General features: G+C 34.5%; 6 protein-coding genes across 6 annotated transcripts; all 6 read left to right on the top strand.

Moving 5' to 3' along the window:
• The first annotated feature begins 7,210 nt into the window (after positions 1-7,210).
• LOC126513646 (olfactory receptor 4C15-like) lies at positions 7,211-8,176 on the top strand. Its single transcript, XM_050162131.1, has one exon. It carries the CDS (start codon positions 7,241-7,243, stop codon positions 8,174-8,176), a length of 936 nt encoding a protein of 311 aa, XP_050018088.1. The 5' UTR covers positions 7,211-7,240.
• Positions 8,177-22,598: 14,422 nt separating this feature from the next.
• On the top strand, positions 22,599-23,565 carry LOC126513617 (olfactory receptor 4C15-like). The gene is given in 2 exon segments (XM_050162101.1): positions 22,599-22,694; positions 22,696-23,565. Coding segments are annotated over 2 exon segments (936 nt in total). The 5' UTR covers positions 22,599-22,628.
• A 13,126-nt stretch (positions 23,566-36,691) lies between these two features.
• On the top strand, positions 36,692-37,627 carry LOC126513609 (olfactory receptor 4C15-like). The gene has a single exon (XM_050162094.1). It carries the CDS (start codon positions 36,692-36,694, stop codon positions 37,625-37,627), a length of 936 nt encoding a protein of 311 aa, XP_050018051.1.
• An 8,113-nt stretch (positions 37,628-45,740) lies between these two features.
• Positions 45,741-46,676, top strand: LOC126513608 (olfactory receptor 4C15-like). The gene has a single exon (XM_050162093.1). It carries the CDS (start codon positions 45,741-45,743, stop codon positions 46,674-46,676), a length of 936 nt encoding a protein of 311 aa, XP_050018050.1.
• A 10,252-nt stretch (positions 46,677-56,928) lies between these two features.
• On the top strand, positions 56,929-57,879 carry LOC126513619 (olfactory receptor 4C15-like). Its single transcript, XM_050162103.1, has one exon. It carries the CDS (start codon positions 56,944-56,946, stop codon positions 57,877-57,879), a length of 936 nt encoding a protein of 311 aa, XP_050018060.1. The 5' UTR covers positions 56,929-56,943.
• A 6,992-nt stretch (positions 57,880-64,871) lies between these two features.
• LOC126513620 (olfactory receptor 4C15-like) lies at positions 64,872-65,819 on the top strand. Its single transcript, XM_050162104.1, has one exon. The coding sequence runs from the start codon at positions 64,884-64,886 to the stop codon at positions 65,817-65,819; it is 936 nt and encodes a 311-aa protein (XP_050018061.1). The 5' UTR covers positions 64,872-64,883.
• Positions 65,820-72,089: the final 6,270 nt, after the last annotated feature.

Here is a 72,089-nt window from a genome sequence, read left to right as displayed (position 1 = left end):
TAGACTATAGAAAGTAGAACCTTTGGTACAGGAAAGTATTCTGCTTGCTAATAAAAGAAAAACACAAACAAGCCAGTCACAAACCCTTTGATCTATAATGATGACTTGCTGGCAAAATATGCTATTATAATGGTGGCACAAAGTTTGTTCTAATAACCATCCAGTAACTGATTTGACTTGTGGTCCACTCAATCAGATAAGACCCATACCCAATATTGTTTGGGTGACCAAAAACACAATACTAAATAGTCCAGGGATCTAGGGTCAACCTAAATGCTACTGGTCTAAAAAACAAAACTAAAAAGGGGTAATGCAATGATAAAACAACTCACTCACAATGCTATTCTACTATATTCATAGATCAATGCCTTGTTTAACCATGATCAGAGTCACTTCCTCCTGTACCTTATGGGAACAAATATAGAGACTCTCAGTAAGACATTTTGCAGACTGTGAAATATGTGAGAGCTTCTACTCATGCCCAAACATAAAGTATCCATCAAATCCTTTCCCTCAGAACTGAGGGAATGCTGTGGAAGAGGAAGCAGAAAGAATGTAAGAGCCAGAGGTAGAGGAGAACACCAAGAAAACAAAAAGCTTGAAATCAGTCATTCTCATCTTCCTAATGCTGTGATCATTTAATATAGATCCTCATGTTGTGGTGACCATCAACCATAAAATTACTGTTGTTTTCACTTGAGAACTGTAATTTTGCTACTGTTATACATCATAATGTATATATCTTATATGTAGTATATCTGATATGCTATTCCCAAAAGGGCCATGACTCACAGGTTAAGAACCACTACTCTAACTCATCATGAGCAAAGCACATATGAATTCACAAAAAGTGAAACACCATGCACAGGACTAACATGGGACAAAATATGTATTATATATATACACACAGATCCTCTAAGTATGTATTATAGCTTCCAGTGTTGTGCTTATATGTGATTCCTGAGTGAATCTCTAACTTCTGTGCCTTATCTTGAGGACTTTTTCTTCTGTTGACTTTTCTTGTTCATTTTTGATGTGATGCTTTTTATATTATTTTGTTTAATATTATCATGTTTGGTTGTTCTCATAGATGCTTGTCTTTTCTAAAGAAAGAAATAAAGGGGTGTGGATATGGAGACAAAGGGTTTTACTCTTTGTTTGCCTCTGAGGAGTAGGAAGAGAGGGAGGAGTAGTTCTTGCCAAATCTAATTCATGTTTCAATTTGTGAAAAATTCAACTGTTTATTAAATTTTCCAAATTTAATACAGGAAGATGAGATTATAAATCAGTAAGAATTTGTAGAATGTAACATCTATAGATCTGATTACCATCTCAAAATCTTGTAGTTTATATTTTCTTGTGACTCCATATTTATTTTTATATTTATTTTTTATAATTTTAATTTTTTGAATATGTATATGCTGCAGGAACTCCTTAAGTCAATAACCTTTAAGATACCAGCCCACTTGGGAGTGATCTTTTATACTATAAATGCAGCCATAAAGTTTGCATGTGCTCTCTCAACTGCTGGGTTCAGTTCCTGTTCCCCATTTGTGCAGAGGATTGTGATCTGTGAGTCTACTTCTAAATAAAGAACCCTTTATTATACTCAATTCTAAGCTAGTGTGTGATTACTTTATAGTATCCGTTTCCATGCATGTCTGCCTGCATGTGTGTATATGCATCATGTGTGTGCCTACTGCATACCAAGGGCAGAAGAAGACATTGGTTCCAATGAAACTAGAATTACAGGTGCTTATTTTCAAGCATGAGGGTTCTGTGAATCAAATATATCTTCTCTGCAATATCCACAATTGTCTGAAATTATTAATTATTTCTCGGGCTCCCTCTCTCTTATTTTAAGTTTTATGTTTTGAACTTTAAACTTATACTATTTCTACAGTATTGTGAGATATTTGATCTCACCCTATGAAGATGTCTTTATTTTAATCTCACCTGCCTAAGGTACCTTCTGAATAGTTTAATTGAAGGCGTAAGTCACGAACAATACCACACCAGTTTGGAGTTATGATTAATAGGGTGTTATTTATTTAAAGGGGAAAAAACTTACAGATCACCGTCCCAGACAACAGCCATCTGCACAACCAGGAAGGGAGTCTAGTCTCTGGTGGAGCAGGAAGTGAAGAGAGAGAGCAGAGGAAGTAGCCGCTTTTTTAAAGGGAGAGAGACCACGCCCCAATGGGCTGGTATCACAGCACCTATTGGTTGGAGGGGCGGAAGGACCTCCCGCAACATTTAATAAAGAGTTTGGTGGTCAAAACTAGGCAGGAGAGGATAAGTAGGACTTCTAGGGAGATAGAGGAACTAGGGGGAAGAATAAAAGAGGTGGGATTCACAGAGAAATGAAGGAAGTCAGTCACACAGTAATGAGGATAGATAATAAGCCTTGTGGCAGAATGTAAATTAATAGATATGTGTTCATTTAAGTTTTCAGAGCTTGTAGAGAAAAATACTAAGTTAAGGTCAAGCTTTTATACTTAGTATGAAGTCTCCATGTCATTTATCAGGAGCTGACATTTCAAAGAAAGTCTGACTACACAATACACATAAATGTCATAAATAAGTAAAATAATTTCTTCTACTATCTGTCCTAATGCAATTTCAAAATGCTATTTGTATTTATTAAAATACATTTTTCTTATAGAAAAAATTATAAAGAATTATGTAAAGTAGGAAGAATATGAAGTGTAAGTTGTTAGTAGTTTAAATTGAGAGGGATACAGAAATTGTTAGTATTGAATACTGACATTTGAAGATCTCTTATCACCTACTGTGGATGTAATTAATGTTAGGTAATTATTCTGTTTTGAGACAGAGATATGTCATTTGTGTTAAAAGAAAATAATCAATTCACCTTAAACTCATAGACTTTTAAACTGGAGCTGTTTGAGTCCCATTATTCACAATTGTTTCATAAGTCACATAATTTCTACTTTTTAACATGAAGTATAAACAGATGTGAATGTGTACAAATCAATGCTTAAGAACTGTGCAATCTTACAGACTATATGGATTTCCCCACCTCTAAAATGATCTTAGAGACAGTTTTTAATTTTTCTCTCAAGCAGCAATGCAAAGACTGCATCCCCTAACTTAAAGTGATCTTCAAGCAACTTTCAGATTTTGTGAAGATACACGATGCCTTTTAATCTCTAGAAACTCTACTTTGCTTCTTGACTTATGATATATGCTATAGATTTTCCCCAAGCCTATAAATCCAGTGTTCTGGATGCTAAGAGAGAAAGTTTGTTATGGATTCAAGGTCACCCTTGACTGTGGAATAAAAAGACACCCCAACCCAAAGCCACAAATGCTAGAGTTACACAAGGTCAAGAATCTTAGAGTGAGTAAGAAGTATTCAAATTAGCATATACTTTAAATGTGGGTTCTCATAAACTGTTTTTTTGAAAAATAGTCTTTGATAGTTTATTTCTCAAACAATATACTCATCACATAGGGATTAACGTAAACATTCCTTACGAAAGAACCCATATTCTATTATGTTTGGTGAGTACCCATGCATTTTGCTTAAGGTCATGGGAGAAACCTTGTATTCCATTCACTTTATAGCACTGTTCTCCCTTTAATTACAGTATTGAGTGAAATCATCATCAGATAGAAACCTGGTCATTCAAAAGAAGAATAACATCCATGAACATATAAAATTAAAAATATTGAATATAAAAGACAACAGTTACAAAAATCTTTCTAGTGGCAGACATTTAAAATTTAAAAGAACCCTCTTTTGGAAAAATTAAGATCTTTCTAGATATATTAATAAAAAGTGTTTAAACATGCAAGTGTTCAAGCACAAAAACTGTGTTATAAACTCATGCATGAAGAAATCATAAAAACCCAGAGGAATAAGAATCAGTCTCCCAACCTGGTGACTTCTCAGAGAAATCTCTATAAATCCATTGACAACAGAGGAAAGCGCCTTGATGTCTTCACTTTTCTTGCATATGGAGATGATGATGATATCAGAATACAAGAAGCAATGCTAACAAGATTTGCATCAACTTCCAGAATCACTGTTTTCTCTTTCAGGTGTACAGGGGAGTCAGATACAAACAGAATTTTGTTACCTACTGGATAGACTTCTCCAGAAATGATAAGTGATACCTAACTTCAAACTTTTCACATATGTGATAAATGGTGATCTAATTAAGGTACATTTCAACATTTTCACTGATGACATTAAATTATATGAAGTACTTTAAGTGTGGATACTGTATGCCTACTCTATACAGATACTCTATTTAAAGCAAACTAAGAGCATAGTGTACACTGCTGTGTGTATAGTTTCATACACTCTGGTGTTCAGACTCCTCTTTATTACTGTGGATATTTTCATTATATTATGATGAGTAATGAATACATTAGTGGTTAAAATGATATCTTCAGAGCTCAGAGTCCAGTGCTTGTCAACTAATAATTCCTCAGGTACCCAAAATTCAACTGTCAGAGTGAGAACTTTTTCTTTCTTTCCATTTTCTTTTTTCATCCTTTTCTCTTTCTTGCTTTCCCTTGAACATCTGCTTCTTTAAGTATAACAAAATTAAACACATTTTCAATGTGTTGTCCTGAAAATAAAAGCAAGTATTAGAGAAATTTCATAAGTGCTGTCCTTCCATTAGCTCTCCACTAGTAGTTAGTTTGTTGTTGTTGTTGTTGTTTTTAATTTTCATTAACACAAATGTCCTTACTGTTCTGATATCATTGATTAGAAAATAGTATGTTTAATGTTTTATGAAGATGATGATACAGGCACCAGGTTAGTTTGGGTGTTTGTCTAAACCACATAGCTATTAATAAAAAATATAAAACGTACTCTTTCCATAACTGGACACTTAGTATGGAACTAGTAAGGACACTAAATCAGGAAGAGTGCCTTAAGTCAATGTGAAGTCCACTGGTTTATATATGTCTACTTAACTTTCTCTAGGTGGTAGAACTGCCTCTGACCTGTTTGGAAACTTCAATTAGTTGAAGATCCAAATTTCTTCAATCCTCATGGTTGTGACTTGGTCTCACTTAAAATGAGAAAAATGACCCAGATAGGAAAAGGGAAGTTTTAGAAGTCCATTAGCAAGGTAATAACAGGGAACAGTGAAGTCTTTTCCTATCTTCCAGAAAGAGTAAGACAAGCAATGATGAAGCCTTTTGAGAAAACAGCAGAGTGAAGAGTGTTAGTAGGCTTTATTTCCCTTTGCATTTTCATTATGTGAAATGCTGAGTTTCATTCTGAACCTCCCTGCATGGGCACTGTGACTTGTAACCTTGTGACTCTTTATTAAGTCTCTTTGTCTCTCTTACTTTATCTCTAAATGACAACTAGTAAACTAAATAGTGATCATATTATATTATAGTAAATGATTACTGCCTGATCCAGTGAGGTTATAGGATTGTTTCAGGCCACTGCTTCCTTGAATATATCATGTAAGTGGATGGAGTTTATCTTGCACATAGTAGTGAGGAACTGACCTTAGGACATCATGCAAATGACTATTGTAAAGTGAATAAACTGTCACTAGATATAATCATAAGCATGTGAAATAACATCTAGTTTCTTTAGATGTCGGTCATTGAAACATCTCATTTTTTCTTCTCAGGACAAACACATTTTTTCTTATGAACATATATCTGTAACAGTAGACATGGGTACATACAAAACTATACTCATGAATATGTATATGCTTACATATATATTCACACATGAGGATATTTTATAGATGGTTTTGGGGTTGTCAGATGCTGGAATATTTACACAGCAATTTGTGGTATTACTTTCTGTAGATGACACAGTTTAGTTTTCTTGTGAATTAATTACAATTGTAATTAATTGAGCATTGTAAAGATGTTACTATGACTAACATTTTTATATTTGCAAATTTGAGCATATAATCACTGAATATGAGCAGGTAAAATTTAATGTATATGATTCGTAGTGAATTTCTATGAATTCCAAAGCATGTGACTTGGTTAATAACTTAGTTGGAAGATTAAACTACATTTGAAGGTGAGTTTTGCTTTTTCAGCTATAAGTTGTGACCAATTTTCAATCACTGCTGATTGATCCCTGGGCTTCGGATTCTTCATCATTAACTCTGCTACTCAAGATGTCTCATTTGCATAAGGATACAGGAAGACTATGATTTACCCTTTTGAGAGTAAAAGAAATTAGAAAGAACATCCCTTTCCTGAAGTTCTTAGAAGGGAAAAAATTCTCATACTTCACCATGTTGGTTATGTTGAGACAATATGGATGATAGTGCTTGAGTCTCTAAAGTCTCAGGTGGATCTCTTTAATTTTTTATCATGAAAGTTTTGGTTAGAAATTTTGAAAAATTAAAACACACAAACCACTGTGATATATTTCTGACTAGGACCTAGGTTTTTAAGTCTGGAGCAATTGGTTTTTTTTTTTTTTTTGAGTATTTCACTTCTCCATTATAAAAACAGGATATATTTTATAAAGTTCTTGTTATGTTTTAAAATGAAAAATTTTTCCAACATTCCAGCATATGTATAATGAGGAGTGCTGAATGCTTTCTCAAAGAATTTTCTGTTTTATAAATAGTAGACTTAGTTATTGGAAGCTCCAATAACCTTATATTTTTAGAAACATTTAAGCTGAATCTATGATTTTAAAGTGTGTCCTAAAATATTTTGTCTCTTCTGTTGGTAGATGAGGTAGTTCTCTTATCAGTCAATACAAATTTACATTCTGTTCTTCACTCATATCTAGATGGAGGGGGAAGGACCTTGGACTTTTCACAGGGCAGCGACTCTTTGGACTGGAGAGGGAGGGGAAAGGGAGGAGGGGGAGGAAAATGGGAGGTAGGGAGGAGGTGAAAAATTGTAATAATATGTATAATAATAAAAAATGCATTTCACTGTTTCATTTCAAAAATGCCATAGGGAATGATGAATGCTGACCCTTCCAAGATAGGCTATTGCTGTCCTCTAAGCCAAGTAGATGTTTTAATCTCCAGTATTTTAATGCACCTGTTTTAAATATTTGAAAATATGTCTCAATTCAGTACTATATGTTATGCATCTCTACAGCTATAAAAGTAACATTTTCTTCTTAATGGCAAAAGCAATCAAGGAAACACTAACTTGTACATGGTGATTATATAAAATTGAATGATATATTGTTTTCTCATAATTTCAGATAGAAGTGAAAAGATTTTACTTCAGCATCTTCTTAAGAATAATGCAAAACCAGAGCATTGTCACTGAATTCATACTGCTTGGGCTTTCACAGAACTCAAAAGTTGAGAAAATATTGTTTGTTGTATTTTTGTTGATATACTTTGCAACTATTTGGGGCAACATGATAATTGTGGTGACCATTATCTACAGCCCTGCACTGCTTGCCTCCCCCATGTACTTCTTCTTAATATTTTTGTCCTTACTGGATGCATGCACTTCTTCTACTGTCACACCCAAGATGATGGTGGACTTCTTCTATGAGAGGAAGACCATATCTTTTGAATGTTGCATGATACAATTATTTGCTATTCATTTCTTCACTGGGGTAGAGGTGATTGTCCTGTCAGCCATGGCCTATGACCGCTATGTGGCCATTTGCAAGCCCTTACACTATACTTCTATTATGACCCGAAGGCTCTGTGGCATTTTGGTGGTCGTATCCTGGGCAGGTGGGTTTTTACATTCTACTGTACAAGTGATCTTCACTTTGCAATTGCCTTTATGTGGACCCAATGTTATTGATCACTACATGTGTGATTTGTTCCCATTACTGAAGCTTGCCTGTACTGACACACACATATTTGTTATTTTGGTGTTTGCTAACAGTGGATCCATCAGCATCATAATCTTCTCTATTCTGCTTGTCTCCTATGGTGTCATATTGTACTCTCTGAGAGCCCAAAGCTCTGAAGGGCGATTTAAAGCTCTCTCCACCTGTGGATCACACATTACAGCTGTGCTTTTGTTCTTTGTCCCATGTTTTCTAATATACGCACGACCTACATCTGCTTTCTCTTCTGAAAAAAATGCATTTGTATTTGCAACTATCATAACACCACTTCTTAATCCTATGGTGTACACTTTCAGGAATAAGGACATAAAGACTGCCATCAAGATCATGTGGAAAAGATTGATAATGTTTTCTAATGAGTACTAAAATATTACACATCCAATGCTGGGTAGATAGAACAGTGGGAAAAGATCATTCAATGTGCAAACATAAGCAATTATTCCTGATTCCTATTACCAATATCATAAAGCAGTCATGGTTTCACACTTTTAATAAAATACTGTTGAAGTGAGGTATTGTAGAACCTAAAGGCTTTTAACAAGACCAGTGAAGTTAAGTTTCAGTGGAGAGCTTGTCTTGAGGATATAAGAAAGACTCATTGCCTTACCTTGACTCAACATACATGTGAACAGGTACACATACCATCAACCACTCATTGTATACTCAAACAGACACACACACACACACACACACACACACAAAACAATAATTACACCTAGAAAACTAATCTAACAAATCAAGAAGTCATTATTTATTAGGAAAATTATCTTATTAATTAGTCACTATTTTTTAAAAGATGACATCAGTTTCTATAAGATGCATTGACAATGTGGTGGAAAAACTGTGGTTTTGAGATCACACTTTTACTATGAATTGATTAATTAGCATTAACATGTAAAAATCAAAGTCGGTTTAATTTTATACTTTTAAACTTTCAGTGATTTTTTTAAATAATGGAAGGAATAAATTGGCTTATTAATGTAAATTTGAAATATGGAGAAGAAACATATGGAAATACTTTGAGAGAAAAGGCATCCCTATGTAACATTGTGAAAACTTAGAAACTAACAATGCATAGAACTGTAGGCAAAGTCTGAAGTCTAAGTTTTGCTGGATCATTTGTACATATTTTAAAGGTGACTTTATTAATTCCTATAGGAAAAATTGAGTTAGGTCTTGAACTCTAAAAGAACTAAACAATCAGAATTTCCTTTTGGTGGTGTTACTAACCCATTTAAATGAGATTTTTAACCTGCTTTCACAGGAGAAACTCATTTTACAGCATAAACCAAAGGCAAGTATAGATTACTTGCTAAGATATTCATATACTGAGTACACTGTTCATATATTCCCCCACTATTTACAGAGAAAAAAATTTAGAGGAAGTAGATTTTAAATTAATAGAAGAGTAGTATATTTCAATTATTTTATGAATTTATTTATCATTTATTTAGCATTCATCTCTCCATATATATGTGTATATATACATATTATATGTGTATGTGTATTTGTGTATTATTTCATAAATAAATACATTTTTACATAACTTCCTCCATTTCCTACTTCCTTAAATTCGTCATATGTCTCTCACTCCATCTCAAATGCATGACCTTTCATTATTCAATCACTGTTGTTACACATATGCAGAAACACACCTATATGTATATATAATAAAAATGTTTATAAACAGACTGTAGGATTAACTTAGTGATGCTTATAGATAAATATGTATTTGGGACAGACTTCTTATAATTAAGTAATATATCATAGACTCATCTATTGAAAAGACTGGTTCTCCAGATTTTAATATTCTTAGCTTGGTGTTTCCACATAAACAATTACATTCATTAATTAACAATTGATATCAATAACCAATGAAAGTTATACATTTTATGTTTTTTATATCTTATTATTTTATTTTATTTATTTATGTTTTTTCTTCTTCATTAAAAATTTATTTTGTTTTACTTATTTATTTACTTTTTGAAAAAGGGTCTCTCTAAGTAGTTCATTTTTTTTCCAAGAATATCATTTATTGGTAAAACTAAGCTTTTCATAAACAAAGCAAAATGCTCCTATTGTCATCAGCCAGGGACAAAACATTGTCAATTTCCATCACCAATGGAGACTTGCTGCAATGGGAGATAAGAAAGACGATGAGAGGAAGAAAACAACTGCCCTGCCTAAAGCGACCCCAGCCTTTCACTGCAGGGCTGGGCTCTGGCCATGCCCAAGAACAAAGCCATAAAGAAACTTCTTATTTGAAATGTAGTAGCAGCCATGGCTTCTGGGACCGTCTCTGAACAAAGTGTCTTGGGTGCATCCCAATCTGTGTGTGACATTACATCACCACCTGGAATGCAGCAACATCCAGAAAGATTATTAGGAGTTGTCTTTCTCAAGTAGGGAAGGGCTGAACATAAGGACCTGAGTCCTTAGGGCCTGAAGAAAGCCTAGCCTATGAGGGGAAAGAAAATAAACTGAGAATATGCTAAAAACAAACAAAGAAAACAGAAGCTGAGGCTGGAGACATGAATAAAGTCTCCAGCACTTAGGAGTGCTCACTGTTCTTCCAAAGGGGAGTTGGTTCTCAGCATCTTTGGATGGAAGAGGGACCTAGAACTCACAAGTGCTTCCAGCTCCAGGATGTCCAACACCTCTTCTAGCCTCCTTGGACACTTACACGTGCATGACATACATTTAAAAATCTGGACTCTCTTTAAAGGGTAGATATTTCTATGGCATCAGCAGTAAGCACCGTAGGTGTGTCCTTAAGTAAATATTAGCAAATGCATACCTATATGGCCGTGTTAAAAGACACAGAGTTATCCACTTTCCTGCCACTGCCTCACTGAGATATTATTTCTCTGATTGTCTAACTCTTCTTTCTAAATGCACTCTTCCATGGCTACTCAGAACATCTACTGTCATAGTCAGATTCTGTATATAACACCACAGCACATACTGATTTTTTTAAATTGCTGCTATCCTCAAAATTTTTTTTTCAATTGACGTGATTTTTTTTATTGAGAAAAGGAAAAAAAAGTTTCTGCCTCCTCCCAGCCTCCTATTTCCCTCCCCCTCCCCCCACTCCTCTCCCCTTCCCTCTCCAATCCAAAGAGCAGTCAGGGTTCCCTGCCCTGTGGAAAGTCCAAGGTCCTCCCCTCTCCCTCCATGTCGAGGAAGGTGAACATCCAAACTGGCTAGGCTCCCACCAAGCCAGAACATGAAGTAGGATCAAAACCCAGTGCCATTGTCCTTGGCTTCTCATCAGCCCTCATTGTCCGCCATGATCAGACAGTCCGGTTTTATCCCATGCTTTTTCAGTCACAGTCTAACTGGCCTTGGTGAGCTCCCAATAGATCAGCCCCACTGTCTCAGTGGGTGGGTGCACCCCTCGTGGTCCTGACATCCTTGCTCGTGTTATCCCTCCATCTGCTCCTCATTGGGACCTTGGGAGCTCAGTCCAGAGCTCCAGTGTGGGTCTCTGTCTCTATCTCCATCCATCACCAGATGAAGGTTCTATGGTGATATGCAAGATATTCGTCAGTATTGCTATAGGATAGGGTCATTTCAGGTTCCCTATCCTCAGCTTCCCAAGGGACTAACTGGGGACATCGCCTTGGGCTCCTGGGAGCCACTCTAGGTTCAAGTCTCTTGCCAACACTAAGGTGGCTCCCTTAACTAAGATATGTGCTTCCCTGCTCCCCTATCCAACCTTCCTTTATCCCAATCTTCCTGTTTCCCCAAGTTCCCCCAATCCTCCCCTTCTCACTTTTCTCTCCCCGTCCCCCCTTATCCCCAACCCACCCCACCCCCAAGATCCCAATTTTCTCCCCGGCAATTTTATCTACTTCCCTTAGCCAAGAGGATAACTATATGTTTTTTCTTGGGTTCACCTTCTTCTTTAGCTTCTTTAGGTTCACCAGGTATACACTCCGTGACCTTTATTTATGGCTAGAAACCAATTATGAGTGAATACATCCCATGTTCATCTTTTTGGGTCTGGGTTACCTCGCTCAGGATAGTGTTTTCTATTTCCATCCATTTGCATGCAAAATTCGAGAAGTCATTGTTTTTTACCGCAGCATAATACTCTAATGTGTATATATTCCACACTTTCTTCATCCATTCTTCCATTGAAGGGCATCTAGGTTGTTTCCAGGTTCTGGCTATTACAAATAATGCTGCTATGAACATAGTTGAACAAATGCTTTTGTCATATGATAGGGCATCTCTTGGGTATATTCCCAAGAGTGGTATTGCTGGGTCCAGGGGTAGGTTGATCCCGAATTTCCTGAGAAACCGAAACACTGATTTCCAAAGTGGTTGCACAAGATTGCATTCCCACCAGCAATGGATGAGGGTACCCCTTCCTCCACAGCCTCTCCAGCAAAGGCTATCATCGGTGCTTTTGATTTTAGCCATTCTGACAGGTGTGAGATGATATCTCAAAGTTGTTTTGATTTGCATTTCCCTGATTGCTAATGAGGTTGAGCATGACCTTAGGTGTCTTTTGGCCATTTGAACTTCTTCTTTTGAGAATTCTCTGTTCAGTTCAGTGCCCCATTTTTTAATTGGGTTAATTAGCATTTTAGAGTCTAGTTTCTTGAGTTCTCTATATATTTTGGAGATCAGACCTTTGTCTGTTGCGGGGTTGGTGAAGATCTTCTCCCAGTCAGTAGGTTGCCTTTTTGTCTTAGTGACAGTGTCCTTTGCTTTACAGAAGCTTCTCAGCTTTAGTAGGTCCCATTTATTCAATGTTGTCCTTAGTGTCTGTGCTGCTGGGGTTATACTTAAGAAGCGATCTCCTGTGCCCATCTGTTGTAGGGTACTTCCCACTTTCTCTTCTATCAGGTTCAGTGTGTTCGGACTGATATTGAGGTCTTTGATCCATTTGGACTTGAGTTTTGTGCAAGGTGATAGATATGGGTCTAATTTCAATCTTCTACAGGTTGACATCCAGTTGTGCCAGCACCATTTGTTGAAGATGCTTTCTTTCTTCCATTGTATACTTTTAGCTCCTTTGTCGAAAATGAGGTGTTCATAGGTTTGGGGATTAAATTCCGGGTCTTCTATGCGATTCCATTGGTCGACTTCTCTGTTTTTATGCCAATACCACACTGTTTTCATTACTGTAGCTCTGTGATAGAGTTTGAAGTCAGGGATGGTAATGCCTCCAGAAGATCCTTTATTGTATAGGATTGTTTTGGCTATCCTGGGTTTTTTATTTTTCCATATAAAATTGATTATTGTCCTCTCAAGATCCGTGAAGAATTTTGATGGGACCTTGATAGGAATTGCATTGAATCTATAAATTGCCTTTGGTAGAATTGCCATTTTTACTATGTTGATCCTCCCAATCCAAGAGCAAGGGAGGTCCTTCCATTTTCTGATATCCTCATCAATTTCTTTCTTCAATGCTTTAAAGTTCTTGTCAAATAGATCTTTTACTTCCTTGGTTAGAGTTACCCCGAGATATTTTATGCTGTTTGTGGCTATTGTGAAAGGTGAAGCTTCTCTGATTTCCCTCTCTGCTTCCATATCCTTTGTGTATAAGAGGGCGACTGATTTTTTGGAGTTGATCTTGTATCCTGCCACATTACTAAAGGTATTTATCAGCTGTAAAAGTTTCTTGGTGGAGTTTTGAGGGTCACTTATGTACACTATCATATCATCTGCAAATAACGAAAGTTTAACTTCTTCCTTTCCAAGTCAAATCCCCTTGATCCCCTTATGTTGTCTTATTGCTATTGCTAGAACTTCAAGCACTATGTTGAAGAGGTATGGCGAGAGTGGGTTTCTGAGTTTAGTGTTCCTGAGTTTAGTGGGATGGCTTTGAGTTTCTCTCCGTTTAATTTGATGTTAGCTGTCGGCTTGCTGTATATAGCTTTTATTATATTTAGGTATGACCCTTGTATCCCTAGTCTCTCCAAGACTTTTATCATAAAGGGATGTTGAATTTTGTCAAATACTTTTTCAGCATCTAATGAAATGATCATATGGTTTTTTTCTTTCAGCTTATTTATATGATGGATTACATTGATAGATTTTCGTATGTTGAACCAGCCCTGCATCTCTGGGATGAAGCCTACTTGATCATAATGGATAATTTTTCTAATGTGTTCTTGGATTCGGTTTGCCAGTATTTTGTTGAGGATTTTTGCGTCGATGTTCATGAGTGAGATTGGCCTGTAATTCTCTTTCTTGGTTGAGTCTTTGTGTGGTTTTGGTATCAGAGTGACTGTAGCTTCATAAAAGGAATTTGGCAATGACTCTTCTGCTTCTATATTGTGAAATACATTAAGGAGTATAGGTATTAGGTCTTCTTGGAAGTTCTGGTAGAATTTCGCATTGAAACCATCAGGTCCTGGGCTTTTTTTGGTAGGGAGGTTTTTGATAACAGCTTCTAGTTCTTCGTGACTAACAGGTCTATTTAGGTTGTTCACCTGGTCCTGGTTTAACTTTGGTATATGGTATTTATCTAAAAACGTGTCCATTTCTTTTACATTTTCCAGTTTTGTGCCATACAGGCCTTTGTAGTAAGATCTAATGATTCTTTGAATTTCCTCTGTGTCTGTGGTTATGTCCCCCTTTTCATTTCTGATCTTATTAATTTGCATATTCACTCTCTGGCGTTTTATTAGTTTGGATAGAGGTTTATCAATCTTGTTGATTTTCTCCAGGAACCAGCTTTTTGTTTCATTGATTCTTTGGATTGTTTTCTGTGTTTCTATTTTGTTGATTTCAGCCCTCAGTTTGATTATTTCCAGTCTTCTACTCCTCCTAGGTGAGTCTGCTTCTTTTTTTTCTAGAGCTTTCAGGTGGGCTGTTAAGTCTCCAATGTGTGCTTTCAGAGAAGATATTTATATTAGAATTTAGTAGAGTCCAATTAGAGCCCCAGACACAAAAATCACACACACACACACACACACACACACACACACACACACACACACACACACACTTAATTTTTGATAAGGGACCAGAAACACAGACTTGGAAGAGACAGCTTCTTCACGAAAAGTTTCTTATCAAACTTGATGAGTCATGTAGAAGCATGAGACTAGATCCAGATTTATTAACTTGCACAAAATTTAAGTTCAAATGGATCAAAAACCTCAACATAACACCAGATATTCTAAACATAACAAAAGAGAAAATGTGGAATGCCCTTGAACTCATTGGCACAGATAAATACTCTCTGAAAAGAACAAAGTTATCACAGGCACTAAGATCAACCGTTAATAAAACTAAGAAGCTTCTTCAATGCATAGGACACTGTGATTTCCCCAAAGCTGTAACCCCAAGAGAGGGTTAATTTCTAAAGTATATAAAGACCACAACAAAGTAGATGTCTTAGTTAGAGTTTCTATTGTTGTGAACAAACACCAGGACCAAAAAACAAGTTGAGGAAAAATGGTTTATTTGGCTTATGACTCAGCATTTCTGTTCATCACTGAAGAAAGTCAGAACAAGTACCCAAACAAGGCAAGATCCTCGAGAAAGGAGCTGATGGAAGGGCCATGGATGGGTGCTGCTTATGCCTTGCTTCTCGTGGCTTGTTCAGCCTGTTTTCTTATAGAACCCAGAACCTGCAGTGCAGGGTTGTCACCACTCACCATTGGCCGGACCCTTCCCTACTGATCACTAATTGAAAAAGTGCTTTACCACTGGATCTCATGAAGACATTTCTTTAATGAGGCTCCTTCTTCTGTCATGACTCTAGCTTGTGTCGATTTGACATACAAAATATGCTAGTAGAGAAAATATCAGTAAAACAAAAAACCCAGTTTTAAAATGGGGTACAAACCTAAACAGAGAATTCTTAATAGAGGAATATAAAAGGGCTCTGATTTCAATACTGTAGCTCTGTAATAGAGTTTGAAGTCAGGGATGGTAATGCCTCCAGACTTTCCTTTATTGTATAAGATTGTTTTGGCTATCCTGGGTTTTTTGTTTTTCCATATAAAGTTGATTATTGTCTTCTCCAGATCTGTGAAGAATTTTGATGGGATTTTGATGGGGATTGCATTGAATCTATAGATTGCTTTTGGTAGAATTGCCATTTTTACTATGTTGATCCTCCCAATCCAAGAGCAAGGGAGATCCTTCCATTTTCTGGTGTCCTCTTCTATTTCTTTCTTCAAAGACTTAAAGTTCTTGTCAAATAGATCTTTCACTTCCTTGGACAGGGTTACCCCAAGATATTTTATGCTCTTTGTGGCTATCATGAAAGGTGATGCTTCTGTGATTTCCCTCTCTGTTTCCTTATCCTTAGTGTATAGGAAGGCAACTGATTTTTTGGAGTTGATCTTGTATCCAGCCACGCTACTAAAGGTGTTTATCAGCTGTAGGAGTTCCTTGGTAGAATTTTTGGGGTCGAAAAAAAAGGGGGGCTCTGAAACACTTAAAAAATGTTCAACATCTTTAGTCATCAGGGAAATATAAATCAAAGCTATTTTTAGATTTCATCTTATGTAAGTCAGTAAAACCAATGACACCTTCTGCTGGCAAAAATGTAGAGTAACACACATACATTGCTAGTGGGAGTACAAACTTGTACAGTCGCAATGGAAATCAGTGTGGTGTTTCCACAGGATCATGGCTGCCTGTATACATCCAGTGAGGCTTCTTCCTTGCTCTGCCATGTTTATTGTTGCTTCATTTATAATAGTCATATGATTTTTAGATGGATTATCATATGTGGATTTGGATTGATGTGGAGGAGGGAGAATCAGGGATGATAAGAAGAATGGGAACCATGATCAGACTGAATATATTTTATGAAAAAATGTCCAAATATGTATAGTTACTGAATCATGCTACCTCTGAGTGTGTATATATTTATATATTATATATATGTATATTCCTGCCTCAACACATTTAATCTATGTAATTTTATAATATAATTATTAGAAGACATCAAAATTTCAACTATTCATCTTTAGAAACATCTGCATTGGTTTTCAAATATTTAATACAGAAATATCGAATTATAAATCAGGGGAAATGTGGGGGATGTAATATAACTTCCAACAGAGTTAACTGGCATCTCAAGTCCTGTTGTTTATATTTTCTTGCTTGTTACTCCAAATTTCTTTTTATATCACTTGCCTAGATTTTTAAAATTCCATATTTAACAATATTTTGCCTGCATGTATATATGTACATCATGTATGTGCCTGGTGCCCGAAGAGGTCAGAAGAAAACTTTGTATCACCTGGAACTAGATTATAGTTGGCTTTGAGCCACCATGTAGGTGCTGTGAATCAAACATGATTTCTCTCCAAGAACCACAGTACTCCTAAGTACTGAGCTACTTCTCCTTCCCCTCTTCCCCTTTTTAAGTTTTGTTTTGAACTAAAAAATCTTACAGTATTTCTTCATTATATATAAGTGTTATAAATAATCATAAACATATTTTTCCATTTTCTTCATTAATGAAGTTTAAAAGTATTATTTGTACTTTTTAAACTCTGTTTTTCATACACAAATAGATGATAAAGAATTAAGCAAAGAAGGAAAAAGTTACATTTTGTTGTTTTTGTTAGCAAGGTACTAATAGCTTAAATTGAGTTGAATGTGGAAATTGTTAGTATCTGAATGCTGAACATTAAATATCTCTGTCACCTACTGTGGGATGTAATTCATGGAACAGACATGTGACATTTAAGTTAAAGGGAAATAATCTACCCCCCTTAAACTCAGACAGTCAGACTAGTGCTGCTTGAGTACCATTATTCAGTCTTTTCATAAGTTACTTAATTTCTACTTCTTGAAGTTGTGCAAACAGATAAGAAGGGCAGACACCAATACTTAAGAATTATACAATTTTGCAGACTATTTGACTTGTTTCGTTGTTTAAATGATCTAAGAGACAACTTTTAAGTTTTCTCTCAAGCAGCAATGTCAAGGCTGCATCCCTTATCTTAAAGTGATCTTCAAGACCCTTTCACATATTGTGAAGATATATTACATCCATTCGAATCTAGAAAGTCCACTTATGCTTTTTAACTTATGATATAAGTGAAAGATTTTTGGCTCAAGCCTAAGATTCCAGTGTTTCTGAAGCTAAGAAAGAACAAGTTCAATCTCGACTATGGAGTAAAACAGACAGCCCCCAACCAAGCCACAAATGCTGTAGATACACATCCTCAAGAAATTTAGTTTAAGTGAACAACATTCAAATTAACATATACCTTTAAAACAGATTTTCATAAAATATTTTTCTTTGAAGAGTTGTCTTGGATGCTTTATTTCTCAAAGAGTATACATTTCATGTAAGAATTAGTGAAAGCATTTCTTATGAAAGAACCCATAAACTATTATGTTTAATGCATACCCAAACATTGTGCTTAAATTTACTAGAGAAACATTGTATAACATCCATATTATAGCAATCTTCTTTCTCTACGGTGTTACATGAAACCATTATTATATAGAAACGCATTATTCAAAAGAAAAATAGCATATGTGGACTTATAAAGTTCTTATTTAAAAAGAATATTGAATATGAAAGACAAAAATACTAAAGTCTTTCTAGAGGCAGAGACAGAATTCAGCATATAAGGACAATGAAAAAGAATCTCTTTTAGAAACATTAAGCTCTTTCTAGCCATTTTAATAAAAAAGTGTTTTAAACACTCAAACACATGCAGAAAGAAATACTAAAAACTCAGGGGAATAAGAATAACTCTCCCAGATTGGTCATCTCTTAGAGAAACCTCTATAAATCTACTGATAACACAGTAGGAAGACTTGGCTTTTTAATTTTTCTTGCATCCTGAGACCATGCTGATGGCAGCACCTGAGAAGAAGTGCTAACATGCTTTCCATAAACTGTTTTCTCTCTAGGGTGTACAAGGTAGTCAGACACAAATGGAATTTTGGTAGCCATGAATGGACTTCGCTAGAAAGAATAGGTGATACCTAACTTAGACTTTTGTCAGATGTGCTGCCTGGTGATCTATTTAAGGTACATTTCCACATTTTTACTAATGAGGTTAAATTATATGGAGTGCTTTTAAGTGTGGATGCTGTGTGTAAGGGTACTGTGTTTAAAGCAAGGAAAGTGCATACTATTCACAGCTGTGTATATGGGTTACATACACTCTGGTGTTCAGACTCCTCATCATTAGTGTGGATGTCATGATTATATTATTGTGAGAAATGGATATATCAGTGATGAAAATGAAGTATTTAGAACTCAGAGGACAGAACTTTTCAAGTAATAATTTCTCAGATGCTCAAGAAACAGTTGTCAGAGTGAGAACATTGCCGTTCCTTCCTTCCTTTATTTCTCTTCCTTCCTTCCTTCCTTCCTTCCTTCCTTCCTTCCTTCCTTCCTTCCTTCCTTCCTTCCTTTATTTCTCTTCCTTCCTTCACATGAACAACTGCTTCTTTAAGACTAATAAAACTAAATACATTTTCAACTTGTCATCTTGAAGTTGAAAGCAAAGACACATGATAAATGCTGTTTTCTATTATCTCTCCACTAGCAGTTTATTTGTTTTTTGGAAAAATTGTTTCAGCAAGTAATACAAGTGTTCTTACTCTTCTGATATCATTCCTTAGAAAATAGATGCTTGAAGTTTTGTAAGGAATGATGACACAGGACCTGGGATAGTTGGGGTGTTTGTCAATGATAGATAATATTAAACATATTTTTCCATAACTGGACACTAGGTATGGTACAGGGAAGGGTCCTAAATCAGGAAGAGTGCCTTAAGTCCCTGTGTAGTCTACTGGTTTAAGTATGCACACTTAACTTTCTCTGGACTATAGAAGGTGCTTCTGAACTGTTCAGAAAAAAAAAAAGATTGAAACTGCTTTGGTGTTCATGGTGGTGACTCAGTCTCTCTTAAAATAGACAAAATCACACAAACAGAAAGAACTTTTAGAATTCCTTAGCAAAGCAATAAAAGGGAACAGTAAAGTCCTTTCCTGTTTCACAAGAACAACAAGACAAGCAAAATTGAGGCATATTGGGAAAACAACAAAGAAAAAAAATAGTCATCTGAAGAGAATACTTTGCCTAGAGAGTGGCAGAAAGGAATTTATGTGGCTATTAGCTACACAGCAATACGATTTTTACTGCTAAATAATAATCTTAGGTAAAAAAAATATGCCGGTTTTGTAGAATTTTATCATAGAGGACAATTACCAGTAACTTTTAAATTTATCAATATCCTTTGTGACCACAATATTAAGTTTTTCACTTGAAATATACTTAAAAGCAACTATTCAGAATGATATTTTTCTACTAATTCCCTTGATAGGTCTGAATGTTTCATACACTTTGCAGTTAACAAAGACATTGCGTTAATTTCTGATATTAATATGCTATCAAAAGCAATGGTGCTAAAGAAAATGGGAAGGAAGATTTGCATTGTGGACAGCAGGACACAGGGAATCAAATTTCTCAAGTTCACTACTCTAGAACATAGCTCGGTCGCCACAGTTGTGTAGCGAGGGATTCTGAGCAAGACAAGGAAAAGACTAGGATCTTACAGTGTCTGACTGTTAGAGAAAAGAAAGCAATGGAATGTCTGGGAATAAATACAGAGAACATGAGTTAGTTCCTATATGAGAACATGGAAACAGAAGCCAAAGACAAAAGAAAGTTTTAAACAGTTGAATTTATGGTATTGCCGTTTGTGAAAAGATTATAATACTTTTCAGAACTCTTAAAGGTAAGATTATATGGACTGAGAAGCCTGTATTTAGGACTATGTTTTATATGCTTACACAGACATACATGAAACAACAAATGATGAAAAGAAAAGTCACTAGTTTGAAATAGAGAAAGTGTGGGTACATGGGAGTCTGGAGGAAAGAGAGTGAAGGCCAGAAAATGATATATTAATGATACTATAATCTCAGAAATATCATTGTAATGTTAAAAAGGAAAAATTGTTACTGTCAGATGCTATGTGGTTACCCTGTTGGCTTCACTTTTACCAGTGAAAGCTTTGCAAATTTCAGAGACATTTACAGTAATTTAAAAGAAAAAGATTTTAATTGTTATGTTTCATTTTAAATATTTGGTTCATAAAAACTAAATCCATTATTTATAACATAAATAAATATTATTTTTTGTTTTTCCTTCTATAATATTAAATACATTCAAATATTCATGAGTGGATAGTTAATCCTCTATTTTTCACTTAATTTAGTAGTAAAAAGCTGAGGCTTCATATTATTACTTCCTTATTAAGTGTATTTTCAATAGAATCATAGTTTTATTTTAGTTCGTAATAGTCTTATAGAAACAGCCACCTTATTATGATTGTTTTAGATAGTTTTCTGTTTAAAATATTTTGAAAATATTATATTCTAATATAAATTTTCTTCATTTAACTTTATTTTATGTATTATATTCTAATGTAAATATCCTTCATTTAACTTTATTTTGGAATATAATTTAATGACTGGGAATGATAATAAAAAGAATATAAACATATTCATGTTTCTAAATTTTTTTGCTGATGTATTTTCCTGAATTAATATTTGAGTGTATAAATGTTACAGTAATTGGTATAATTTTAAAATGTGGTTTTCTTTTCTTTTTATTTATCGATATGTGTTTTGGTATGATTGATATATGCCATTATTCTGCAGGAGTCTACTACAGCCAGACAAGGAATTGAGCTTCTGATCTAGAGTTAGAGAGGGCTATACAACTTGATTTGGGTGGTGCAAAATGAATTCAAGTTCCCTGGACGAAAAATAAGTGCTTTTAACCATTGAACCATCTCTCCAGCATCTAAAATGTCATTTTTAAACTGACATTTGTTCTTTAGTTGATTCAATTTTCATCAACGTACGCATGCGGACACTGTTTAAATATTCAAAATTTGAATAGTTTTTTGAATGATAGTTTGTAGAATGTGTTGATAGGAAATAAGGATTTGGCTTGGTGTGGTGACCCAGGATTGAAATACCAACATCTAGAGAGAAAGTAGAAGATCTGAAATTTAAAGGCATCCTAGACTAAGTGCTATGTACACAGTTCCCACAACAGTGGTGTCTTTGAGTACAGCCTGGGCTGCATCAGACCTTTTCACCCTCTCTTCCTCCAATGTCTGTCCTCAACACAAAATAGAGATATACTCAATTGTCTTTCATGGACCCAAAACACTGAAGTCTGGTAGTTCAATAAATGGTACATGGCTATTCTACAGACAGTCTTTCTCTCAGTCATTTAATAACAGAAAGTGAGCTATTATTCTTTTTACTTATGCATACAGAGGAATGCTGCATACTTTTTTAGAAAAGTTTTTGCTTAATAAAGAACAGATTAATTCATTGGAAGTTTCTATAAATCAACATGTGTACATACATTTAAGCTGAATCTATGATTTTGAGGTTTGTCCTAAAATATTTTGCCTCTTCTGTTGGTAAATAAGACGGCGTTGTGATCAGACAATGAGACTTACAATGTGTTCTTCACTTATATATAGGATGTTTAACAATTCATTCCAATGTTTTACTTCCAGAATCACACAAGAACTAATGAAAACTGACCCAGCATAACTGAAACGTCATAGATAGACTACTGGATTTAGTCTCACCAAAGTAGATACTTTTATCTTCAAAATATGAAATGTGGCTATTTATAGTATTCAATAATTTGTCTCAACTTCAGTACTACATGCTATGCAATTATTCCTTAAAAATATTATTTTTTTAATGGCAAAACAATCAAGGAAGTAGCAACTTGTACGTGGTGATTATATAAATTTAAAGATTTATTTTTCTCTCATAATTTCAGATTTATGTGAAAAGCTTTTACTTCAGTATCTCCTTGAGAATAATGCAAAACCAGAGCATTGTCACTGAGTTCATACTCCTCGGGCTTTCACAGAACGCAGAAGTTGAGAAAAATACTGTTTGTTGTATTTTTGATGCTCTACCTTGCAACTCTTTGGGGCAACATGATAATTGTGGTGACCATCATCTGCAGCCCTACACTGCTTGTTTCCCCCATGTACTTCTTCCTGATATTCCTGTCCTTATTGGATGCATGCACTTCTTCTGCTGTCACACCCAAGATGATTGTAGACTTCTTCTATGAGACAAAGACCACCTCCTTTGAATGTTGCATGACACAATTGTTTGCTTTCCACTTCTTCACTGGGGTAGAGGTGATTGTCCTCTCAGCCATGGCCTACGACCGCTATGTGGCCATTTGCAAGCCCTTACACTACTCTTCCATCATGACCCAAAGGCTCTGTGGTATTTTGGTGACAATATCCTGGACTGGAGGCTTCTTGCATTCTATCATACAAATTACTTTCACTTTGCAACTGCCATTCTGTGGGCCTAATGTCATTGATCACTACATGTGTGACTTGTTCCCATTACTAAAACTTGCCTGTACTGACACACACATATTTGTCATTTTGGTGTTTGCAAACAGTGGGTCTATCTGCATCATAATCTTCTCCATTCTGCTTGTCTCCTATGGTGTCATATTGTACTCTCTGAGAGCCCACAGCTCTGAAGGGAGACTGAAAGCTCTCTCTACCTGTGGATCCCACATTACTGTTGTGATTTTGTTCTTTGTGTCATGCATATTAATATATGCACGACCTACATCAGCTTTCTCCTCTGAAAAAAGTGTATTTTTATTTGCCACCATCTTGACACCACTTCTGAATCCTATAGTGTACACTTTCAGGAATAAGGAAATGAAGAATGCTATCTGGAAAATGTGTAAGAGATTTATAACAGTTTCTCATGACTATTAAATTATTATACTTCCAGTGCTTTGGAGACAGTGTTTAGGTAATACCAATGTAGTGAAAACTTAGGTTATTTTTTACTGATGTTCAGCACCCATGTCAAAAGTCAGGCACGGTAGTATACTTTCAATGAAGTACTGGTGTTGCAAAGTATTACCAAAACTAGTGAAGTCAAGGTTCAGTAGAGAGCTTGTCTTAAGGATATAAGGTAGAAAACAATAAATGGACAGAGTCAGTGTCTTCCTTTGTCTCAACATACATGTGGACAGGTACATAGAACATACCCTTCTCATTTGCATATACACATGAACACTATTCACATAGGTATACATACACAAATCGATGATTACAGTTAGAAAACTAATTTAAAAAATATCAAGAAGTCAGGGTTGGGGATTTCGCTCAGTGGTAGAGTACTTGCTTAGTAAGTACATGGCCCTGGGATCAGTCCTAACCTATAAAAAAAAGTAAAAGAAAAAGAAAGAAAAAAGAAAATAAAAAATATCAAGAAGTCACTGTGTATTAGGAAAAGTAATTTATCAGTCATTATTTTTAAAAGATGGTATCATTTTTTATAGAATGCATTAACACTGGTATGAGAAAACTGTGTTTCTAAGATCACACTTTCACTATGAATTGACTAATTAGCATTGACATATGAAAATTTGTGGAAACACAGAACTGACTTAGAGTACAGGCTCCTCCTGGGACAGATGAGATGAAGGTGGGAAATGACTGCTTGGCAGACCAAGCATAAATGGAAGCATACTTTCTCTGCTCATTTCCCAAAGTTCGTTCAGAATTTGTACCTTTGATAACAATGTGGCTTTTGAGGTCAGTTCTTCAGGCTTCACCAGATATAGATTAATAAAGTGCTTTGCTTCTTTATACTTTTTATTTTGTATTGAGACATTGTTTCATGCAGGGTGAGATAAGAGTATCTCATGGTCATCTGTGTGGGTAAGGAGGCGGGGGGGGGGGTTGAGAGTTGAGGTAATGCTTTTTAGTCTGTATAAAAAGCCATGCAAAATAAAGCTTGTTATGCAGCTGTTCATACACTCCATCCCCTGTGTCCTGCTCGAAACCCTTGCCCAGGAACTCCAACACACTAGATGTTGACAAAAATGGAAACTAATTTAACTTTATTCTTTCAAAAAAAACCATTTATAGTGAACAAAAGCTTGGCTGGGTATAGTAGTCTGGGCTTGAAACAATGAGTTTCCAAACACTTGGAATGGGTAAATTTGTCTTACTAAACTAGTGTGTATTTTAAGTAAGAAGAAACATATGTGAATGCTCCAAGAGAAAACGGGTTCCTATGAGAGATGATGAGACCTCAGAACCTAGAAATGTATAGGCTCATGGCTAAAGCCTAAAGTCCAAGTTTTGCTGGATCATTTGAACACATTTTAAAACTGGGACTATTAATGCCTGGAGGAAACTGAGTCAGGTGCTGAATTTCTAAAATGACCAGACAATTAGAATTTCTAAGGATTGATGTGGGTACCCCTCTTTTTTATGATTTATTTAACTTTATTTTATGTGCATTGGTGTGAAGGTATCAGATCACCTGGAAGTGGATTTTCAGACAGTTGTGAGCTGCCACGTGAGTGCTGGGAATTGAACCCTGTTCCTCTGGAAGAGCAGTCAGTGCTCTTAACCACTGAGCCATCTCATCTCCAGCCCCATGGATACCCCTCTTGAATGAGCTATGGGACCTGATTCTCTGAGAAAAACATAAACCATAGACAAATATTGATTATTATCTAAAATGTTCATATACTGAGCATATCTATCCTGCTATTTTCAGATGTTTGTTTACCTTAAAGGGGATATTATATAGATATGAATAATTTGTATTCATGGATCTTGTTTTATTGATACAAATTTGAGGTCAATTTTGTTATATGTATTTCTGATCTTGACTAAGGTATTGTTTTTGTGTAACTCATTTAAAAATGTAATGTATAATTAAGACATATAGGTTAGTAGATAGTCATCTAAATAATAGTCAAGATTGTAGTCATGTTAGTTAGATTTTCTAGATATATAAAGATATATTCCAGTTAGTTAGGTATTCTTTAAATCTTTCAGAGACCTTCAGAATATGACATTTAAATGTTTTAAAAATTTAGGACTTTTCATGACAGTGAGACATATCTGCTCCTGGCAGCACCAATCTACTTCAACAGGAAAATGGACATCAAAGAGGCTCTGTATGGAATTTATTAGATGAACTGGACATGTAGGATCCACAAAGAAATGACTGCTAAACTTTCCTAAAGGTAAGATGATCCTTTGAGGTTCCTGCTTCGAGAGTCTGTGAGACATTCTGCAGGATACAGGAGAAAGTGACTGGCAAACTGTTAATATAGGCAGACCTGTTTTTGAAATTTCCTGCTTCATGGAAAAGTCTACTGGATATTATAGGCCTGTAGGCTGAAGGTGGATGCTGCAATGGTACAGAAAAACTTTGGGTGACTGTCCACGTAGCGAGATGTCTCTGTTAATTCTAGAGTTTTGGAAGTTGCTTATAATGTACTTTCTGTTTACTTAGATAATATCATATCCTTCTGGAGTCTTTGATGGAGTTGAAGAATTTTTACTTATAGTCATAGTTTTCCTTAGTTATGAAAATAGATAAAGTATATATAAATATTGTAACTGTAATTTTTGTTTGATACCTGTTTTGTTATATGTAATTTTACTATGTTGAAGTTTAAACCTTCCTTTTATTTAAACAGAAAAGGGAAAATGGTGTGAGAGGTCCTTCTGTCTGTGTGTTGCTTTCATTGGTTAATAAAGGAACTGCTTTGGGCTATAGCAGAGCTGTAGGGGAACAGAGCTAGGAAGGGAAAATGAAACAAAATTCTTGGAGGAAGAAGGCAGAGTCAGAGAAATACACCATAGACCCTCCATCAGAGATAGACATGCCAGAACTTTGTTAGTAGGCCACAACCTCATGGTGATATACAGATTAGTAGAAATGGATTAATTATAAGATGTAAGAGTTAGCCAATAAGAAGTTAGAGCTAATGTGCCAAGCAGTGTTTTAATTCATCCAGTTTCAGTGTGATTATTTAGGGGCTAAGCTAGACAGGCAGCTGGGATGAACAAGCAGCTTCTTGTGACACTACAGTACAAGCCTTAGAAAAATCTAATAAAACAGATTACAGAAAGTTTCAAATAAAGGCAGTATTTAATGGAGAGCCAATTTCAGCACTGCATTATAAGAATAGAGAAGAACAGCCTAAGATTTTCAGACAACCAACTTTAATATAGTCAGCAATATGATAGAAATTGCCAAATGGCAGAAACTCAGTTACAGCTAAATGGACCTCAGTGCCATTGTTAGATTTAAAGAGATTAAAGGAAGCAATAGTCTTATAAAAGATTGACTTCAGAAGTAAAATGAAAGAAACCATATTCAAAAACTAGACAAATAATTATTGAATCTCTGCCTTTTAAGAATGCCAGTTCTCTATGTAAAAGGATAATTAGGCTGTTGAAGGCAAGGTCAGACCTTTGAGGAATGGATCCGAGATACAATTAATCTAGAATTTCATGACCATGATGATACATAGATAGAAGAGGTGATTTCCAGAGGTTGGAGGAAAAACTGTAATGTCAAATGCTGTAATGTGGCAAAGAAGCTCACTTTAAAAGGGATTGTAGATAGGGTATTTCTACAAACAATTATTTTTCTAAGAATATTTCATCTAAAACACCACGTCCTCCCAGATTAGGCAGAAGATGTGGCAAAGGCAGGCATTGAACTAATGATTCTAGGTCAAAAAGGAATATTCATGGTAATTCCTTACCCTCAGGAAACTCCCTGAGGGGCCTCTTGCAGGCAGGCCCCTATACCAAATTGAGTCCCTATGCTAAATTCAGTTCAATCATTTCCTTTCATCTTAGAGGAAATTCCTTTTCAGAGTAATTAAAAATGCAATGCCTTTTTTAAGGAACAACACAGTTTTTCATATTAGAACAGCTATAAAAGAGAGAACAAAAAAAATCTGAAGAAACCATAAAGCAAGTATTTTGGCAAGCATCTGTAAACAAAGACCAAAATTAAAAACACAGATAAATTGATGTGGTATTTCCCTCTGTATGCTGTGATTGCCATTAATAAACAAAGAAAATTGGCTTGGCCTGTTGATAGAGCAGAACTTAGGTAGGTGGGGAAAACTAAATTGAATGCTGGGAGAAAGAAGGGCAAAGTCAGAGAGATGCCATGGAGCTGCTGCCGCAGATAGACATGCTGAAACTTTACTGGTAGGCCATGACATCATGGTGATATACAGATGAATAGAAATGGGTTAAATTAATATGTAAGAGTTAGCCAACAAGAATATAGAGCTAATGGGACAAATAGTAATTTAAATTAATAGAGTTTTGTGTGATTATTTCAGTTCTGGGCAGAGGGAACCAACAAGCAGCTTTCTTCTCCAACAATAAATGAAGCCATTGAAGGTGTGGTAGACACAGAGGCAAATGTAAAAATAATTTCATTGGAATCTTGACATCCAAATTGGTGTCTGCAGGAAAAAAATGTTCAGTTTCTAGGGATTTGATGGAGGAAGGTCATTGGTTAATTATAATAAACAAACTGCTTGGCCTCATAGCTTAGAACATAGGTGGGTGGAGTAAACAGAACAGAATGCTAGGAGGAGGAGGAAGTGAGCTCAGACTCGACAGCTCTGCTCTCTGGAGCAGAGACGCCATGCTCCATTCTCCTGGACAGACTCCATAGTTCCTCTCAGAGGCACATGCGATGAAGCTCCGACCCAGATGGACATAGGCTAGAATCTTCCCTGTAAGCGCACCTTGGGGTGCTTACACACATTATTAGAAATGGGCTAGTCCAGGTGCGAGAGTTAGCTGAGAAGAGGCTAGATTTAATGGGTCAAGCAGTGTTTAAAAGAATACAGTGTCCATGTAATTATTTCGGGTCATAAGCTAGCAGGTGGCCGGGGTGCTAGGGATGCAGGCCCGCCGCTCTTATTTCAACAGGAATTGAAACTATCCCATGTAAAGCAGAGCATGGGATGGGTTGAATGTATAGGGCAAGAAAGACAGATAGGAATAGTGAAACCATATTTTGCTAACATAGCAATGAATTTCTGAGGTCATGACTTGTTGCAGCAGTGGAATTCTCAGATTATCATTTCCCCATGTTAGAAAGAAATAATAAATTAAAGTATGTTTCAGGAAAAATAATTATAAGGTTTTATAAAGAACAGTCACTGACCATTCAGGATGTACAAGCATACTGCAACCTACCTTTGAAATTGTTGATAGACAAACCTGTATGAATTCAGCAATGGCCTTAAACAATAGAAGAACTGCAGACTTTAGAACAACTGGTAAAATAACATCTAGAATTTCAGCATACTGAAAAATCAAGCAGTTCTTTGAATTCTCCCCATAATTGTTGTTAAAAAGAAATTTGGAATATGAAGAATGGTAACAGATGTAATAACTGTTAAAAGGGTGACTCACCCAATGGGCTCTCCTTTGCCTGCTCTATTATCTAAAGGATGGTCTTTTATAGTTATCGATTTAAAAGATTGTTTCTTTACTATTCCTTTACAAGAAAAAGACAGAGAAAAAAATTGTTGTTTCAGCGCCTTCTTATATTAATTCTCAGCCCACTAGAGGATATCAGGGAATGTTAAATAGCCCCCACCCTGTGTTGCTATTTTGTAAGTCAGCCATTGGAAATGATATGTAAGCAATTTTCTCAATCTATAGTTTACCATTACATAGGCAATATTCTGCTATTAGATTCAAATGTAGATACTTTAGAAAGAATGATCCTAGAAGTAAAGAAAAGTTTGCATTTTGGGGAATTACAAATTGCTCCTGAAAAAATAAAATAAGAGATTCTATTAAGTACTTATATTATAAGAAGGGTTACAGAAAATTAGACCCCAAAATATGCAAATTAGGAGAGATCTATTGCAGACTCTAGGTGACTTCCAAATATTGCCCAGCAACATTTTCCAGCTATGGCCCACTATTGGGATAAAACCTCAATAATTGGTTCATTTAATCAAAACTTTAGATAGTGACAAGAACTTAAATATTCACAGAGAATTATCAGCTGATGCTGGGAGAAAATTGAAAAAAAAATTACAGAAGACATGTGGATTGTGTGGATCTGAATCTTAACTGCATTCTGTTCATATTATTCTATAAATATTCCCCTACAGAAATTTTAATGCAGAGGAAAGATATGATCTTAGAATGGATATTTGTAACACATAAACAGAGCTAAAAGTTAAAAACATATATGTAAAAAGTCACTGAGTTAATTAGAAAAGGAAAATTGAGACTTCATCAATTAGAAAGAATAGATCCAGCAGAAATTATAATACCTTTTAATAATGATGAAATTGTCAAATTATGGGTAGAAAGTGAAGTCTGGCAAAAAGCTGGTAAAAAAATTATATTTTGGGGTGGGGGAAAATTAGCAACAACTACTCACAAAGTGAGAGAATTCAATTTCTGAAGAGAATGAATTGGATTCTTCCTCACATTGTATGAAACACACCAATAACTTGAGCCCTTACATTCTATACCAATGCATATAAATCAGGAAAGGCAGGTTACAAATCAGAAAATTTAAGTAGAATGCAAGAAAACCCTTATGATTTTGTCCAAAAGTCAGAATTATATATTAATCTTGTGGTACTAAAGGATTTTAAAGAACCTCTCAACAGAGTTAATGATTCACAATGTGCATAAAAAGTTATTTTGCATATTGAAATCACTGAATTTATGCCAGATGATACAGAATTGATTTTATTATTTATTTGGGTATAAGATAAAATCAGGAATAGTCATCATTCCATACACATAACACACATCTGATCCCATACGTGGGTGCCAGATCCTCTAGCACAATGTAATGCATAAATTGATCAATTTTTGCTTGGATAATGTGAAGAAGACCTCAGAATTTCATTAAAAATCATGTTAATGGCTGAGATTTTAAGAAGAACTTTTCCATTACATGGCAACAAGCCAAGGAAATTATACAGAAATATCCTACTTGTTATTTATGTACCCAAACACTACTACCTGCAGGAAGTAACCCAAAGGTTACTCAAAGGAATGCAATCTGGTAGATGGATGTGTTCTGTTTTGTAGAATTTGGAAAACTAAAATATGTACATCACACCATTGATACCTATTCAGGTTTTCAATGGGTAGTGACTTTGAGTTTGGAAATGGCTGATTCAGTAATCACAAATTTGCTAGACATTAAGGCCATCATGCGTTATCTTCACAAATAAGGACAGACAATGCTCCATAATATATCTCTATAAAAGTGAAGCAGTTTTTGCTTATTATAATACAAGCCACATTATAGGTATACCAAAAAATCCTATTGGTGGGCAGTTATAGAAATATCAAATTGAACTATCAAGGATATGTTAAATAAACAGAAAGGGACAAAAACACTCCCAGAAATAGATTGCATAATGCTTTATTAACTTTGAATTTCCTAAATGTTAATGGAAAAGGAATAACAGCTCTGGAGAGACATTGGGTAGTAGAAAAAAAAACTATGGAATTAAATCAGCTGATATACTTTGAAGATGTACTGACTTCAGAATAGAAGCCAAGATATGTGTTACATTGGAGAAGGTGTTTTACTTTTGTTTCCACAGGAGAAGGAAAGCTATAGATAACATCAAAAGTGATAAAAATTCGATTTGAACAAGAGACACCTCTTAAACAAAAGAGATTATAGTTCATCAAATATTATGGCCTTTTAATCTGAACTAACCTATAAGCTAACAAATACTTTTTTATTTGTTCAGATATAATTTGCCAAGAGAGAAGCTCCAAAAGTTTGTGTTGGGGAAGGGTTTTGTTTCTATCTTTTCAGGAGAATAAAGGTATCCAGTTGAGGAATCTGAAGATTCTTAGACAAATGAGAAATCTAAAGAAAAAGAACAAATCATCTAGAAAACATGTCTCAAGAAAAAGAGTAAATTTTTCTATTATTATATCACATTTCCAACAGGGTAAAATTTTATAAACTTTCCTAGATGTTTGTTTCTGCTATTCTCTACAGACATATATTACACATGATCTTTTTGTAGGGAATTAATACATCTGTTAATTAATATAATCCTTGCTAGAATTTTCCTAAAAACATACAAATTACCCTTAAACATTGATTGATAGATTCCTTATGATAAAACTGGCTTTTATTTTGGTAAGTATACAAGTATTCTATTTAAATTCTGCACAGAGATGTTGCATTCCATACATTATATAATAGTGTTTTATTCTTGAGTGTAATATTACCTTAAAAGTTATCAAATAGAAACCTTTCCACCCCAAAGTTTTAAACTTGACTTTGGTTGAGAATAAAATTGTTACAAACAATCAAATACAATTATTCCTTGGATAATCCTGGGGCGATAAATTGCACAAACCCTGAGGGAGGTAAGAATAGGTCTCATAGGTGGATTAACTCTCAAGAAACTTACATTAGATTCCGTTCACTAATAAAGTGGAATCTTGGTTTGTTTTTTATTTTGCTTTTATGCTTAAAACATGATGCAAACAATGTGAGAAAAACATTGGTAACTTTCTCCTCTGACTCAGTGAGAGCTGTTCTTCTCTCTTACACATGGCAAAAAGCATTGGATACAAACAGTAATTTCATCACCAGTGAATGAACTCCTACAAAACAGGGTAGGAATGTCTTCGGCATTTTTTTTGTACAATTTACTTGTGGTTAGAAAGATAAAGCAAATATTTTTTTATTTTCAGAAATGAATTAAATTATGATAAAGTGATTTATAGTTTTGATATTGTAGTCAACACACTATGTGTTTCAAACATTAATTTTTCATTTCTTAAGTCTTTTTGAGAGAATTGTAAAAACTGATGATCAGTGAGAAATTTTACTATGAAATTCAGATAGTATAGAAACTGATAAAATAATATATACAGAGCCCAGAGAACGGCACTTACAGGTAATAACTGCTCATGTGCCCATAAAAAAGTCTTCAGACTGTACATTCTTTCTCACCCTCCTTCTCTTCCTGTCATCCCTGCACCACTGTTCCTCCTGCTCCTCTCTTCTCTCTCCTGTCTTACTCCCCTCCCCCTCCTATGCTTTCTGTTTGTCCTCTGATAATCACACATTTCTTAAATTTTAATGTAGGCAATTGTTATTTCATAATTCCACCTTTGTGTTGAAACCATGTGATGGTATAAAGGCACCAAATTTTGTGTTTTCTATTATTCATGCAATCAAATTTTACTTTTTTTTCTAAATACATGAGTATGTATGAGTATACTCACCATTCTAATATTTCTATGTAAAGGCAGCATGCTTTGAGGTTTTGTAAAGAATACTGATATAGGGTTATGGCAGATAGAAGTTCTACTAAACTTTACACAATATTGAAAATGATTATCAATATAATATATATATATATTTGTACTAGTGACAAATGGTAAGACAGATATATACTACATCCAAAACAACACAAAACATGACACAAGAAATAATAATATTATGTTCAAAGATACCTATGCTATAAAATAAAGAGACTTCTGATTTTATGAACATGAGATTTTTGTCTCAGAATGTTCTAGGAAAATCTAAATTGCATCTTTGAACTGCATTAAGGATGGTCATTCTTCCAAATCGAGCTAATTTACCAAGTTATCAAAGCAAATTTTCAAAAATCCATTAGGAAAGATATGAGAGGAACCTGATAAAAGAGCTTTTTTTCAGTGTTTCTAAGATAAGAAAGTTGAGACATTTAGGAATATTAGCAAGTCAACACTTGTTAGGGGAAAAACAGGGGATTAGTCATGTTTGGAGAGCTTCTTTCTTGGAGAACGGTAGAAACAAATTCTATTGAGACACAGAAAAGCAAAACTTCTTTTATTAATAGCTAGTAATAATAGATGAAATTATCTTGGACTTATGAACTTTATATGTAATTTGAATTTATGATTATCATTTGTAATGTGTTCATTTTTTACATAAAATTCAAAACTATCATCCAGAATAATAACCTTTCTGCCTATTATTCTCATATTTTTAATTTTAAAGATATTTTATATTAACAAAGAAATTCTGTGCTTTGTAGATATATTGTTGGCCAATTAGCCTTGCTGTTAAGATAGTGGACCATGTGAATAGTTGGGCACAGGAAGGCAAACTTCCCAATTTTATTGCTCAAGGGGATAACTAGTGAAATCCTATATAGGTCTAGATTTTTCAAGAATGTAGCTATTAGACATAAGAATTTCATGGACTATTTTTCCTCTCTTTTAGGTATCCAAGCATTGTTTAAAATGTGGATGTCAGCATTTGCAAGTTCCTTTTGACTTATATTTTATAGAATATGATGACAAAATCTATGAAGTTGAATGAGTATGGTGTCACAAGATTTTAATCCTAGTAGTTTGGGCATGGAGGCATAAAGATCAGGAATTCAAATTCATTCAAGTTATCTGGTGAGTTTGATTCCAGCCTGAGTTATATAGGAACCATGTTAACCCCATTAAAACAAACAGAAAAACCTTATCAACTTTTAAAAATATGTATATAAAGAACAGAGAATTGGGATGTGGTACTTCACTCAATAATACAGTTATTATTAATAAATAATAAATAATAAAACATCAAGCCATTTTGATAACTTTTTAAAAATACATTTTTATTAATCATTTGAGAAGTTTATATATACTGAGAGTATATTGTGATCATATCCTTCTTCTGGTATGCTTCCTTCAAAAAACAGAGAGGGAACAATATTTAACTTTATATTACTTTGTATTTAGTCTAATTTTAGATTCATGCAAATAAGATAGAATGGAGGGCTCTAGACTACCACTAGCACTGACCCATTAATATGACCACACATCTTTACTGTATGCATTTGTCAATAGTGAAGAGAAAAATGAAAACATTTGTCTAAACTAAATAACAGATTTTATTTATGTTTAGATTAATTTTCAATTTTGATTTTATATCATAAAATTCAATTTAGAATAAAATTAAAGTAAACAACTTTTGTTAATTATACCCTAATGTATAATCATATGTATGTAAAATCATAACCCTTGTGATCATCACTATATAACTACACTGTAGTCTCTATTTAGTATGTATCATTAGAAAAATGATAGTGCCATTTTTTTTCAAACTAATATTAACTAGAATGTAAAAGATAATGCTAAGATTTAATTAATCTTAAAATTAACATTGTGCCTGTGTACTTTGGAACATATCAGTCAGGGCTCTTTTGCCTGTGGTGTGGTCTTTATATTCTACCATTAATTACTCAGAACTTTAGAAAGTACAGTGTGTGGAAACCATCATATCTCACAACTATCAAAATAAGTATTCTGCCTTGTGAATAAATATAAAAAAATCTACTTAACAGCTTTGGTTATGCAAAGCAAAAGTTGTATCTAAAATCAAATTCACTGGTGCATGTCATTGTCTAAGGTCACATATTCTTGGCCTTTAACATCTGTTCTTACAATTTTTGTTTCCATTATTATTATTATTGTTAGTCTCTTAAATGTGCAGTGGTGTTTTGCCATGGGTGTCTGGTACCCTGAACTGGACTTTGAGACAGCTGTGAACTATCATGTCGATGCTGGGAGTTGAACCAAGGTCCTTTGGAAGAGCAGTCAGTAGTCTTAACCACTGAACCATCTCTCCAGTATCCCCCATAATTGTTTTTATATAGTCACCATAAAAAACTTTGATAATTCATTTATTAAATCTGTTTGTGCAAGGGAAAAATGAGATAATTGCCAATCATAACATTTTGACATTTTCATTTGACCTTTTGCATCATCCTTGCAGAAGAGCAAGTAGATTAGTTATGGACATGTTTTAGAGTTAATCCACATATATTTCAAAGCATATACACTGCCAAATTATATTCTCTGAAAAACTCAACTGTATTAATAGCTGGCAAGTAATTAAGTCTCAAGAGTCTAAATTCTATTAAATGAGTACCATTTCTTCTTCTTCTTCAGATATATGGTGCTACCAGTCTCCATGTTTATCTGACAGGACCCTTCATTTTGATTCCTCGCTGTTGCCTTTATCAAGATGCCTTTCCTATATGAAGAAAATCATAACATTATATAACTTTTGCAGAAAGGGGGAGACAGTAGAACAAAAAAAAAGACAATACTATGCTGAAGTTTTCCTTGAGGAAAACAATCTCTGTTTTTGCTCAGTTGACTCTATGGACGCCTCCTGGGTGTTCATGCCTGATCTCTTAAGATCCCAACTTAATCATCTGCTCTTTGCTTTATCTTAACAAATTCATTCTAAATTTTGAGGAAATAAAATAGAATCAACAACTCTTGTTACATACTTACAACTAAGGGATGAGTCTTGGAGCTTACAGTATCTTGTAGTTGCACTAATTTCATTTAGTTTTCATGAAAGCAGCCTTGTTTATTTACAAAGTTCTGGCCATATTTTAAAATAATAAATTAAAAGTGAAATCTCCAAATTTGAACATACATATAACAGACAGAATTTTTTTTAGTGAAACGTAGGCTGATTGACTTAATATTTCAATAGCCTCCATAGTTGTGAACAAATCCACAATGCAGCCAGATTTTCAAGTGAAATATTTGCCACTTCTTTTGTTGGTAGGCTAGTAATCTGATTGATCACTAATCATCTTTGGCTAATTAGCACAATGTCAGACAATATTCTTAAGTTGTAATACTTTGTTCATATATAGATTATAGTTTTGAATTCTCTTTAAACTTTTCACTTCAAAAACACTCAGATTATGATACAAGATGACTATTCAAAAATACATTATTTTCTTGCACCAGAGAAAAGATTCCTTCATCCACAGTGTTTAAAATGTGTCTATTTTATGGTATTCAAAAGTTTATTCTCATGTCAAGTCTGTATGCTATATAATTACACATTTTATAAACAATCTAATATTGGGTTCTAAATATTAATAAGATAGATCAAAATAATTTTGTGTAAAGATACATCGACTTGTTCATAGTGATCTTGAAAAAATTGAAATTTTTTTCTAACTGTAGATGTACTTGAACATATTCTACTTTCACCATTATCTTATGAATCATGAAAAACCAAAGCTGTGTCACTGAGTTCATATTCCTGGGCCTTTCACAGGACTCAAAAATTGAGAAAATATTGTTTGTTGTATTTTCTTTGGTCTACCTTGCAACTATTGGGGGCAATATGATAATTGTGATGACCATTATATATAGCCCTGCACTGCTGGGCTCCCCCATGTACTTCTTCTTGATATTCCTGTCCTTATTGGATGCATGCACTTCTTCCACTGTCACACCAAAGATTATAGTAGACTTCTTCTATAAAAGGAAGACCATTTCCTTTGAATGTTGCATGACACAGCTGTTTGCTGTCCACTTCTTCACTGGGGTAGAGGTGATTGTCCTGTCAGCCATGGCCTATGACCGTTATGTGGCCATTTGCAAGCCCTTACACTATTCTTCCATCATGAACCGGAGTCTTTGTGGAAATCTTGTGGTAGTTGCCTGGGTAGGAGGCTTCTTGCATTCTATTATACAAATTATCTTCACTTTGCAGCTGCCCTTCTGTGGACCCAATGTCATTGATCATTACATGTGTGACTTATTCCCATTACTGAAACTTGCCTGTACTGACACACACATTTTTGCGATTTTGGTGTTTGCCAACAGTGGGACTATCTGCATCATTATTTTTTTCTTATTGGTTGTTTCCTATGGTGTCATCTTGTTCTCTCTGAGAGCCCAGAGCTCTGAAGGGAAATTTAAAGCTCTCTCCACCTGTGGGTCTCACATTACTGTTGTGGTTTTGTTTTTTGTCCCATGCATATTAACATATGCAAGACCAATGTCTGCATTTTCCTTTGAGAAGAATGCTGTTGTATTTACCACAATCTTGACACCATTGCTCAATCCTATGGTTTACACTTTCAGGAATAAGGAAATGAAGAATGCCTTCAGGAGAATGAGGAAGAAACTGATAGTGGTTTTTGACAAATATTAAATACTATCCTTGCTATGCTATGGAAATGGATGAGTGGATAAGAACATTTCATGCTGTGCAAAGATAAAAACATTAGTTTTTATTTCCAACACCCATGTCAGAAGCCGAGCATCACAGTGCCTCATAACTTAGTGTTGGTTTAGGACAGATAAGTAGATTCCCGAAGCTCAAAGGACTACTAATCTACTCAAAGAAAGAGATATAAAAGTTCAATCCAGAACTTATCCTAAGGCAATCAGGTAGTGCACAACAGATGAACATAATCAATGTCATTTTATGTACTTGTATATATACATGCACAAACAGCATACTATCCTTATGTGTACAAGCATGTATATGCTAGCCGGGCGGTGGTACCGCATGCCTTTAATCCCAGCACTTGGGAGGCAGAGGCAGGCGGATCTCTGTGAGTTCGAGACCAGCCTGGTCTACAAGAGCTAGTTCCAGGACAGGCTCCAAAACCACAAAGAAACCCTGTCTTGAAAAAAAAAAAAAAAAAAAAAAAAAAGAAACACGTATATGCTCCCCACTCACTTGTTCATTTATCTCCATACAAACATCAAGAAATAAAGGATATACTTCAAATATAATGCAATGATAAAGAAGTCAATATTTACCTATGCATTTACACATTATTTAGGTATAATGCAGAATTTAAAAAAACATTTTTTTTCTTTAGAGGGTCCTTCAATGTTTGAGGTGAGAAAACATTTTAATGTTTATTTTTGAGATTATAATATGAATACATTATTTCTCCTCCACCTTTTCTCCCTTTAAAAACTCCCATATACACCTCTCTGTCTTCTTTCACAGTCATGACCTTTTTAATTGACTGTTGGTATGTGCATATATGTATTTACATGCATATTCCTACATATAACTGTCTCAGTCTACATAATGTTACTCATATGTACATTATCAGGGCAGAACATTTGATATTGGATAGCTAATTGGCATGCTCTTTCCTAAGGAAGACGATTTCTTGCTTCTGTCAGTCAGTTATGGTGATACACACTGGTAGGATATGCTGATATCCTACCAGAGGCAGGAGGATACTAAGACCTCTCTTTTTGGGATTATATATTAATGATGAAATGTCTATTTAGTATTGTTACTTGACAGCACAAGTTAGCATGACAATGAAATCACAGCTTTATACTCTCATAGATATAATAAAACACTGGAAGTGGTTTAATTATTAAAATGCATTCCATTTAAGCTATGCAATATTACAAAATTAGGTTGATAACCTGCTTGTGCATTGAGATTAAAAAAATAATGAATTTACTCCAAGGGAAAAATAAGATTCTACGTGATACTGTGAGACATCATATCCACAAAATGCATCGAAAGAAATATGAATTTGAGCTGAATTCTGGATGTTCCTGTATCATTTAACTTTATTTTTAAATCCATAAGTAATTTCTCTTAGATGATGTAATAACTCATCCCAATGAGTTCTGTCACCTAATTCCATATGGGTAAAACCCATAAACTCTTCCTCTTCCAATTCGTGCAAAGGCAGGTGTGACAAAGGCTACGATGCTGACAACATATCATATATTTCCTACTCTTTACAGGGAAAGCAAACCCAGAGAAACCAGATTGAAGATTAATTTTCATAAAAGCCATGCATTTCTAACTATTGAAGTATTTTCTTTCCAATTTTTTATAATATATATACATACATAATGATCATCAATGGAGATCATTGAGATTTAAGTATATTCTATATCACTATGGATATATTATGCTGTCTGTAGCTGGTCAAAATGAATTAGCAAAGAAATAATTTAATAAAGCATGCTTTCTCTTTAGTATGACTGACAGGCCAATTACTTTAATGGGGAAATTACTAAATGCTTATACTATGTTTGTCTCTCCTTAATTTTACATGGCATATTCAAAGTATTAGAATCTACAGAAGATAGATGACATTGTATTGTATTCCCATTAGAGAGGGTATAAAAATTAAAACCAGATTAAAACAATATCTGAATAATGTGTATAAAATCACTAACAAACTAAATGTGTGATAGAAGTTCAGACATTTTGGGGTGATTTACCCATGTATTTTCTGTTAGTCATCAGACTCAAAGGAAATTCATCTTATTGATGTCATTATCCTACAAAGAGAACATTTCTCCCCAAAGTTGTTCATTTGTCCCCAAGAATTTCCTTAGAATGAACATCTGCCATCAGTGGCTCAAGTGATTTATGAAGCTACTAATGCAATGTTTAAAGTAAAAGCATAAAATAAATTATTTTGTCTATAGTATACTATTCAAAACAGGTTTGTTTTTTCCATCACATATCAAAATCAAACATTTTCCTTTTATTATTTTAATTCTGAGTATTCAGTTGTAGATTCAATACTGGTAATGATGTGCCAGGAGAAAGTGATGAGAGGTTAGGGAAATCATCTCTCCTGATGAATGTGGAAGAACTGAAATGGAAAACTGACAACTCAAGGCTGGAGACCACAAGAGGCGCATTGCATTCCAAGGTTCATTTATATTGTTACAACTCCTTTTGTAACAATTGACAAGTATAGAGCTAAGTGGAGAATCATGATTCCCAGGTCCCTATGTTCAAGGTGACGTAAAATACAACATTGTTTTTTTAGTGAAACATCTAAGGTATGTCTTAAGTATTATTTAGAAATTGAAGAAGGTATCAAACATTCTTGTGTTAAATTATTTTTCTTCTCATCCTATAACTTAAATATAAAACTACAAAAATGATAGCACCAAGTAATTTGTATAAATAAACAAAATAAATTGAAAGGTGAGGTCTTCAAGATAGCTCAATTGCTATCATATTTTTCATCTCATAATTTGTGGGACTTTTAAGTTTGGCTCCCTGGTAGCCATTTAAATAGCCAGGACAGTAATGGTGGTCATGCCTATAACTTTAATTCTAGGAAAATGGGACTTTAAGCATGTAACCCCAGGAAAGCTGCCTATTGTCCATTAAATAATCCTCTATCCATCAACCTTAAAGCCAGTGGGTCAAAATTAATAGACTCATATACAGAAGGAGGTATAGTTAGGAAGAAGACAGGGGTCAGCATAACTGGAATGACCACAAGAAAATGCACTGTGTACTCAATGTGGTCATGGAATACTGTACACATGCATATACACATATGTATGTTTAGATATGTACAAATGCATATATATACATACATATATGACCTTGTCAAAAGATCAAAAATATTCTTAGAGGAAATGTGTATTTTTATTAATGTATACATTCTCATATATTTATATATCAAGTTTTTTTTTTGAAGAACAGCCCTGGGAGTATTTCCCAGACCAGTAGATATCATTTCAGATTGATTAATAAATTCTGTGGAACAGAATTCACATCTTATTATGCTTGTTGAGTATGTGAACAATTTACATAAATTGTGCACAGAGACATTACAATCTATTCAGTATACAAAAGCTTTCTCATCCTGAAAGTGAAAATGTTTTTTGTAGAACCAGCCCTCAAATTCTAAAAGCTTTGAAAGAAAATGAAAATATTACAAACTCTCAAGCAAGTGAAAAAGTTCACAAAGTTATTTCTCAGATACTCTTGGAGCCAGAAATTGTCCAAACCCTGGGGAGCCATGAGTAAGTCTCACAAGTAGATGACCTCTCAGGGAATGCCCATTAACTCTAGTTGCAGTTAGGAAGTGAATTTGAACCCTTCATTTTTCTTTTATTATTAAACCACTTTGGATATGGGATGAAGGATGCACCTGTAATATTCTCTACCTTCAGTGATAGACCTGGTCTTCACTTTTATGTGCAGAAGGAAAAGTTGGATAAAATATGGCATTTTGGTCAAGATTACACAAATTGATTTCAGTCGAAATCACAAGATGTTTGTCTTAAGGGTTTACAAACAGCCAATACAAGGTGAGATTCATAGGCACATTTCTTCATTTATGGAGATGTTTTAAAATTGTGATCACCCAACTTAAATTTGGATGATGTAGTCGGGCCAATATTTGCTTAATGTCAGTTCATATTGTATTCTTGAAATTTTTAACAACTGTGATGCTCAGATTCCTTATCTTTAATGAGGGCTGTTATCGTCTAAGTAAGAGCACAGAGAAATGAATGAAATAATACCCTATACGCCATGAAACATCACTTAAAAGTAATAACTCTACAAGTGCCCAATAAATAAGTTGTTAGTGTTTAAACTCCTTTCTTCTCTCCTTTCTTTATTTTTTCCCTCAACCCCTGTTTTTCTTCCTTCCTCTCCTTTTTGCTTTTTTACTTCACAGGATCTTTGTTCTCTTCCTTCCCATGTATTTTTCCAAGTTTAATAAAATTAAGATTATTTTCAGCTTGTCATCTTCAATTGAAACCAAATTATAAAGGAGGCACCATTTTTTTTCTGTACAGTTTCCAATAAAACTTTAACATTTTTCTAAATGTGTATTCAGTTGTACATGAGACTAGTTGCCATTCTAACGCTTTAATAAATGTAGTATGGTTTGATGTTTGTAAACCAATACTGATATAGGGTAGTGACAAAGCTTACCAGATAAACTGCTGCTATACAATATCGAAAATGATTATAAAATGTTCTATTTGCACAACTACATATTAACACATAGCACAGGAAAGTACATTATGGTCGGATTTATTAACCTCAAAAAGTGATGGTTTCAAATATACATTCCCCTCATGCACTTAAGTTTCTCTCAGTATTGGGATTCTACCTCTGAACTTTATAGAAAATTGAGTGGTTGATGGTCTCAACTGCTTGGGTGGTAATTGTCATGGCCTGGCCCCTCTCTTAAAATGACCTGAACAACCTATGTATCAAAAGAGAAGTTTAAAAAATTCATTTGAAAGGAAATGGGGGAAAAGAGAATTCCCCTATAGTACACATAAGTAGTAATACAAGTCAGTTGAGTCATTTAAGGAAATCAGTAGAGCAATGCGGAGGAGCAAGAAAAAGGATTAACATCTGAAATGTACTTATTATCATGACAGTCACAGAATTTGCTTAGTTATACACACCAAATCAACTTTTATTTGTACATAATAATTTTAGATTAAAATAAGATTGGCCTAGATAATTTAGCATAAATAGTGATTTAAATTATATTTCAACTTCAACTTATTATTAATGCTGACAACAATATTTTACTTGTTCGAAATATATTTCAAAGAAGCTAAATATAGTGACATTCTTTTTGTTTATTCCTTCTGATTGTTTTAAGTATATATACAATTTGCCTTAACAAAAAATCCTGTTTTCTGCAGATAGATTGATGCTATCATTAAGCTTTTTTTGATATAATGAGAGGGAAGGAAATAGTAGGCAATATAGACAGTTGGCATTAGGAGAAACATGACCCAACATCACCAGTCAAGAAAAAGGCTGAGTTACCAGTTACTTCAGCATCTGAGAAAGACCAGGGATAGCTCTTTAATGTTCACTTTTATGATTTTTGGTAACAAGAAGATCATGGATAATTTTAGAATAAAATTTTCAGAATATATTAGCCCTTACATGAAAGTGTAGACTTGAAATCTAAGAGCATTTGGAGGTAAGAAGGGTTAACTCAGTGTATGATTATTAGTGGGAAGAATAATAGTTTATGTATGTTATATATGATGTCTTCCTATATTAGCACATGTGTTCTACTTTTGATAATTTAAAAAAGAGGAAAATACATCTTTTTTCAGAACTTTATATAAAAATTTACTTTGTCGTTTAAATACTGATGTTTACTGAAAATATTCTGATAATAGTAACAACATTTATATTAAAATACCTTCACTTGCATTCTATAATATCAAGAAATTGACACTTTTCCCCCTAGGCTTCTCCTATCTAATATACTATAAAAATGATTTATAAGTAAAACCTTAATATTATATATGTTTTATTTATAGTACTATGGGACTTGATTTTATTTTGCAACAGTCTTATTTATATATAATTCCCCTTATGGATATCTTAGGTATTTCAATATTCAATGTTTCTTTGTTTTAGAAATCTGTATTGAGTTTAATAACAAGGAAGGAAATTAATTATCGCTAAATGATGATTTGATAAACCAATAGAAAATATTTTGATATTGTGTCATATCCTAAAGTAAAATATTCTACTTTATTACTTAGAATAAATTTTAAAACTGTGTGTACTAGTATAAAAGATGGTTATAATTTGAAGTTATTTCTTATATGTTCTATAAAAGCACTGCCTGAATAAATTTCATTTAATTCATATAACTTTTAAATTAAGACTTTTTCAGTATTTTTTCATAAATATATTTTATCATGTTTCTTCATACCCAAACTTATCCCAATCCTTTTCCACCTCCTTACCCCTCAACTTATGTCTCTTTCTCTCTAAACACAAACACATTCACAATGGCAATCTTCCTATTTTGAGTGCTTCAGTTTTCATATCAACATATGTATAGTGTTAAAAATGATGTCATCAATACTCACATCTTCTTGCTGACTTACAGTGTATAGAATATGTTGATAAAACCATGAATGTGGCAGTTCATCATGGCACATCTTCTAATCCTGGCACTTGGAGGTGAAGGATTGATGATGAGGCAATTGATAACATCAAAAATGGTTATTTTCAATCCAACTTGAGCTTCATCATACTTTTCCAACATCCCATTATGTAAAAGAGCCATCTGTTTATCTCTCATGAAACAAAACCTTGATGTCTGACAGTTCATCTCATAGCACATGCCTCTTACACTTAAAGCTGATTTCAGATTATTTGACTACAGACAGTTAGAAAATTTTCTTTCTATATAATATTGTATTTGGTCTATTTTATATCCATTAATTTTTGCTTTATAGTTGAGCTTTTTATACTGTTTATACTTAAAAATGATAATATATAACTCCCATTTCCTTCCTGCTCCTATATCAATAACAAAGGTTGCTCTACTTTATTTGTTGTTGTTGTTGTTGAATCAACTAAATCAGTTAGTGTTGCTCCTCTGGATACTGTGCCTTTAGTGGAGCACTGGAAACTTACTAGTGGTCATATCCTCAATAGAGTGATTTTTCCCTTTTTTGGAACAATTCATTGTCAAATGTAAGCAATTTCAGAGTTTAGATTTATTTACATGTAAAATTTGTTTGCTACCTTTATCTGACAGTCACTGATATTATCTTTTGCTTTTTCATATAGACACATTATCCTTTTCATCACTTTTTGGTATATGCATATATATGTACATATATGAAGTTACACATTTATATGTACATGCATATGTGTGTGAATAATCACCAAAAAGCATTTATGAATACATTTGATTATGCATATATAAGAAGATATCTATAACATTTCAAGCTGTATGTACCTAAGAAAATTCAGGAGCTAGAATATTTACATAAAAGTTATGAAAGGTTTCTATGGGAAAGAGTTATCAATTGGATGAATTATGCCTAGCATTTCAGGAGCATGTTAATGTGATTCTTATTTAGATATTTTCAACTTGAGACTTCTATTAAACTTTGGAGATATGAAGATAAGCTATCAACATGTTTTATAGCAAATTCATAAGAATTTAAAACCATATGTCTCATATTTACTCAATCAAATTTGCTTTGTATACATGATTTATAAACAGTTAAGTCTCAAGACAAGAAAATATATTCAATGAGCTGTTTCTCTTTTTCACCTCTGTGATTGTCACCAACTTTCTTTTGTAGGTCATTGATCCATTGGATTCTGTTCCTTCATCATCTACCCTTTTGCCTTTATCAAGAGTCCTCACTCATACATAAACAGGAATTAATTTTTTAACAATTTTATAGAGAAGTAGACTGTAGACAAACAGTATTCTGAAGTTCTTACTAAGATAAAATCCGCCTGTGTCTCCAAAGTTTCCAGGTTAACAACACTTTTGTTTGTTTGATCTGAATATCTTTAATAGCTTGTGCACAAATAAAACAACAATACTATATTGCCTGCTACAGACTGTTGACAAAAAAGTTGAGTTCTAAACTTTTATTTGAATTACTTCATTTGTTGATGATTACATTAAAAATAAATGAAGAAAATTTTCTGATAATTGCAAGTTTCTATGAACACATTTATTTTAGAATTTTTCTCCAAAGTCATGCTAAACCAGAGCTTTGTCACTGAGTTCATACTCTTGGGACTCTCGCAGAACCCAAAAGTTGAGAAAATATTGTTTATTGTATTTTTATTGATCTACCTTGCAACTATTGGGGGCAACATGGTAATTGTGGTAACAATTGTATGCAGTCCCACACTCTTTGGTACCCCCATGTACTACTTTTTGTCTTTTTTATCTTTCTTGGATGCATGCATTTCTTCTGTAATCACACCTAGAATGATTATAGACTTCTTCTATGAGAGAAAGACTATCTCCTTTGAATGTTGCATGACACAGCTTTTTGCTGTCCACTTCCTTGCAGGGGCAGAAGTGATTGTCCTGTCAGCCATGGCCTATGACCGCTATGTGGCCATTTGCAAGCCCCTTCACTATTCTTCCATCATGACGCAAAGGCTCTGTGGTTTTCTAGTGTTGGTATCTGGGGCAGGAGGCTTTTTGCATTCTGTCATACAAATTATATTCACGTTACAGCTGCCTTTATGTGGAACCAATATTATTGACCATTACATGTGTGACTTGTTCCCATTACTGAAGCTTGCCTGCACTGACACACACATTTTTGTCATTTTGGTGTTTGCCAACAGTGGGTCTATTTGCATCATTATTTTTTCCTTATTGCTTGTTTCTTATGGTGTCATCTTGTTCTCTTTGAGATCTTATAGTTCTGAAGGGCGACGTAAAGCTCTCTCCACATGTGGATCCCACATTACAGTTGTGCTTTTGTTCTTTGTCCCATGTGTATTAATATATGCACGAAATACTTCTGCATTCTCTTTTGAGAAAAATGTGTTTATATTTTCTGATGTACTGACACCATTGCTTAATCCTATAGTTTATACCTTCAGGAATAAAGAAATGAAGAATGCCATCAGGAAAATATGGTGGAGATTTTTGAATATTTCTGGCAAACATTAAATCTTTTATAGGGATAGAGATATGGCTCAATTTGTTATAGAATTGGTGTGTGTTCATGAGGACCTGTGTTTAGATCTTGATATGTGTTTCCATTTTGGTGAGCATTTCTGATTCCAGCACAACTAAGGCAGGTGTGGACATCAATATAATGGCAACACCAAACTAAGGCTCTTTTTTCCACATGACCAGCTAAGTCTACTCTTTCACCCCATAAACCTGGGTTCACTGGGATGCTTACTCCCTTGCCCATCAAGTAGGTACTTCTGTCTCCATATATATTCTATACCCTTCATTCTCTGAATCACTGTGCAAGCATAGCTCTGCTGCACCCCATAGGCCTCCTGGCTTTTCCTGGATCTCCTGGTGGTACTTCTATACCTACCAGCTTCTTCCATAACTCCCAATAAGCAGACTGCTCCTAAGTCATCTAACTACCTAGAACTTCCTGGTAGGCCATTCTCTTGCAGAATCCAACTTTCAAACAGTGCCTTCTCCCAGTGAGTCAGGGACACAGAAAGTTTTAGGATCTAATGATTCACATTTATTTAACAAATGTCAGCATATATAGGTTATTTTTATGTCAAATTATTGTTCTGTGTTAGGACAAATTGAAAATTTTCATGGAAAGAATATACCTTTTGTATCTTGAATTTGTAGTCTATTGAAATTGTGGTGCTTCTGGGTACCATTATCATAATATTTTCAAATATCATTAAATTTTTCATGTCCTGTCATGTTTGAATTGATACAAATGAGTATGAATTAATGCTTAAAAATATAATGTAGCAAACTGTTTGATATGTTCCCTTTCTGAAAGAGTCTAATGTGCAACTATAAGTTTTATTTCATTAAGTTGTGGACTAAATGCTCAGCCCTCTTATATTAAACATGCTTTCAAATCATCTTGCAGATAGTAAGAAAGGAATAAATGTTCCTAGATGTCTAGAATCTACCTTTTCAGAATTTTTAAAGTATACTTCAGACTAAAAGTAGAGTCTCATACATTAATTTCACTATCTGACAAGCTTGTTTGGAAAATTGCTGCAGTTTCCAGGCATTCCTGGGCTAAAGAGAAAAGCATCTTACAAAAAGAATAGAAGATTTATGAATTTCCAAGATGAATTTTCTTAAACAGTAGAAAACTTAAAACATTCCCAGTAAAATCAAGGTGTCCACTCACACTATTCCTATTCAATATAATGCTTGATATCTTAAAGAATGCAATAAGACAAGAAAAAGAAATAACATGGATATGATGACAGACAGTTTTGATAGTCATGTTAAGAAAATCTGCAGTACCTAGGAGACAAGTTTTCAGGCACACATGTGAGGGATTTTCTTGATTAGAATAGCCTCTAGAAACACAATTGAGGGTTCCTTTTGAATAATTTTATTGATGTGGGATGGTCCACCGCACAAATGGGAACTCTTTGCTTGTCTTGTTTCATGAATGCTGCAAACAAAAGAAAGCTAGCAAAGCACAGACGTTCATTGCTCTGCTTCCGAATAATATATGCAGTGTGACCAACTGCCTCAACCTCCAGATATTGTAGGCACCAGTGATGAAGGACTGCCCCATAGAATTACGTAATGCAACATGCTTTTAATTCATTAGATTTCTGTGTCAGGAACTCTTGCTACAATCAATAACATAACTGATGCAAAATTTAGTATAAGAAATGATGTTTTGTTCTAATAAAGATAATAATAAGTTTCTTAGGCTTTTCGGAATGATTTGTGGCTTTAGTACATTAGGTTATAAAAGCCCTAGCTTGCCAGAGAGAGTGTTTCTCTGGTAGAAGCTTAGAAAATAAGAATTCTGAGAAACTATGAACAATAAAAGCTTCCATCATGATATTTAAGAATCAATAAAAGACTCTACCAGAAAATACACTAGAGGTCATTTCAATGGTATTTGAATAATGAGTCTGATTTTATTTTTGCTTCTGTCTTGAGAACTTGATTACAGTTGAAATTAAAGGTAATGATTAATTTATTTGGTGAGAAGAAACTTCAGGACACCAGATTATTCAGTCTATGGTTTGATTCTTATTTACTGTACATGGGAAGGTCCACAATGAAAGCGATTGACAGTGTGGGGGGTGGGGTAGTGGTTTGTTGTGTGGAAAAGAATTCCAGCAATTTAGGTTTATAAGACTAGATGTGTGCTAAAAAGAAATTGAATCTAAATAGATTCTAATTATGAAAAACGAGACACTGTGAAAAACCATAATAGCAAATATGATCCAAAGGCAAGACCTAATCAGTCATGGGATCCAATGTAAAAAATGTGACCTATTCAAAAGGAAAATCATAATATTAACTGAGAATGAAACAGAAAAGAAAGCACAAGGAATTCAGTTCTCTCTCAAAGCATCTGCCTAGGGAGTGGGTTCTCCACTATTATGAGAAGAAAGACAAAACTGCAGTCAGTGTGAAATTAGGTTGCCACCCTCAACTGAGGAAGAGATGACAGCATTGCCTTTGTGGGATTGGCTTTGTAGGAATGAAAGATATAAGATTGTGAAAGATGTATGGGAAAGGTTGTTTAATCATTTAATCAGAGAAGTTATAGTTAAACTCTATAGGCTGGGGTGCCTATAGAGTCATAGAAGGTGACTGCTTGAAGTTGTGAAGAGGAAGCCTAAGATACAGTGAAGACCTAAGACTATTATAAATGCCAGAATTATAGGACATTCTCTAGATATCACCCTGCAGAGAATTCTTTAAATTGTACCACACAATAGAAACAAAAGCAATATTTCCAAATTCTTTTTATGAGGTCATAGTGACCTAATACCAGAAAAGCTAAAAAAATCATATACAATAAATATTTTTGTAGTATGATTGGGCATCTCTTATGTATATTCCCAAGAGTAGTATTGCTGGATCCTGAGGTAGGATGACTCCCAATTTTCTGAGAAACTGCCACACTGATTTCCAAAGTGGTTGCACAAGTTTGCATTCCCACAAGCAATGGATGAGTGTTCTCCTTACTCCATATTCTCTCCAGCATAGGTTATCATTTCCAGGCATTACCGTCCTGACATCAAGCTCTATTATAGAGCTACAGTAATCAAAACAGCTTGGTATTGGCATAAAACAGAGATGTTGACCAATGGAATCAAATTGAAGACCTGGATATTAATCCACATACCTATGGACACATGATTTTTTACAAAAAAGCTAAAATTATACAATGGAAAAAAGAAAGCATCTTCAACAAATGGTGCTGGCATAACTGGATGTCAACCTATAAAAGAATGAAAATAGATCCATATCTGTCACGATGCGCAAAACTCAAGTCCAAATGGTTTAAATACCTCAATATAAATCCGACCACACTGAATATGTTAGAGGAGAAAGTGGGAAGTAGCCTTCAATGCATGGACAAAAGAGACTACTTCCTAACTATAAACCCAGTAGCACAGACAATAAGAGCCAAAAATGAATAAATGGGACCTCTGAACTGAGAAGCTTCTGTAAAGCAAAGGACACAGTCAATAAGTCAAAAAGACAGCCTACTGAATGGGAAAAGATCTTCACCAACAACACATCAAACAAAGGACTGATCTCCAAAATATATAAAGAACTCAGGAAACTAGACATTAAAATTCTAAATAACCCAATTAAAAAAATGGGGCACTGGACTAAACAGATTTCTTAACATAAGAATTTCAAATGGCCAAAAGATACTTTAGGACATATTCAACTTCCTTAGCTATCAGGGAAATGCAAATCAAAACAACTTTGAGATACCATCTTACACCTGTCAGAATAGCTAAAATAAAAAAAAAACACCAATGATAACCTATGCTGGAGAGGATGTGGAGTAAGGAGAACACTCATCCTTTGCTGGTGGGAATGCAAACTTGTGCAACCACTTTGGAAATCAGTGTGGCGGTTTCTCAGAAAAATAGGAGTCATCCTACCTCAGGATCCAGCAATACTACTCTTGGGAATATACACAAGAGATGCCCAATCATATTACAAAAGCATTTGTTCAGCTATGTTCATAGCAGCATTATTTGTAATAGCCAGAACCTGGAAACAACCTAGATGCCCCTCAACTGAAGAATGGATAAAGAAAGTGTGGCACATTTACACATTATAGTACTGCTCAGTGGGAAAAAAACCCATGACATCTGGAATTTTGCATGGAAATAGATGGAATTAGAAAACACTATCCTGAGTGAGGAAACCCAGCCCCTAAAACAAGTAAATATGTTATGCATTCACTCATAAGTGGATACTAGCCATAAACAAAGGACATTGAGCCTATAGTTCATGGTCCTAGAGAAGCTAAGTAATAAGGTGAACCCAAAGAAAAAAACATATAGACCCACTTGGGAATTGGAAACAGACAAGATCATCTGACAAAACTGGGATCCATAAGGGCAGGGGGTAGAAGGAAGAGGAGAAGAGGAGGGTTGAGGAGAACTTGAGAGAATTGGATAGTTGAGATGGAGGAAGGACAGTTATGAGAGCAAGGAAAAAGATATCTTGATTGATGAAGCCATTATGGGGTTAGCAAGAAACCTGGCTCTAGAAAAATTCCCAGGAATCCAGAAGGATAACCTCAGCTAAGACCCTAATCAATAGAGGAGAGGGTGCATGAACTGGCTTTGCCCTGTTGTCAGACTGATGATTATCGTAAATATCACCATAGAACCTTTGTCCAATAACAGGTGGAAACAGAGGTAGAGAACCTCATTGGAGCACTGGACTGAGCTCCCACGGTCCAGGTGAAGAGTGGAAGGAGTGAGAATGTGAAGACCATGAGGTTTCACCCTTGCGGCAGTTTGCCTGAGCTAATGGAAGCTCACCAACTCCAACTGGACAGGCAGTGAACGAGTATGGGATCAAACTAGTCCCTCTGAATGGGGTTGACAGTTGGGGCAGACTGAGGGGCCACTGGCAGTGGCACTGAGGTTTGTCTCTACTGCATGCACTGGATTTTTGGGATCCTATTCTCTTTGGATGTATACCTTACTCAACCTAGATGTAGCAGGGAGGACCTTGGACTTTCCACAGGGCGTGGTGCCTTTCCCTCTCTTAGGATTGGAGGGGGAAGGGAGTGGGAAAGTTTGTAGAGGGAGGGTAGGGAGTGGGAATTTAGATTGGTATTTTTAAAGTAATAAAATAATAATTAAAAAGAAAGTGTAAGACATAGAGAATAGGGAAGAGTGTTATGATACATTGTCTGGTTTATGTATCATGGTCATTTAATCATAAAAAGTACCAGCTGTGAATATCAGGTCTAGTAAGTTACTACCTATCTATGCAATTATAAATTTAGTAGTTAAAATAAAAATATGTGACTATAAGAACAGGAATGGTTGATAATGGGTAGGGGATCTGAAAGATTGGAAGGAGGAAAAGGAATCAGTATGGATGGACACTCTGATTATAATATGTTGTATACATGCATAGAATTGTCAAAATCAAGGAAAAGATAAAGAAACTATTCTCAGAAGTATAAATGATATTTCAGCCAATGTACATATTAATATATTTATACATTAATTTTTTTCTTTAGTGAACAGACTTTGACAGTGTTTCCTAAAACAATGTATTTTTTAAATATCCATTGATAAATCTCTTTTCACAGATATTGCATACAACTTATTATAAAAATCGTGTACTATTTATTAAGATGATAATATTCAAAAGCATTTATCTAGTAGAACCCTCCCCAAATTAAATAAAACTCAACATAATTTTGGATGGATATATAACAGCTCTTAAAAATACACAATTAAGTGGAAAGACATATTCATAGTGTGTTGGATTCTCATGAGACCAGAAATATTACAAACCTGGTGGGACCAAATTAGTTTTAAAAACTCCTGACATCTCATGAAAACCTTTTTAAATTTGAGAAGGAACAAATCAGGAATTTTGGATCCTTCAGTCTTGTTTGGTTCAACAACCACGATGAACACAGACTCAAGAAGCAGAGATAACATCCTCCACTTTCACTGTCCAAGATGCTCCGCTGCTTTTTCTTAGGTGTGGAAGGAAGAGCTAAAGGGAAACAGAGATTCCTGGTCACCACTGAATGGACATTTGGTCACAGATAATAAGGGTTGGTCACAGATTTTTTAGACACATGGTGAGGATTATAAGGCACTTGTTTTTCATTTTCAGAGATGTTTTTTTAAATAGTGATAAAATTTACCATTTAGTGTAACCATGACCCATTCAGTTCATAACTATTCTTGAGAATAGCAAAAACCCTGGTGCTCGGATTGTTTACTTTTATGGATATTGTATGACAAAAGTCAGTGATTCATAGGTGAATGCAATGAGACAAGAGGAGAAAATAGATTAGAACTTCACAATGAATAATTGCTCAAGTGAGCACAGGACTCAAATAAATGTTATAGGGCAAAGTTCTTCTCCCTCCCTTTCTTCCTTTCATTCTTTTCTTCTTTCTTTTCATCCTTGCTCCTTTTGAAGAAACTTCTATCTATTTCATTCTGACTATATACTTACCAAGTTTAATAGTATTATACATATTTTAAATGTTTTATTTCCAAGTTAGAACCAAATAATTCAGAAATACCACAAAAGTCTTTTTTAATCTCTCCAACAGTTCTTTGTTTTTCTAAATACATGATAATTTTTGTATTAATTGACACATGAGATGACATTTGAATATGAAGTTGGTATGATTTGAGGTCGTTTAAAGAATGCTGATATGGTGATTGAAATTCTCCTGTATATATAATAGTTGATAGTGAATAAACATGCTCTATTTTCATAAATACAGATGAATGCATAGCACAAGGAGGATAATAAGGCTCAAAAAGTGTGACCCAAGTCACAGAGTAAATTCCTCTGATTTAATCTTGTTCACTCTTTTCCCCTAACATTTAGTATCCACATCAGTGCTAGGACCTTTGCTTGGTCTCTCTCTGAATGTAAACTGAAACACTAAGATAGCATTCATCAAGTAGAAATGGAAAAAAAAAGACAGAAATGTCTTTTTACTTTCTTTTCAGAAACTCTAAGAAAGGGCAAACTGAGATATTTAAGAAAATCAGGAGAGCAACAATTGTGGAGAGAAAAAGAATCTGAAGAGAATGTATTACCCACAGGATCATGGAAAGGAAATTCCTTAGGTATGAAAACAGGAAAAAAATCTTTTGCTAGAAATTGATAATCTTAGATAAAAATATTATGACCTTATGGAATTTAATGTGTAAAACAATTAAAATTATATATTGATTTATATTTATTAATTCTATTATAATTTATTTTTATTTGTAATAACAGTATTTATTAGTATGCATTATATTTTAAAGCAATTGCTTATATTGATGCCGTGCTACTCATCCCTCTGATTGCTTTGAGTGTTATATCATGTGACAGTTATCAAAGACATCATGTTATCTGCAGAAAAAGTGGTGATGTAATTAACTTTTCTTCTAAAGTGAATGTGAAGTAAACATGAATGAGAAATGCAGATGATGGATCTAGGGTCTTCCTAAGGTCATATTTCAAGGTCACTGCTCAAGAGGCAGTGGCCAGAGTTTCTGCTGTGAGGACACAGTCAGATCAAAAACAGATCACCTTTCCAAACTTATGGCTATTTGAGCAAAGAGTTCATGAATATTTAAGAATAAGGATAGAGACAATGGCTTGTTTCCTTTCTGAAAATATGGATTTGAAGCCAAAGAGCACTGGAGGTAGGAAAGTGTTCAGTCCACATTGTGACCATTCATTCAAGGATGATAACCAATCAGAACAGTCAATGTGAGGTAACTTCTTCAGTAAGGTTATTTGTTCCATGTTTGGTAACTCCTTGAATGGTCTGCGAACTTCAGGCTGTTTTCAAAATTTAATGAAAAGTTTATTTTCTGGTTTTCAATCTTCATGTTTAAGTTTTGTTAAAAATAACACTTTTCTTACAAATAAAGTCTATATTTTTATTTTTACTTCTAGGTTATAAAATATGTTTAAAATATTTATAAATTAAATTTACCTTTTTTCTGCTTAACAAGCAGTTAAATTGCTTCATCTCTGATGTACTCATATCATTAGTGTATTTATAGTGTGATAATTATTTCTAATCATCTTGTTTACATATCATACCTTTTAGGAATATTTGAGATATTTTTAATTTTCAATATTTTAGACACTTCATTGTATTCTGTTGTAAATTTCCCTCACCTTATTTTTATAATAAGGTTTAGAGCTAGAGTGCTACCTCAAATATATCAACATGTTTAGGGTTATTCCCTTATATTTTTAAGGTGTGACTGAAATCATTGCATGACTGAAACAATGTCATTGTAATTCATTTTAAAATGTGATCATAACAAGTTGTTTTTCTTTTGACTGATTCTACTTTTTATCTCAATTTATATGTGCAGACATTGTTTAAATAATGTAGACCTCACTATTCACAAGTTCCTTTTGAAATATTGTTTGCAGAATATGATGATAAAACCTATGGGTTTGACTGACTGTGATGGCATAAATTTATAATCCCAGGATTTGGAGGTGAAGGCAGGAGTATCAGGGTTCAAAGTCATCCTAGCCTACATGATGAGTTTGATTCCAACCTGAGCTAAATTACATATTGTTTAATTATATATTGTATATAGTCAACCCCCACTAAGATAAGCACTAACCACCTGTCTTTAATGAACCATAAATCTTGAGGTGCATTCAATTACAAAATTCACCATTACACAAGAAGCTGTTTTGTTAGCTAATTTAAAATACATTTTTATTTATATTTGAGTATTTATAGTTATAAATAATGTCTTATAATCATCATCACCATTTCATCTTCTTTTACGGCTTCTCACAACATAAAAAACTTTTAGAATGTTTTTCATTTAATTCATTTACTCTAATTTGATCTTATACCCATAGATAAGTACAGGTCTCATCCCTCATCAAAAGAATGTTTCCTTGAAACAGATGAAGATCTGAACAGAAAACTATAGATACCTTGTGAAGCTGACATTATCTGGAAAAAAAAAGAATTCAAGAGCCAGAGTATTTACTTAGTTCATGAAAGCTGCCTGTGGATAATGCAGCTGACATTAAAAATTAATCATTTACTAATGATTACCATAAGTAACATTTTGATATTTTCAATTTAATATCATAAACCCTGGAGAAGGGCAGGTAAGCTGTTTATGAATGTGTTTTATACCAAGCTCATATAAATTCCAAATCTCAGAAAATTATGTTTTCTTGAGAAGATTCTATTTGCTAATTGTACAATAATTGTATAAACAATTAGCAAATAATTGAGTCTCTAGGGTCTAAATTATATTCAACGAGTAAGTTTTCTCCTTCAGCCATGTGTAGCTACTTGTTCTCACTTGGAATTGATTGATGGTCACCAGCTTTTGATTCTTAATAATTTTCTCTCTTGCCTTTGTCAAAATACTTTATTAACACAAGTGAAAGCAACTATTTTGAGGTTCTCCTGAGGAAATAAATGCTCATATTCTATCTGCTGAGATCTTTTATGGAGATCTCATATGTTCAAGTCAGTGTCTCCAAAATCTACAGGTTAATCATCCTTTGTTTGTTTGGTCTCAACCACTTTGGTTCTAATTATAAATATAACAAAATAGAATCAATAACTTTTGACTCATACTATTCACCAGGAAGTAAAATCTTAAGCAGTAGTTTTGTTTTTGTTATCATTTTCATACTAATTTCATTTAGTTGTCATGACACAAAATAATTTAAAATATTCTTCTCACATTTTAAAATGTTCAGTTAAATGTAAATTTTCAACACATTCATTTGAAGCTCCAATATGTTTAGCACACTTAAGCTTATCATGTAGCCAGAATTTTTAATTGTACCTAAGGTATATTTTCCCTTTATTGATATCTTAGATAAGACAGTGTAATAATTAATCATTACAAACCACTAATAACACAGTTGGCAGACATGGCTGATAAACCTGACCTTTTGTTAATATCAAGAAAATAATATCAAATTGCCTTTTGTCGTTTCACTCCAAAAATTCCCTATAAATCAATAAAAACTGACCATACAAAGTAAAACTATTTCCTCATCTATAGCACAAGGAAATGTTTAAATTACAAATATCCAAAAGGTAGTAATTCTAAAGCATTCAGATTTTTATCTCTAACATAATTTACATGTTATAAATGACACTGTTCTAAAATTTCTAATATTCTGTTCTCAGTGCGATAAAAGTTTTTCTTCTCATTACTGCAGGTTTTTATGAACATATTTTTTATTTAACATTTTTTTGATAATCATGCAAAACCAGAGCTTTGTCACTGAGTTCATACTCCTGGGGCTTTCTCAAAACCCAAAAGTTGAGAAAATACTCTTTATTGTATTTTTGTTTGTCTATATTGCAACACTTGGGGGTAACATGATAATTGTGGTGACAATCATCTTTAGCCCTGCCCTGCTGGGATCCCCCATGTACTTCTTCTTGGCATTCCTGTCCTTACTGGATGCATGCACTTCTACTACTGTCACACCCAAGATGATTGTGGACCTCTTCTATAAAAGGAAGACCATTTCCTTTGAATGCTGCATGACACAACTGTTTACTAGCCACTTCTTTGCAGGAGTGGAGGTGATTGTCCTGACAGCCATGGCCTACGACCGCTACGTGGCCATTTGCAAACCCCTTCACTACTCTTCCATCATGACCCGAAGGCTCTGTGGCACTCTTATAGGGGTGGCCTGGACAGGAGGGTTCATACATTCTATCACACAAGTTATCTTCACTTTGCAGCTGCCCTTCTGTGGACCCAATTTTATTGATCATTTCATATGTGACTTGTTCCCATTACTGCAGCTTGCCTGCACCGACACACACATTTTTGTCATTTTGGTGTTTGCAAACAGTGGATCTTTCTGCATCATTATCTTCTCCTTGTTGATTGTCTCCTACGGTGTCATCCTCTTCTCTCTAAGGGGTCACAGCTCTGAAGGACGAAGTAAAGCTCTCTCCACTTGTGGATCCCACATTACTGTTGTGATTTTGTTCTTTGTCCCATGCATACTAATATATGCACGACCTTCATCTGCCTTTTCCTTTGAGAAAAACACACTTATATTCGCCTCTGTTCTGACACCATTGCTTAATCCAATGGTTTACACTTTCAGGAATAAGGAAATCAAGAATTCCTTTAGAAAAATGTGTAGGAGATTGACAGTGGCTTCTGATAAATATTAAATTGTTACATATTGGTCAGATGGTTCAATGGGAAAGAGAATTTTCTGTACAAACATGAGGCCCTGAATCCCAGGACCCATGTCAAAAGCAAGTTGAATCAGGGAACTTTTAATCTGATCTAGTAAAAATAGAATAAGCAGATTTGAAAGGCTCAAGCTGTTCATCTAGTACAGAATCAGTGTGTTCAAGATTAAACGGTGACTTGGTTCAATAAAATTAGGTATAGGGCTACAGATTGATACAATCCTCTCTTGTCTCTATATTCATGTGCAGAAGCATAAAACTTTCCACCTCACATGTGTACACACATTTTATATGACCCACATATGTACACAGAGGCACAAACACAAAGAAACAAAAAAAAAACACACCTAGAAAATAATGTAACCAATGAAGAAGTAACTATTTACTGAGATAAACACTTTATGATTTAGTCATGATTTACTATAGAGTAATGAGTAATATTATTCAATAGAGTGTATCAATTTACTAATAAATCTTTCCACATGAAAATTAATACCTGTATAAGTTTATGCTCACATAAATCCAATGACATATTGGGAGAATCTCAAATATTAGAAGGCCAGACATTAACCCTATGCTTTATTTTAAAAAATGGATGAAGGGGTGGAAGATATGGCTCATAACTTCAGAACGCTTTATGCCTGCTCTTCTATAAGTCCTGAATTCAATTCCCAGCACCCACATGGACAGCACCGCACCTGTCTCTAATTCAGTTTCAGGGCATCTAACATTCTCTTCTCGCATCTACAGGCAGAAATCACACTTATGGTACACCTAGGTAAAACAGCCAAATATATTTCAATGGTTGAAAATTATAACTATGTATTTGGCATTAGAATATTACTGAAATAATTTTAAGAAAAAATACATTTTTAAGAAACAATGTAAGATGTTAAAACCTACAAATACAGAGAGCAGATGACAAACCGAACCCAAATATTGTTTATGCCTGTAGTGACATTTCAATTTTTTGCCTGCATTATGTATAAATAAAGACTGCCTGAATATCTGAGAATAAACGAGTTACATTAGTCAACCTTATAGACCAGGTTATGGTAACACACACCTTTAATCCCAGCAGCCACAATGACACATACCTTTAATCTCAGTAGCCATAATGTCAGACACCTTTAATCTCATTAACCACACTAGTTGCCATAGAAACTGGGTAGTGCATTCTTTTAATGATGGTGGTGCATACTTTTAATCCCAGTCCGATAAAGAAATATATTATGGGGGAAGGCAGCTCTCAGACATAGTCTCATTCTGAGATTCTGGGTAGCAGGATCGCCATTTCAGACTGAGGTCGAGGTAAAAATCAATGACTGGCTGTTTTGCTTTTCAGATTTTCGGGCAAAACCCCAATTTCTGATCCTGAATTTTTATTAATCATGCTTCATTCACCTGTATCATCTAATGTGTGTCCATTCACATCTGGGAGAAAGTTTAAGTTAGTTCTTGAATTTCTTGACAAAGATTTATTAAATGAGACAGAATCTCCTTTGGGTGTGATGACTACCTCAATCTAGTGAGCCTTGTGACCCAGTTTTATAGAGTAATACTCATAAGCATGTTCTGTTCCGGCATAACCAGTCACAGGTGTTGGAAATCACTTTGCTGGCAGGGAGAGGGCCAAGATGTCACCTTAGTGTGTTCATGTCACCTACTCTTTACAGAGGGGTTAAAATCAAGAGGAACCCCTGGAAACAACCTAGATGCCCTTCAATTGAAGAATGGATGAAGAAAGTATGGAATATATACATATTAGAGTACTACTCAGCAGTAAAAAACAAGGACTTCTTGAAGTTTGAAGGCAAATGGATGGAAATAGAAAACACTATCCTGAGTGAGGTAAGCCAGACCCAAAAAGAGGAACATGGGATGTACTCACTCATATTTGGTTTCTAGCCATAAATAAAGGACATTGAGCCTATAATTCGGGTTCTTAGAGAAGCTAAATAAGAAGGAGAACCCAAAGAAAAACATATAGGCATCCTCCTGAATATTAACCTTTATCAGGCGATGAAAGGAGACAGAGACAGAGACCCACATTGGAGCACCGGACTGAAATCTCAAGGTCCAAATCAGGAGCAGAAGGAGAGAGAGCACTAGCAAGGAACTCAGGACCGTTAGGGGTGCACCCATACACTGAGACAATGGGGATGTTCTATCGGGAACTCACCAAGGCCAGCTGGCCTGGGTCTGAAAAAGCCTGGGTTAAAACCGGTCTAGCTGAACATAGTGGACAATGAGGACTACTGAGACCTCAAGAACAATGGCAATAGGTTTTTGATCCTACTGCACCTATTAGTTTTGTGGGAGCCTAGGCAGTTTGGATGCTCACCTTACTAGACCTGGATGGAGGTGGGTGGTCTTCGGACTTCCCACAGGGCAGGGAACCCTGATTGCTCTTTGGGCTGACGAGGGAGGGGGACTTGATCGTGGGGGGGGAAGGGGAAGCGGCTGGGGGGAAGAGACTGAAATCTTTAATAAATAAATAAATATCAAGAGGAACCAGATTTTTAAAAAAAATATTAAAAAAGTAATAGATTTTCATGTATTTTCTGACTTTAGTATTCTTTGTGTATCTACACAGAAATAATTATGTTCAAATAATTATTAATAGAGGTCACTAAAATAAGACATAATGTGTTTCACTTAATATTGTTATTGCTAAATTTAGAGTGCCAAGTAGATGTGCAGAAAATTAAAGTTGTACATTTTCCCTCTCATAAATAAGAGTATTAGAAGACTGGTTAATTTTAAGTGGAAAAAAAATAGTAAATACACAGTGTATATTTTTCCTTAATTTTGCATGCCAAGCAAATATATAAGACCCTGTAAAAGATATAAAAATTTTATGATTGTATGTATTGTTTTCCCAGTGGAAAGTGAATTAAGTATTAGGATTTGGGTTAAAACAGTATTTTGACAGCTTGTGTAGAATACATTGAACCAAACATGTATCAAAAGCATAGATGTGCAAAGGAGATTTGCTTACCTGTCTGTGTCTGTCATGTGTCTATTATGACTTCTTGAAGACTCTGCCCAACATACAATAGTTTCTGATGCTGAGTTGTTCATTTGCCCTGAAGATTTAATTTAAAAAAGTGTAAATCTATTCAAGGCCAGCCAGGTCTACAAGAGCTAGTTCCAGAACAGGCTCCAAAGCTATGAAAAAATCCTGTCTTGAAAACCAAAAGAAAGAAAGAAAAAAATATTGATTGCTTTCAAGGCTAAACTGGGCTACAGAATGAAGCTTTTTCACACACACAGACACACACACACACACACACACACACACATTCACACTCACATACCAGAAAAAAAAAACCTTTTTGTTTTTCTAAAAGGAAATTTTGCCAATGTGTGTGTGTGTGTGTGTGTGTGTGTGTGTAGTTTACTTCTTAGACACTGATAGAATACATTATTTTTACAGTAGGTAGGAGCTTAATACATTGGCTCAAATCTCTGACATTCTGAATTTAAGTCACTGTTAAATGAACATGCCTAAATGGAACAGCTCTATTACTCCTTCCTAGATCCAGGAAATGTCTTGAAGGAAAGAGCTGAAAGAACATAAGGGCTGAGTAGTGTATGGGGATCAATGTTATTCAGTGCTGTCTTCCGCATATAAGAAAAACATTGTAATTGGGAACAAGCTAAATGCACACCAGTGGCATAAGATCTGGCCTTTCAACACGTCTTCATGGATAGGGAAAACACTATTGAGTATCAATTCTTCACTGAAGAGATTGTAACAATAAAGTTCACTCAAAAAGAGGTATTTTTCTTTTGGATAAGTATCCAGAGGAACGTGACTTGTTTCGACTACTTATTTTGAGAACTAACTTTGGGAGAAGTATTATAAACATTCAAACATTTGCAAAAGTACGTAAATTCATATATTGGAAACTCCTGAGGACATTAATTGGCCAAACCTTTGGGAACTAAGAGTAAGTCTCACAGGTAGATGGCATCTCATTAAACCTACATTAAGTTCCGCTTTCAGTTATATAAAGATTTTGGCTCCTTTATTTTTCTTTTATTCTTAAACCACACTGAAGACAGTACTAAAGAATTATTTAACATTTAATATTTTAATATCTTCTACCTTAACTGCCAGGATTTTTTCTCTTTTGAATCTAGAAAGAAGAATTTAACTATAGTCACAGCATTTTGGACATCATTGAGTGAACTCTCTGTAGAAAAGAGGAGCAGCTTTCCCCAGATTTTCAACAAAACTGACACATGGTGAGACTAATAAATCAGATACTGGTCTTTACTTTCAGAATGATTTAAGTCACAAAGTGAATTATTCTGAATAATAACCACCTACATTCTTTCAAGCACTAGGTTTCTGCCTCTGAAGTGTTTAGGAAAAACTAAGTTGAAGTTTTGAACTGCTTTAGTTTTAGCTGTCATGGCTTATCATTCTCTTAAAATGAGCTGAATTCCCCAAGACATGAAAAGAGATGCTCTGAGAATCTGTTAGAAAATATGCGAGAAGAAACAGAAAAGTCCTTTCTCAAGCATTACAAAAGTAGTAAAATGAGTAAATTTGAGACATTAAGGAGACACACCAGATCAACGTGAAGAGTGAAGGATCAATAACCCAAGGAAAAGTTGTTTCCTAGAGAATGATGGAAAGAATCTTCATAGTTACATATAATAATATTTCATTGGAAGTTAATAATTTTAGATAAAATACAATGGATTTAAGCAAGTTTGAATACCTAATTTTGAATATGATTTTAATTCGCTATTCTCATTGCAATAATATTTATATACTTATTTGAAGTAAATTTAAAAGCAACTAGCTAGAAGAACAACCTCTCTGTTGATCCCTGGTGGTGTTGAATGTCATACACAATTTACATTAACAAAGAAATTCTTTTATCTTCAGATAGAGTGGTGTTGCAATTATCTTTGCTGCTAAGATTAATGGAAAAGAACTAGTGGGCAATATGGACAGTTGCACATCGAAGCACACTACCCAAGATAACTTCTTAAGGAGCTCCCATGGTGATCGTAATTACCACTGTGAGGGACTCCTGGTCAAGATGAGGAACAGATCTTGAATATTTAACTACATAGCTATTGGGGCAAGACCATCAAACATTCCAGGAGCAATAGAAAATAGATAAATTGGTCCTTATGTAAAAATATAGCTTTAAAAGTTTAAGAGTACATGACATTGGATCGGATTGATTTGGTATTATAGTCATTTATGAAAAGAATAAAATAGTGCAAAGATATTAAAGTGAGATGTAATTCCATTAGTATCTGAATTTGCTGCAAACTCACAGCCTTCCTTAGAACTTTAAGTCTTGTTTGGTGGACTTATAATTGATGTTTAACCTGAAATATTATGAAAATAGTTAAATCCTATCTTTTGGGGTGGGTAATTTTTGAGACAGGGTATCACTATATAGCTCTGATTGTCCTGAAACTCACAATGTAGATTGGCTGGTTTCAAACTCAGAGATCTGCCTTCCTAGTGCTTGGATTAAAGGCCTGTACCACTATGCCAGGCTAATTCTATCATTGCGTGTGCATGCATGTGTGTGTGTAGTTTCTTTTATAATATTGTAGATACAATGTCAATAAATGGGGACTTAATTTTCCTGTCTTTTTTCCCATTAACACATTAGAAAACTACATAATAGTTGAAGTCTTCTTGGTATTATTGCTTAAGTTATAGTATCATGTGATTATAATTTGTAATAGTCTTATTTATGTACCAAAATATCATGCATGTCTAAGATCTTTGTTTAATAATTTGAACAGCATCTCATTCTAATGTAAAATTTCATTTTCTTTTTAGAATGAAATCTGATGGTTATATTAATAATGCAAGAAATTAAACAAATGTATGGCTTGGAGTTATTTTCTAGTATTTTAAAGTATTACCTGAATAAAATATGTCATTTTAGTTGGCATAATTCTTCAAATGTTATTTTAAAGCATTTTTATTTTAATTTATTTAGTTTTATATCAGCATGTGTGTAGATGCTTTTTGAAACAATACTGGCTCAATATTTACAGCTTCTTTTTGATACTCTGCATAATATCCTGGTAACAGTAACAGATTTGGCTGGATATAGTGGCACAAGATTGGAGGTGGAGGAGAGAAGTTTGGAATTTTCAAGTTTTCCTAGGATAAATGGTGAGTGTCACTTCACCCTGGACTATATCAGAACTGGTCAATCCTGTATGAAAATGAAGAACTATTTGCTTTTTCCTTCATTAAACCAGCCTTTATGTCTGGTAGTTTTGTCTATTTATAGTGCCTATTATAAGTAAAACTATATTCTTACCTATTTTACAGCAAAAGAGTACTAATTTTCTATTTAGGATTTGTGTGTTTGTGTGTGTGTTTGTGTCTGTGGTGAGAAGGGAATAAACAAATGTACATCATGTAGGACCGACATTTTACTCATTCTCAGCACCTTGTAATTACTATAATTTTAGATTAACACTAATAATAAACAATAGACCATTCCAAGAAATCAGACATATTGATTCAGTTGATGCTTTACTGTGTATGGAATGGAACAGGACTGAGTAGCGTCCACCGAGTAACAGACTGAGGCACATGCTGATGACAGGTATGGTTTATAAATTATGTTTTTGCTAATAGATAGCTCTAGCTTCAAAAGATATGTTAATATTTTACTGAAAAATACACTAGAAGTTGATAAAAAAAACTGACCTTTAAAAGATACACTATTTCTGTCTTTAAGCAAATGTAATTGTTTTCATTCAATATTAAAAATGTGGCTGTTTAAAAATATTTCATAATTTGCCTTAATTTCAATTCTACATGCTACACAAATCAAGATATTTTAATATTCTATGGTAATAAGTCAATTATTATATTTTGATTGTTGATGGTAATATTAAAATTATATGAAGCATTTTTCACTCATGTTTGCAGATTTACATGAACACATTTTGCTTCCATCTTCTTGAGAATCATGCAGAACCAGAGCTTTATTAATGAATTCATACTCCTGGGGCTATCTCAGAACACAAAAGTTGAGAAAATTCTGTTTGTTGTGTTTTTGCTAGTCTACTTTGCAACTATTGGTGGCAACATGATAACTGCGGCAGCAATTATCTACAGCCCTGCACTGCTGGGCGCACCCATGTACTTCTTCTTGGTATTTCTGTCATTACTAGATGCCTGCACTTCTACTGTTGTAACACCCATGATGATCGTAGGCTTCTTCTATGAAAGGAAGACCATCTCCTTTGAAGGCTGCATGGCACAACTATTTGCCATACACTTTTTTACTGCTGTAGAGGTGATTGTCCTGTCGGTTATGGCCTATGACCGCTATGTGGCCATTTGCAAGCCCTTACACTACTCTTCCATCATGAACCGAAGGCTCTGTGTTCTTTTGGTTGGGGTAGCATGGATTGGGGGATTCTTGCATTCTTTCATACAAATTGTTTTCACCTTGAAGTTACCCTTTTGTGGACCTAATATCATTGATCATTACATGTGTGACTTATTCCCATTATTGAAGCTTGCTTGCACTGACACACACATTTTTGTTATTTTAGTATTTGCCAATAGTGGTTCTATCTGCATCATTATCTTCTCCTTATTACTTGTCTCCTATGGTGTTATCTTGTTTTCTCTGAGAGCCCACAGTTCTGAAGGTCGATATAAAGCTCTCTCCACCTGTGGATCCCATATTATAGTTGTTGTTTTGTTCTTTGTCCCATGCATATTAGTATATGCACGACCTTCATCACCGTTCTCCTTTGAGAAAAACACACTTATATTTGCCAATGTCCTGACACCATTGCTCAATCCAATGGTTTACACATTCAGGAATAAAGAAATGAAGAATTCCATCAGCAAAATTTGGAAAACACTGATAGTAGTTTCTGATAAATACTAAAAAACATTTTTATGGTGCTAGAGAGAAGAATTTGCCAGTGTGAGCATTTGGTGTGCTGCCAAGAACACCTGAGCTCAGCCCCACCACCCAGGTAAGAAGTCAGGTATGGTAGTATACCTTTAATCCAACAGTGTTGAAGTGCAGATTCCAGTCATCAGGTTGTTAGACAGCTATTTTATCTGAAGAATAGCAAGTTCAAGGTTTAGTCTAGATTTTGACAAGGAGATAGGGTAGAGAGCAAAAGATGTACATATACAATGCCCTTTTTCATCTCTACATTCATGTGCATAGGCACAAACACCATCCACAAAACATGTATAAACACATATGTATGTAAACTCATCTACTTCCATGAACAACGAGGCAAAAATAGTCACATATACAACAGTTAATGTAAATAAAAAGTAGCCAGTATTCACTCACACAATCATCTCATTATTTACTCAGAGAGAAAGATATTATATTGTTTGGTAGAAAGTACATCAATACTGAGGGTAAGAAATCTCTTTCCTAGATTATATATTCACTTTAAATTGGCCACTTAGCGTTGCTTCATGAATACTAAACCAGTTCAAGTTCATATTCTTATTTATCTAAAAATAGTTTGAAAAAATTTAACAATTATAGTGTCATTACCACTATATTTCATCTAAAGAAAAAATGATGATAAAGTAAAATAAATGTGTCCCTGAAATTAGGAAAGAAACACACAAAACTTTTCCAAGAATAAATGGGTTCTGAGTAATGCTATAAGACCCCAGAACCTTGAGAGTGGGATTAAATCAGAGCCTTAAATATAGGTCTTCCAGCATCATTTGACTCTATTTTAAGTTGGGTACCTTCATGTTTCATAGAAAAAAATGAGTAAGTTTTTCTTTTGTATGATGTCCCTGTCCCCGGCCAATAATTTCAATGACCAGATTTCATATAAAAATATCCATACGGTATCTTGTCTTCTAGGTCAAACAGTGGCAGGTATTGGGCATCACTTTCTAGCAGGAACAAGAAAGAAGTGATAGAATCCAGAGGATCTTGACATTTAATTACCATTAAAAAAAACTTTAAAAAGAGTAATAAGTTAAAAAGAGAAATAAATTTCAATTTATTTAGTGATTTAGAGATTCTTTGTGTGTATGTATGTATATATATGAAATTGATTGCATTCAAAAAGCTATCAAAAGAAATAAATAAAGTTAAGATATATTATGTCACTTCATGGTTGTGGGTTTACAAAGTCAAGATGTCAAGTAGAATGTGCAGGAATTTAATTACACATTTTCCCTTTATAACCAAGTGCAATGACTTTATGGGCATGATAACTAAATGCTCTTATTGTGTTTATGTCTCCTTATTTTTAATTACCAGAGCCGAAGTGCATGGTCCTACAAAGGATGTGTGAGACTGTATTGTTTTTCCATTTGCATACAAAGGAATGATATAAAAACACAAAACTGGAAACCATAACATATAAATAAACACCACAAAGATTTTTTTTAAGGCTAAAAGCCCCAACACAGCATTATGAGATGAAAAGCCTCCAAAAAATACCTTTGAGTTCATTTGTGTTGGACTTATATTTCTGGTCAAGGGATCTGCACTCAAGTACCCTTTGCATACCAGTGACACTCCATTGGAGAACAATAATTTTTTTCTGTGTGAACAGTTACCAATTTGGGATACTGTATACATAAAGGTAACTTGTTTATTGTCCAGTAAATAAATTCCCATTTGTGCATATGAAAGGAACTGCTCTTAAATCCATATGTATTATGGGAATTCATTCTGCCAATAGCATTGAGTATTGCCCTTCAAGCATGGTCTTGGAGCTATGTGAGGACTGATAAGCCTGAGAGGAATGTATGTTAACTCTTGTCCTCTTGCTTGGCTTGACATAGCTGGAGGCTTAAGGGGGAGTGAAGATTTAGCATGATATTGGCAGCGGCTTCAGCATTACTCTATATATGTGACTTTGTCCTTTTATTACACCTCTTAATAAATTGCTTTTTTATAACTCTGTGAGTTCATGCATCATCTGGCACCCAATGTGAAGCTCAAACCCAGGACCCTGAGTTTGAATGTCTCATGCTATACTGACTGAGCAAGATGTCCTTCTTATGCTGTGAATAAGTAACTCTCTCATCGATTGATGAATTAAAGCTGTTTCAGCCAATGGCCAGGCAGAAGAAAGCCAGGCAGGAAATCCAAACAAGGATACAGAGAGAAAATAAGGTGAATTCAGGGAGACACCATGTAGTCAATGAAGGAGTAATATGCCAGATTATCTCTGGTAAGCCACAGCCGTGTAGCAATACACAGATTAGTAGAAATCAGTTAATTTAATTGTGAGAGCTAGTCATTAACGCCAAAGGCCAAACAATTACAATTAATATTGAGCCTTTGAGTTGTTATCTTATAAGCAGCTATGGGACTGGCAGGTGGAAAGAAACCTGTCTAGTGGGACTAGGCAAGATGAAGAAAAGTTTTCATTCATACATATGTATATAGTAGAAAAACCAGTTGAACTAGTTGATGATAAGATGATCCAAAAGATTGGAGAGCAGAGAGGATACAGTTATGGGTTGACAATACTATCATAATATATTGTTATATGTTTATTTCTGCCCTTGATTAAGGTAATGTATTTGTACAACTCATTTAAAAATGTAATCTATATTTAATAAATATAACTTAATAGAGAGTCATTTATAATAGTCAAAATTTTAGTTATATTAGTTAGGTTTTATAGGTATATAGAGATATATTTCAGTTTTAGGTATTCTTCAAATATTTCAGAACACTCCAGAATATGTCGTTTAAAGTGTTTTAAGAACTTAGGACTTTGTTTTGACAATAAGACACATCTGCTTTTCGCAGCACCAAGCTACATCAAGAGAATGATGGGCATTGAAGAGACTCCTTATGGAGTTGGTTAGCCATTTGGGCAAGAAACTTTTCTTGCCTTGACTGCTTCATGGTATACTGTAAAATCCGGTCATGCAGAACCCACAGTAAAATGACTGCTGAACTTGTCGAAAGGTGAGGTGATCCTTTGAGGTTCCTGCTTCATGAAAGAGACTATGAGGCATTCTGCAGGACACAGAAAAATGTGATAGACAAACTGCCAGTATTGGTGGAACTGTTTTTGAAATTTCCTGCTTCATGAAAAAGTTTGCTGGATACTATGGGTCTGTGGACTGAGGATGGATGTCACAACAGTACAGAAGAACTTTGGGTGACTGTCCAGGTAGCAAGATGTCTCTGTTAATTCTAGAATTTTGGAAGTTGCTTGCAATGCACTTCCTCTTATTACTTAGGTAATTATATTCTTCTGGAGTCTCTGATGGAGTTGAAGAATAGATAGTTATAGTTTTCCTTAGTTATGATAAAAGATAAAGTAAATAGAAATATTGTTACTGTAATTCTTGCTTGATACCTGTTTTGTTATATGTAATTTTATTATGTTAAAGTTAAAACCTTCTTTTCTATTTAAACAGAAAAGGGGAGGTGATGTGGGAATCCCCTCTATGTGCCGTGATTACCATTAATGAATAAAGAAACTGCCTTGGCCTGTTGATAGGGCAAAACTTATGTAGGAAGGTATAATTGGACTGAATGCTAGGAGAAAGGAGAGCAGAATCAGTAGACACCATGGAACTGCTACCAGAGATAGATGTGCTGAAATTTTGCTGGTAGGCCACGTCCTTGTGGTGATATACAGTCCAATGGAGATGGTTTAAATTAATTTGTAAGAGTTAGCCAATAAGAAGTTAGAGCTAATGGGCTAAGCGGTGATTTAATTAATATGGTTTCTGTGTGGTTATTTCAATTCTGAGTGGCCGGAATGAATAAGCGTCTCCTTTGTCCAACATAAAATACTGCCTTTTTTCCATTATATAATTTTAGCTTCTTTATCAAAAATCAGTCATTCATTGATTTTCTAGTCTTCAATTTGATTCCATTTGTCAACCTGTCGGTTTTTATGACAATGCCACACTCTTTTTATTAATGTAACTCTATAATAGAGCTTTAATGTCAGGGATAGTGATGCCTCCAGAAATTCCTTTTTGTAAAAGATTGTTTTGGCTATTCTTAGTTATTAGATTTTCATATGAAGTTAAGTATTGTTCTCTAGAGGTTTGTGAAGAATTGTGTTCAGCTTTGATGCTGATTGCATTGAATTTGCTTTTTATAGGAATTCATATTTTTATGTTGATCCTATCTATCCAAGAGCATGGGAGATTTTTCCATTTTCTGATATCTTTTTCAATTTCTTTCTCCAAAGTCTTAAAGTCTTTGTCAAATAGGGATTTCACTTTTTTGTTTAGTGCTACACCAAGATATTTTATGTTATTTGTGGCTACTGTGAAAGGTGATGTTTCCCTGATTTCTTTCTCAGCTTTTCATTTGTATTGGGGGGGGGCTACTGATTTTTTTGAGTTGATCTTTTATCCTTCCCCATTACTGGAGGTATTTATCAGCTGTAGGTCTTTCCTGGCAGAGATTTTGGTGTTATTAATGTATACTATTGTATCATCTGCAAATAGCGAATGTTTCACTTCTTCCTTCTCAATTTGAGTCCTCTTGATCTCTTTTTGTTGTCTTATTGATCTAGCTAGAACTTCAAGAACTACATTGAATAGATATGGAGAGACTGTATAGCCTTGCCTTGTTCCTGACTTTAGTGAAATAGTGAAATAGATTTGTGCTTCTCTTTATTTAACTTGATGTTGACTGTCTGCTTGGCTTATATTGCTTTTATTATGTTTAGATATTTTTCTTGTATCCCTGATATTTCTAACACCTTTATCATAATGGATATTCAGTTTTGACAAAGCACTTTTCAGCGTCCAATGAGATTATCATTTTTTTCAGTCATGTCCACAACTACCTGTGCTTTCTGTTATGTTTTCCTGGCCAGTATGCTAGCTCTGTCAAGTAGGCTGAATTAGCAATTCTTTTCAAGCATCCTCCAAATTACAAAGAAAAGAGCAAAACAACGTCCTGACTTTTCCTTAGGATAGTGACAGCCTGTCTGGAAGGTTATGTGGCCACTTCAGACACTGACTATGGCTTTACAACCTGGCTGCCATACCATATAGAAATATGGGCCTACAGGGAACTAAGAATTCGTTTCACAGATTCATGATGTCTTAGGGAAACCTTAACAAGTCTCTTTCCCCTAAAGGGAAAATTTCTGAGGTCCCAGATCTAAGGTCATTTATTTCAACGGCAGATTGAACACCTTACTGACAAAGTTAAATTCTGTGCCCCAAGACATGTTGTAGATCCATGAACAGACACACAGTCAACATTATTTGGCTAGTTCCAAAGTAAATAGGACTCACTGAGGTCCAGAAATTTTTGTAGCAGTTCTATGAGGAAAACTTGTAATCACCAACCATCACTGAGATCTTCCTTTCCTTCTCAGACAGTGGTATGATGACATAAGAGCATCAGGAATGAAGATTCAACAATTTCACTCCAATTCCTCTGGGAGGACTCAGTATTAACTGTTTCATCAGGCTGGCATTCTGCTGCTGCACACACCAGACCAGATGCTTTTGCAGCCACTGAGGTTCATTATCCTATGAAAAATTGCAAACATACCCTCAACGCTATATTAAACAGGGTCAGGTTCTTTTTGCAATCCATGCAAGAGTCTTTGCATTTTGCTTTAGCAAAGGTAACTCTGATGCAATCATGCCAAAAACTATCCATTGCAAATTGCTCACAGAAATTCACATTCATGTAATTTAGGATAAAAAGAGCATGGTTTAAGGCACTATGTGGAGATTGAGGGCATAATTTCCCCATTTTTATCTTTTGAAGTTGTGTTTTCAAGGAGTTGCGGACATGCTTCATAACTCCTTGTTCTTGAGAATTATAAGGAATACCTGTTTTATATTTAATATCTCATTGGGAACAAAATTGTTGAAATGCTTTGCTAATATATTTGATCCATTATTTGTCTTTATAGTTTTAGGAATTCCAATATATGAAAAACACTTTAAACAATGTGTTTAATGATGTAAAGCATGTGATCACTGAGAAAACTTAACTTGTATAAAGCTTCTACAATTATATATTCTTTCCCTTACTCCCCCTTCCTCTTCCTTTCTTCGTTTAGGCCTCATGTCCATTCCATCCCATCTCTCCATATTTATATATTCTCTATATTCTAAATGACCTTACTTTCCCAATAGTCTCTTACTCTATCACTCTGTGCCTAACTATTGTGGTTATACAAATTTAGCATGCCTATTGAAAGAT

Source organism: Alexandromys fortis, unplaced genomic scaffold (assembly GCF_014885135.2).
Source record: "Alexandromys fortis isolate MF-2015 unplaced genomic scaffold, M_Fortis_MF-2015_v1.1 scaffold_128, whole genome shotgun sequence".
In the NCBI taxonomy this organism is placed as follows: domain Eukaryota; kingdom Metazoa; phylum Chordata; class Mammalia; order Rodentia; family Cricetidae; genus Alexandromys; species Alexandromys fortis.
This window is presented reverse-complemented; position numbering and strand designations above follow the sequence as displayed.

What these genes read in the sequence shown, in the direction of transcription:
- LOC126513609 (XM_050162094.1), top strand. Translation starts at nt 36,692, where the DNA reads ATGAAAAACCAAAGCTGTGTCACTGAGTTCATATTCCTGGGCCTTTCA.
- LOC126513646 (XM_050162131.1), top strand. Translation starts at nt 7,241, where the DNA reads ATGCAAAACCAGAGCATTGTCACTGAATTCATACTGCTTGGGCTTTCA.
- LOC126513620 (XM_050162104.1), top strand. Translation starts at nt 64,884, where the DNA reads ATGCAGAACCAGAGCTTTATTAATGAATTCATACTCCTGGGGCTATCT.
- LOC126513619 (XM_050162103.1), top strand. Translation starts at nt 56,944, where the DNA reads ATGCAAAACCAGAGCTTTGTCACTGAGTTCATACTCCTGGGGCTTTCT.
- LOC126513608 (XM_050162093.1), top strand. Translation starts at nt 45,741, where the DNA reads ATGCTAAACCAGAGCTTTGTCACTGAGTTCATACTCTTGGGACTCTCG.